The sequence below is a fragment of the Microtus pennsylvanicus genome, chromosome 12, assembly GCF_037038515.1.
Source record: "Microtus pennsylvanicus isolate mMicPen1 chromosome 12, mMicPen1.hap1, whole genome shotgun sequence".
Lineage (NCBI taxonomy): Eukaryota > Metazoa > Chordata > Mammalia > Rodentia > Cricetidae > Microtus > Microtus pennsylvanicus.
In genome coordinates, this window is record NC_134590.1 from 82,441,671 (window position 1) to 82,512,868 (window position 71,198).

At 42.2% G+C, this 71,198-nt stretch overlaps 1 protein-coding gene across 2 annotated transcripts; it reads left to right on the forward strand.

The window, feature by feature from the left end:
• The first annotated feature begins 20,325 nt into the window (after positions 1-20,325).
• On the forward strand, positions 20,326-60,608 carry Xpo1 (exportin 1). Of its 2 annotated transcripts, XM_075944488.1 has the most exons (26): positions 20,326-20,618; positions 21,360-21,465; positions 27,733-27,864; positions 35,060-35,161; positions 38,523-38,595; positions 42,822-42,883; positions 43,284-43,328; positions 44,615-44,796; positions 44,900-44,948; positions 45,024-45,143; positions 47,485-47,613; positions 48,260-48,418; positions 49,637-49,834; positions 50,628-50,766; positions 50,933-51,114; positions 51,223-51,379; positions 51,786-51,949; positions 52,436-52,570; positions 53,476-53,659; positions 53,989-54,095; positions 54,824-55,018; positions 56,065-56,233; positions 57,705-57,839; positions 57,923-58,082; positions 58,501-58,597; positions 59,556-60,608. In XM_075944488.1, exons 3-26 carry the CDS (start codon positions 27,739-27,741, stop codon positions 59,700-59,702), a joined length of 3,216 nt encoding a protein of 1,071 aa, XP_075800603.1. In that variant the 5' UTR covers positions 20,326-20,618; positions 21,360-21,465; positions 27,733-27,738; the 3' UTR covers positions 59,703-60,608. The 2 variants fall into 2 exon arrangements, with proteins under 2 accessions (XP_075800603.1, XP_075800602.1); XM_075944487.1 differs by lacking the exon at positions 20,326-20,618 and having other exon boundaries at positions 20,665-21,465.
• Positions 60,609-71,198: the final 10,590 nt, after the last annotated feature.

Genomic DNA, 71,198 nt, shown 5'->3' on the forward strand with positions numbered 1-71,198 from the left:
CCTGTCCTGGAACTTGCTCTGTAGACCAGGCTGGCCTTGAACCCACAGAGATCCACCCGTCTCTGCCTCCCAAGTGCTAGGATTAAAGGCGCGCACCACCACCACCCGGCATACATACGTACTTATAAAATACATATGAGTCTTGGTCCGTATGCATTTACATTGTACATATACCTTTACATAAAAAAAATCAAGGAAAGCCTGCCTCTGTCTCCCCAGTGCTGGGATTAAAGGCCTACACCACCACCGCTCAGCAACAAAGGTATTTCTTACTGGGTGTGCCTATAATCCCTGCTCTGGGAGTTAGAGGCCGGAGGATCAAGAGTTCAAGGTTACTCTTGGGCAGGCTGACCACAGCTCTAGGAGACCTAGTCTCCATAAACAAAACAATGACAATAACAAAACTCAAGGAACTTCTCAGAAGAGGAATAGAAACGACGCAAACCAGTTGGTATCCCGGGAGGACGGCTATGAATGCTGTCTTCTGGGCAAGACCGCTATCCAGTCAGGAAGACAGAACTAGGTGCCTGCACTAGCGCTGCACGATGGATCAATCAACGGTCAGGCGTGGCTGGAGGAGGGCTCAAGGGTCTACACCTCTGTGCCCAACCACACGGATGCTGGGAAAGACGTCATTCTGCACAGTTGTGCGCCCACTGGTGACCCCATCCGGCTCCAGTGACCAAATACACGGTTCAGGTTAAACTAAATGGGCCACAGCAACAAAACCAAAGTCACGATTCTGGGAAAGGCTGGTGGTGGGGAGGGTGTGACGGGGATGGGGAAGAAAGGAGAGAAGAGAAAGGGGAAGAGAGCAATCATGACGCGCTGCACACATTTATGTAATTGTCAGAGCGGTGTATGTGTGTCTCCAAGTGAGGGCATCTACCTGTAATTCCAGAACACAGATGGTTGAGGGAAGAGGAGTGGAAGTCTGGGCTTCTTGAGATAAGAGGAACTGAGAGAGAGGCTGACTAGAGAGCTCAGGGTTAGGAGCACTTGCTGTTCTCGCCGAGGACCTGTAACACACACACACACACACACACGCGCGCGCGCAAATAACTGTTTTGTTTTAATTTCATTTGAATTGGTGTTTTGCTTGCACATTTGTCTGTATGAGAGTGTCAGATCCCCTGGAACTGGAGTTACAGACAGTCTGAGCTGCCATGTGGGTGCTGGGAATTGAACCTGGGTCCTTTGGAAGAACATGCAGTGCTCTTAACCATTGAGCCATTTCTTCATCCCCCACACAAATAAACGTTTTTTTTTTAAAGTTACAGGAAGCCGGGCGGTGGTGGCGCACGCCTTTAATCCCAGCACTCGGGAGGCAGAGGCAGGCAGATCTCTGTGAGTTTGAGGCCAGCCTGGTCTATAGAGCTAGTTTCAGGACAGGCTCCAAAGCCACAGAGAAACCCTGTCTCGAAAAACCAAAAAAAAAAAAAAAAGTTGACAGGAGGTTGAGATGTAGGCCAGTGGTAGAGCATTTGTCCTGTGAAGCGGCAGCTTTGCGTTAATCCTAGCACTCAGAGACAAAGGGAGGTGGATCTCTGATTAACACCAGCCAGGGGACTAGTGGGACACTGTCTTGGGGGGGAATAAAACAAACAAAGAGAAACTTTAAAGCCCTGAGATCAACCTTAGAAACACACATACAAGACTTTGGGGGTTTTTTTGTTTGTTTGGTTTGGTTTGGTTTTGGTTCTCTGGGTTTTTTGATTGTTTGTTTGTTTGTTTTGTGAGACAAGGTTTCTTTGTGTGTAACAGCTCTGACTCTCCTGGAACTCACCGCGTAGACCAGGCTGGCCTTGAACTCACAGAGACCCACCCGCCTCTAGCTCCCAAGTGTGATATTAAAAGCATGGACCACCACTGCTCAGCTTTGAATCAAGTTTTATACAGTTAACAAATTACTAATCAGATGGCCAATTAAGTGTGATGGTACGCATTTGTAATCCCAGGAGGCAGAGGCAGGCTGATCCTGTGAGTTCAAGGCCAGGCTTGTCTGCAGATAAAGTTCCAGTTCCAAGACAGCCAAGACAACGTAGTAAGACCTGTCTCAAAACAACAACTGCTTGCCAGGCAGTGGTGGCAAACTCCTTTAATCCCAGCACTCGGGAGGCAGAGGCAGGATCTCTGAGTTCCAGGCCAGTCAAGGCAACAATCACCTGCTGGTGGTACAATCTAAAGTAATAGCTACAAAGTCCCACGTGAAATTCTATCTGTTCATTCATTCCTTCCCCAAACACTATTGAGCACAATTTCTTGATCCCAAGAGAAGAACATTGGCTGGGCCTTTAATTAGAACTATAAAAGACACTGTTGTAGAGTGGAAAGAGCAAGAAAGAAAACAAGCAATTAAGACAATCTGGTGAGTCCAGTGTGGTGATGCCCGCCTTTAATCCTAACCCTCGGGAGGCAGAGGCAGAGGCAGGTGGATCTCTGTGAGTTTGAGGTCAACCAGGTCTACAGAGTGAATTCCAGGACAGTTGGGGCTGTCACACAGAGAAACCCTGTCTTGAAAAACCAAAAATAGAAAAAGATAACTCTGGTGGATTTAGCTCAGGTCGGGGGTAGGAGGCAAAGCTAAGCCACCCTGGTGGCCAGGAAAGACTGCCAACAGGCAGTGATGCTTCAGCGGTTCTTTACAGACGAGATGGAACTAGCTAGTACCTCAGTGGCAGAGTGCTTGCCCGCTTGACCCTTGATTCAGTTCTCAGGGGAAAGAAAAAAGATAAGTGGGAATAAGGCTTCTGGAATGACATTCTAATGGGAATAGCCAGAATTCCTCCTTTCTACTCTTAGAATCCCAGTCAGTGTTCTAGGGTCTAGAATTGTAACAGCGAACAAGACGGAAACGTCGAAGCCCTCCTGTGGAGAAGTGTCGCATAAGAAGAGGACATGGGAATGGCCAGAGAGGATCTAGGGCAGTATTGTTCAGGGGAGGGACTCCCTAAGGATGTAGCATTTGAGTGAAGGACAGGAGGAACCTCAGGAGGGACAGAAAGTGCAAAATCCCTGAGGTTGGTTGTGAATCTAGAAACAAGTGGTTAGACAGAGAACAATTCAGTCAGAGATCATATCCGAGAGCGATCTGGGGAGACACCATGGAGAACCTGGCATTTGTCCCAAGGGACTCTGGGGGGTCATCAAGGAAATGACCGTTGAGTTAGAAGAATATTTCAGAACTGGGACTTATCAATAGATACAGGTTTCGTGCATCCTTGGCGCGCACTCTGCCGCTGAGTTTCTTCATTATAGAGAGTAAGCACCATAGGCTCTGCAGTCAGGTTGTCCAGGGTGAAGGTGGTCGCTTCCTAGGTGTCTGTCTAACCTTGAGCAGGTCACTTAATGTCGCCCCTCAGTTTCTTTATCAGCTAAGTTTCACCCGTCTCCTAAAAATGATAAGCTAACTAATTAAACTGAGGGAAACACTGACGTATTTTGGAGTCAAGCACTGTGCCGTGTGCTACAACCCTCAGACCTGGAAAGTAGAGGCCAGAGAAGCAGATCAGTGCTGGGGAGATGACTCCATCAGTAGAGTTTGTCCAGCAACCATGAAGATCTAACATCAGCAGCCACATAAAGATAAAAGCCAGTGCTGGGCATGGTGGTATATGCCTTTAATCTCAGCACTCGGGAGGTCAGCCTGGTCGACAGACCAGGTTCCAAGCCAGCCAGCGCTGTCTCCAAAAGCTGTAAGCATTGGCAAAATGTGTGCATTTATATAATATATAATTTACAAAAATACTATATATCTATATAAATATATAGAAATACATACACACATAACACACATATATGACCAACACTGGGAGAAGAGACAGCCAGCTCCCCAGAGATTGTTAGCCATCAAATTTAGCCAAAACATTGTTTCAGGATCAGTGAAAGACCTTGTCTCAAGGCACTAATTGGAGAACCATACTGACAGACAGACAGACAGACACACACGCACATACACGGTGGAGAGCAATAGAAAAATGTACCTGATGTCAACCTCTGTCCTCCAGGGTTGTCTGCAAACACACACTAAACCAAAAACAAACAGAAGTTCAAGGTCACCTTGGTTACAAGTTCAAGTACAGCAGATCTTGCATCAAACAAACAAAAACAGTCAGGCTTGGCGACTCACGCCTGTAATTCGGGGGCAGAAACAAGAGAGTCACCACAAGTCCAAGGTCATTTGTCTTCCTATCAAGTTCACTTGTAGAGGACAGTTTGGTCCCAAACACCAACCCTGGGAGGCTCACAACTCCATGACTCCAGCTCTATGAACATTTGAAACCTTTGGCCTCTTGGGCACAGAATTCAAGTGTGCATGCCTATGTAAAGACTCACACATATACAGAATTTGCAATAACAAACAAACAACATCAAAAACTAAGACTAATGACACATAGCATTCAGGAGGCATAGTGAGTTCCAGGAAAGCCAGGGCTATGTGGTGAGACCCTGTCTAATAATAATAATAATATAGACTAATGAAAGAAAGCCAGACTAAGATTGTGCATTCAGGAAGAAGGAAATAAAACCTCCTAAACTGAAGGCAAATACTCAACCTCTTTTATAATGAGAAAAATGTGGTGGTGCCATTTTTTTCTCCTTCAGCTTGGCAAGTTACCAGCAGGTTAGTAAAACTGCTGCCAGGCAGTGGTGGCACACACCTTTAATCCCAGCACTCGGGAGGCAGAGGCAGGCGGATCTCTGTGAGTTTGAGGCCAGCCTGGTCTACAGAAATGGTTCCAGGACAGCTAGAGATGTTACTCAGAGAAACCCTGTCTCTTTGGGGGAAAAGGCTGCTGAGAAGTTGTGGGGCAAAGGTGCTCTCACCTAATGCTGATGGGAATGTAAATTGATTTAAACCTTGTAGAGGTCAATTTGGCAATATCAGTCAAAATTACAAATGCATATACCCCTTGACTCCTGGGAGTTTGTTCCAAGTTGTATTTGCGCTCATGCTAACCGATCTATGAACAAGGTTAGTCATCAGAGCAGAGTCTGAAGAAGCAAAAATCTGGAACTAATTTAAAGGCTTCCTAGGAATTGGCTGAACAAATGCTAGTATATCCACTAGATGGAATATTGTAGCACCAAGAAAAAGCAGTACACTAAAAGAGGGGCAAAGGCATATCCAAGAGCCTAGCATGACGCAACTCTCTTGTAATCCTAGCACTTGAAAGCCTGAGGCAAGAAGATGGCATTGCCCACGATAGCGAGGGCAACACAGTTCAAAGTCAGTCTATGAGATAGAGCAAGACCTTCTTTCAAAAAATCAAACAGTGGGATGGTATGATACCTCAGCAGGGAAAGACACCTGCTACCTAAACTAACAACCTGAGTTCAATCCCTAGGACCCACATGGAAGAAGGAGAAAACCAGCTCCCCGAAGCTATTCTCTGACCTTTACAGGAGAACATACACATCACACCACACCACACGGAAATACACATATACACACCTACACACAGACACATACACACAGACACATACACACACATATATACACACACACACACAAATTAAAAATAATAAATGCATATAGTCAGTCTTTCTTTGGATGGTCAGCTCCCAAATAATAGCACAAAGACTTCTTATTAAGCATGAAAGCTTGGCCTTACCTTAGGCTTGTTCCCAGCTGGCTCTTATAACTTAAATTAACCCTTTTATATTAATCTACGCTTTGCCACATGGCTTGTTAACTCTCCTCTGTACAATACATCCTACTTTCTCTGTGTCTTACAGGAAAGTCACCTCCCCTCCCCAGGTCCTTCCCCAGTTCCTCTCTTGCCCAGATATCCCGCCTATCTTCTCCTGCCTAGCTATTGACTAATTAAACCAATCAGAAGGTGTCTTAGGCAAGTGAGATAAAACAGAGACACCTTCAAGTGGTTTGATCAAATATACCATAACAAACAAATAGATAAACTCCTGATCCCCCTGCCTCCACTTCTCAGATAGAGTAGAAAATGTTCTTAAGCACTTGAATCATGAGAACGCAGGGTCTACTCAAAGTAAAATGTAGCAAAAGCATGTTTCAATGGCATGCTGGGAGCCCCTTTGGAAGTAGTTACCAGGCCTAGTGAAGTGACTGCCCACATATCCACAGGGACTTGCGGAGCTGGTGCTGGTGTGTGCACATGTGTTCTGTTCTGTTCTGGACCCAGAGGGCCTAAATACAACTGGATATGAATATGGCTTTTACTGTTTCTAGGATGGATGTGTGTGTGTGTGTGCATGTGTTGCCCGAATGTATGCATTGCATCACGTACATGTCTTGTGCCTGAATAAGTCAAAAGGTATCAGACAGTTGTGAGCCCCCAGAGAGATGGTGGGAACCAACCCCAGGTCCTCTGCAAGAAAAGAAAGTGCTCTTAACCACAGAGTCATCTCCCCAACCCTTTGGGCAGGTATGACGACTATTCTTGGTTGTCAACTTGCCTGAATCTAGAATGAACTACAATTCAGAAATGGAGGGCACACCTGTGATTCGGATCTTGAGGCAGAAAGACAATGTGCCTTAAATCTAGATCCTGAATCAGGAAGGCACACCTTTAATCTGGGCCACACCTGCTGCTGGAAGCCTATATAAGGATAATGGACGAAGGAAGGTCCATTCTCTATCCACCAGCTTGCCCTCGCCTCACCTGCACATCCATTCCCTCCCTGGAGCCTCCTTCTTCAGGACTCCAGCATATACAGAAGACCAGCTGAGACACCAGCCTTGTGGACAACACATTCTGGGACTTTCCATTCACAGGTAGCCACTGTTGGATTAGTTGGACTGCAGCCTGTAAGTCATTCCAATAAATTCCATATAAATAGATAATTTATAATTCCATATAAACTCATTTATATATATGTGTGTGTAGATAGATAGATAGATAGATAGATAGATAGATAGATAGATAGATAGACAGACACAGAGAGACAGAGGAGTTCATCCCATAAATTCTGTGACTCTGGAGAACACTAATATAGCTTATAGATAGGGTGGGGTTTTTTTGTTGTTTTGTTTGTTTTTCAAGAGAGAGTTTCTTTGTATAGCCTTGACTGCCTGAAACTTACTCTGTAGACCAAGCTGAGATCTGTATCTGCCTCCCTAGTGCTGTGAATGAAGCAGTACACCACCACCTAGTTATAATATTTTTAAGTTTTTTGTTTGTTTGTTTGTTTTTCGAGACAGGGTTTCTCTGTGGTTTTTGGAGCCTGTCCTGGAACTAGCTCTGTAGACCAGGCTGGCCTCGAACTCACAGAGATCCGCCTGCCTCTGCCTCCCGAGTGCTGGGATTAAAGGTGTGCGCCACCACCGCCCGGCTAAGTTTTTATTTTATGTATGAGTGCACTGCCACTGCCCGGCCTGTTGTTGTTCTTAGGATTCATCTTGTTTTTATGTTTGTCATGAGACAAACATAGCCAGAACACGCCTGGAACTCCTGTTCCTCCATCCTCTGCCTCCATGCTGGGATGACAGCTGGGTACCGCCACACCTGACCTATGACATTAAGTTTTCTAAGAATGGGGCAGATATGAAGATATTTTTATCTTGGCTCATTCTTGTCACATTGCAGATACATAGCTCCTATAGTAGAAGCAGAATTTGGAATACAGATGTGTATTCATAAAGGTTGTCTTGTCCCCTGAGCAAACCTTGGGATTTTGCTGTAAACCCCATTGTTTCAGCGGTTAGGCAGTCAAGGATGCTATGTCATGTACAGTCAAGGATGTTATATCATGTACAAGGATGCTATGTCATATATGGTCAGGGATGCTATGTCGTACAAGGATGTTATGTCATGTACAGTCAAGGATGTTATATCATGTACAAGGATGCTATGTCATATATGGTCAGGGATGCTATGTCGTACAAGGATGTTATGTCATGTACAGTCAAGGATGTTATATCATGTACAAGGATGCTATGTCATGTACGGTCAGGGATGCTATGTCGTACAAGGATGTTATGTCATGTACAGTCAAGGATGTTATATCATGTACAAGGATGCTATGTCATGTACAGTCAGGGATGCTATGTCGTACAAGGATGTTATGTCATGTACAGTCAAGGATGTTATATCATGTACAAGGATGCTATGTCATGTACGGTCAGGGATGCTATGTCGTACAAGGATGTTATATCATGTACAGTCAAGGATGTTATATCATGTACAAGGATGCTATGTCATGTACAGTCAGGGATGCTATGTCGTACAAGGATGTTATGTCATGTACAGTCAAGGATGTTATATCATGTACAAGGATGCTATGTCATGTACAGTCAGGGATGCTATGTCGTACAAGGATGTTATGTCATGTACAGTCAAGGATGTTATATCATGTACAAGGATGCTATGTCATGTACAGTCAGGGATGCTATGTCGTACAAGGATGCTATGTCATGTACAGTCAAGGATGTTATATCATGTACAAGGATGCTATGTCATGTACAGTCAGGGATGCTATGTCGTACAAGGATGTTATATCATGTACAGTCAAGGATGTTATATCATGTACAAGGATGCTATGTCATGTACAGTCAGGGATGCTATGTCGTACAAGGATGCTATGTCATATACAGTCAAGGATGTTATATCATGTACAAGGATGTTATGTCATGTAGAAGACCTTGGTGGTCTTGTGTCAGTTGTCTTCATAGATGTGTCTATGATTCTATTTCTTTCTCAACATTTTAGTTAGTATAGGCAATTTGAATTTGAAACACCATCACTGTGTCATTCCCCACTGGTTCTTTTTCTGCCCTTTATTTATTTTGTGGTACTGGGGACTCCCAGGACTCCTGCATGCTCTGCCACTGAGTACACTCTCACCTCCTTTAAGGTTGGCCTGAAATTGCTTATGTAGCCCAGGCTATCCTTGATCTCTCCATCTTCCTTCTTCAGCCCCGAGTCCTTGGAGTAACTGTAGCTGTGTCTGGACTCCTTTTGGATCAATTTAATGATTTCCCCCCTATCTTTTCTCCTTCCTTCTCATGCTACTTTTGCTTCAGAAGAAATGTATTTGCTAGCCAGGTAATGGTGATGCACACCTTTAAGCCCGGCAGTCAGGAGGCAGAGACAGGTGGGTCATTGTGAGTTCAAGGCCAGGCTGGTCCTCAGAACGAGTTCCAGGACAGGCTCCAAAGCTACAGAGAAACCCTAACTCAAAATCTTTCTCCCAAATATATATATATATTAATCTTTTGCCCCTAGTGTAGCTTTTTGTTTTGTTTTGTTTTTTGTTTTGTTTTGTTTTTCGAGACAGGGTTTCTCTGTGGTTTTGGAGCCTGTCCTGGAACTAGCTCTTGTAGACCAGGCTGGTCTCGAACTCACAGAGATCCGCCTGCCTCTGCCTCCCGAGTGCTGGGATTAAAGGCGTGCGCCACCACCGCCCGGCTCCCTAGTGTAGCTTTAATGCTTGAAAATATAGAACCAATCCTACTTCATGAGTGAGAAAAATGGGTAGAAGTAACCCTGGTCTCAATATCAGGTTTTATCACTTAAAGGCGGGGATAAACAGATAAGGTGCCTAGGAGCTGCCCTGGTAATTACAGTTCTTTGGCTTCATAGGAAAGAGCTCATTTAAAGTGTGGAAAGGCTGTGGTGGGCTGAGCAGGTCACAGCTTATGCAAAAGCAACTCCCACTCCAGGGATTCAGCCAGAGGATCCAGATGACCCTGGTGAGTTCAACAGAGACAGCAGGAGGCTAGAAGCCCAAAGACTGAGTCTACATTCTCTATCCACAATCAGGAGCAGGCGACCCTTCATGATATATGTGGAGCTGTTTAAATGTTTGATTGTATATTGCTAAGAATTCTGCTGGAGGCTAACTTCCGGTAAGGGTTAGATTTGGTATCCTGTATTTTTCTATAACATTAGAGCCCCTGCTACTATGAAGTAATTCTGACACAGCCGAAGAGATTCCATTGACTTGCTTCTAGGTTTCCTAATAGTGGAAGCAGAAACATGAATTCCTCAGGCAACTCAGGCCATTGGGGACAACTTAGATTCAACAAATGCCGGGATAGACGAGGGGCTGGAAAGATAGCTCATCAGCTACAGCACTTGTTGCTTTTCTAGAAGTCCTGAGTTTGGCTCCTACATCCACATCAGACAGCTCACAATAGCCTGTAACTCCAGTTGCAGAGGGTCTGACCCTCTCTTCTGACCTCTGAGAGCATGTGCATGCACATGTGCATTACACACACACACAGAGAGACACACACACACACACAGACACACACACACAGACACACACACACAGACACACACACACAGACACACACACACACAGAGACACACACACACAGACACACACTTTAAATGAGCCTTTGGAAAATTAGATGTAGGACCTTGAGGCTTTCGGAGCCCTGGACTAATCTGTATACCATGAATTTCTTGGCCTGCAGAATCACTCTTCCCCATCAGAAAAGTGAGGCCTTTGTACATGGTAGGGAACTTTACAGTTTGTATCCTGGTATAATAGGAAAAAGTTTGAACTGTTTACATTGATGATATTGATAAAATGGCATTTTAAAAGTTTCTATTGTTTTTTTATTTAAATATAAGTTTTATTAATTCTTTGAGAATTCCATATGTGCAATGTATCTTGATCCTATTCACACACTCACACTCACTCACACACACACACACACTCTAAGCAGTCATTGTTATTGCTGGACATGCCTGTCTGAGATGCCAGCTCTTATGAGGCTAATGAAAAAGGACCATGAGTTCCCAGCCTGGGCCTCTGCAGGGGACCAACACTGCTTTTTCGTTTTTTCAGTATTGAAAGCTGCAGGCTTGTTTTGTCCCAGCCTCCTGTGCAGCATATGGTTCTTACTCAGCTGTCATGTTATTTTAGTTATTAAGACAAGGTCTCATATATCTCAAGCAGGCCTGGAGCTTTCTATGTTGCTGAGAAAGATCCTGAATTCTTGATCCTCCTGTCTCTATTTCCCAAGGGCTGGGACTACAGGCATATGCCACCCACTATATCTAGTTATATATATCTATATATCTATGTCTATAAATAGTTTATAAAATGGCCTTGAAAAGTATATGTTGTTTTTTATTTAAAAAAATATAAAAATAACCTTTATTTTTACTTTCTATATTTGGGTGCTGTCATTACGCAGATCTTGTTTAGGCAATCGTATTGTTGAGATTCTTCATGGGTGTAGCTTCCATGTCATGTCTAAAAGACACTTTCTAGCAGCAGGTGTCCTTGGCTTCTGGCTTCTACAATCTTTCTGCCCCCTCTTCTGCAATATTCCAAGAGCTTTAAATGCAGGGATTGTGTTGCAGATGTATTAACTGATGCTGTGCCTCTGCACTCTAACCAGCCGTGGGTCTCTGCACTCCGACCAGCTGTGGGCCTCTGCCCTCTGGCCAGCTGTGGGCCTCTGCCCTCTGGCCAGCTGTGGGTCTCTGCCCTCTGGCCAGCTGTGGGTCTCTGCCCTCTGGCCAGCTGTGGGTCTCTGCCCTCTGGCCAGCTGTGGGTCTCTGCCCTCTGGCCAGCTGTGAGCCTCTGCCCTCTGGCCAGCTGTGGGTCTCTGCCCTCTGGCCAGCTCTGGGTCTCTGCCCTCTGACCAGCTGTGGACCTCTGTACTCTGACCGACTGTGGGCCTCTGCAGTAGCCCCCATGTGCTGAGAAAGAAGTTCATCTGAAGAGGGGAAGAGAGCGCACCGACCCGTGGATGTGAGGACAGCTATTGAAAGCACATGTAGGACTACATTTATTTAGGATACTGATAGCAGTGGGCTCTCTACTGAGGCCTTTAGCTTCTCTAGCCAGATTGGCTGTAGCAAGCATGAATTCCCTCCTACTGAGCAGATCCTAAATCCAATTAGACAGCTGTTGGTTAGCCCCAAGGGAAAAGTGCTGCATCACCACTGGGGATGTCTTGCCAGGTTGCTCATTATTGTGGTTCTCAGGCTCAACAACCAGGCAGGACTATTGAGTCCTTGGGCACATCTGCCGATACTATGAGAGCCAGTCCTCAGGGAAGTGGTCAGTTCTAGCTTGATTCCTCCAAGTCCTATGGTGTCTTCAAGAACTTACCTTTAAGCTCTAGGCATAACCAAGGGCCATGACAACAACCTCTACTGTTTTGATAGCTTGGATTTCCCACTCCTACAAGGAATAACCACTATGATGTGACTTCCAGGAAATTATTGTATGAGACAAGATCTCACCTTTTGAACTGGAAATTCTCTTGTGTAGGCAAGGATGACCTTGAATCTCCTCATTCTTCTGCCTCTACTTCCAGGCACTGGGATTTCAGGAGGCCTGCAATACCCAGCTTAGCTAAAATTCTAATTTGTTTTGTTTTGCTCTGGTTTTTTGAGACAGGATCTCACTCTGTAGACCAGGCTGGCCTTGAACTCCCATAAATCCAGCTGCCTTGCCAGAGCTGGGTTTAAAGGTTTGTGCCACCATACCTAGCTCTGTTCAAATTCGCATAGTCTCTGTCTTCATTCTACCCCAGAGGACACTTCATTGGCATAGTCTAGGGGTCTTTAGTGACTAGCATCATCCATGGACTAGCATCAAATTGCCTGAAAGTTTGCTGGAGTGCAATTTCAGGCTTGTGCCAGATCCAGATCAAAATATGCATCCCCACAGGTCTGCAGGGTGGTTCCTGTTTATGGCAAAGTTTGAGTTCCAGTGAGTGGCAGCTTTCTCTTCCCTCCTTCCTTCTCCCAGGGTTAGAATAATTTCAAGCATCCTGTATTTCAATACAGCGCTGCTGGTAATGTTTTGGGTGGAATAACATAGGATTTTGAGTTTTTGAGGGAAGGGTTGACTCGTGTTATTTTACACCATCCCTGGCCTCCATTAGATGCCAGCAGCATCTCCTGGACCAGCTGCAACCCTCTAACGTGTTGCCAAGTTAGTCATTTATTACACCTTTTTTTTCGAGACAGTTGCGCCACCACTGCCCGGCTAAAATTGCTTTTTAAAAAACATTTATTCAGCTGGGTGGTGGTGGCGCACACTTTTAATCCCAGCACTCGGGAGGCAGAGACAGGCAGATCTCTGTTAATTTGAGGTGAGCCTGGTCTACAAGAGCTAGTTCCAGGACAGGAACCAAAAGCTACAGAGAAACCCTGTCTCAAAGAAACCAAAATAAATAAATAAAAATTAAAAAAAAACATTTATTCAATTTATTTTATGTGTGCTTTTGTATGTGTATCTATCTACACACCATACATGTGCTGTGGGGGTTAGAAGAGGGCACTGGATTCCCCTGGATCTGGAGTTATAGAGGATTGTGAAGTACTGTGTGGGTTCTAGGAAATAAACCCAGGTCCTCTGCAAGGGGAACAAGAGCTCTTAACCACTGAGCATCTCTCTAGCCCATTAGTATGCTTATTCTTCCTTTTGGTTTCTTGACACGGGATCTCTCTACATAGCATCAGCTGTCACGGAACTATTATACTTTCTATTGCTTGTCTTCACTTTTGAATAGCTATCATGTGCTCTGACTCGGACACTGCAGACAGCGTTGGGGGCTTGTTTTTATACTAAGGACTGAACCTAGGGCGCCACACAGGCTAAGCAGGTGCACTCCTGCTGAGCATAGCCTCAGCCCTTTTAAAATTAATTAACAATCTGTTTATTTATTTGCATTTTAGAAATCGGGTCTTATGTAACTCAGGCTAGCCTTTCTTTTCTTTTTTCCAGTTCATGGGCAATTTTAATAGAATTTAAAAAGAAAAGCCCCTCGTGCAGGGAAACTGAGGTCTCTGGGGAGAATGGGGAAGGTAGAGCCGTGAACTGACTAAAGGCCCGAGGTGGAGAGGAAGCTTCAGAAGGAACAGAGTACAAGAGCCCAGAACAAGCATCCTTGATTTCCCAAAAATGGCCCAACCCAGGAACCTCATGGTGGCTGGGAGGGACTGGCTTTTTATTCTTTTTCTTTTTTCTTTTTTGAGAAAGGGTCTTACTATTTTGCTGTTCTAAAACCCATTACGTAGATCAGGCTAGCCTTGAACTCATAGAGATTGATCTGCCTCTGCCTCCCTATTAAAGAGTTGCATGACTGGGCCTGACTGCCCTGAACCTTTATACAAAGCTGGTTTTGAACTCCTGATCTTCCTGCCTTGATCTCCTAAGTGCTAGAATTACAATGAGAATGTCATGCTGGCTTTTTTTTTTCACATTAAAAATTCATGTTTTGTATTTATCAACTGGGGGAGGGCATGCCACTTGTGTATGGAGGTTAGAAGACAACCTTTTAGAGTTGGTCCTTTGTTTCCTACGAATCTAACTCAAGTTGTCAAGTTTTGTAACAAGCACCTTTACCCACAGAGCCATCTTTCCAACATAATTCTTGTTTGTTTGGTTTTGGTTTTTCAAGACAGTTTCTCTGTGTAGTCCTGGTTGTCCTGGAATTCACTCTGTAGACCAGGCTGACCTCAAACTCAGAGATTCACCTTCTTCTGCCTCCCAAGTGCTAGGATTAAAGGTGTGTGCCACCACTGCCTGGCTGCCAACATAATTTTTAGATAACATTTTAAATTAACTGTGTATATGTGTATGTCAGAGGAGAACTTGTGTGAGTGGGTTCTTTCTACGATGTGAGTTCAGGATCAAGTTGAGGTCATCCGGCTTGGTGGAAGGTGCTGAGTCACCTTGCCAGTCCTTAATTTTTCATTTTTGAAACATTAAATTTTTTGAAAATTGCCGAGTTAGCCTCAAATCTGTGATAACTTCTGCCTCAGACTCCCATCTACTGAACTGTGTCAACATTAAAAACAACCACTCTCATCTTAAAGGGAATGAGAGATGGTTTATTCTGCAGCCATTTTGAGTGGCCATGGCCTAGTACACAGATTTTGGTTACCCAAATTTCACATTCCAATGTGGAAGCAGTTTCATGAAGTTTTATAGATTTACAGAACAATGACAGTCATAAGTTAAGGCAAGGTACATCAGAGAGACAGGTTCAGAAAGATGGGGGAAGCTTTTCTAAAGGCCCAAGCAGCTGTCTGACAACATTCTCTGCATTTGAGTTGGTCTAGGCCAGTGGTCTGCTATGTTTAATAGATTCCAAACAGCTTTTATCTACTAGTCACAAGATGTTAGTTTCTTTGCAGAGAAAGATAAGGAAGTTTTGGAGGCTAAAGTTAGCCTAACAAAGGTAGTTAATTAACTTGGACCTGTAACACTCCAGGCTCTCCACAGCACTGAAATTGCATGCAGTCAACCAATCTCTGCAGACATGGCTTCTTGTTTTCCTTCACAGCTGAAATCACAGTGTGCATCACCGCTTGCCTGGCTGGAAATGCTTTACTGATTTTGAGACAGAGTCTCACGGTAGTTTATAATACAATGCTCAGGGGCTGTAGATATGGCTCAGCAGCTGTTCTTTCAGAGGACCCGGGTTCAATTCCCAGCACCCACGGAGTGGCTCACAACTGTCTGTAACTCCAGTTCTAGCGATCTGACACCCTAGTACAGACATATACAGGTGAAACACCAGTGTACATTAAATAAAAAAATAAACCTTTAAAAATAATACCATGATCAGCTACTGACTTCTCCTATGGGTGCAATATGATCCTATATCCAGAAATACTGAAGAAATGGTTACTTACACCTATAATCACCTCTTAGGGTGGGTAGTTACTGGACTAGATGGGTCTATGCAATAAGCTCCAGACCAGCAAGGGTTACTGGGTTACTCTCAGCACCCAGGAGGTAGGCACATCTCTGTGAGTACAAGCCCCACCGTCTGCATAGTGAGTTCCAGGACCTCCAGATCTATGTAGAGAGACCTTGTCTCAACAACAAATGGTCAGAGCAAGCTATCATCCCTTTCTCCAAATTCCTAATCTTTTATTCCCTGAGCTAGAAAACTTACTTGCCAGTCACGGAGGCACATACCTGGAAACTCAGAACTGGGGAAGCTGAGGGAGGAAGTTTATTAAGTTTGAGGTCAGTTTGGGACTCAGCTCAGTGTTAGGGCTCTTACCTAGCATATTCAAGATTCTGGTTCAAGACTGAGAGATGGTGCAGTGGTCAAGAGGGTGTGACCGTTGGGGTCACAGTTTGATTCCCAGCACTCAGGCCAGATAGCTCACAATTGCCTTTAATTACAGTTCCAGAGGATCTGAGGGGTGCTTCAGAGGACCCGAGGGACACCGCCATTGTCTTTGAAAGTACCCACATACATGTGGCACACACAGAGACACAGATACATACACAAGATCAAAAAGAAAATAAATATTTTTCAAAATCCTCACCAGGTGTGGTGGCACACACCCACAATTTCCTTCACTGGAAGGCAGAAAGCAGGTGGAGCTCTGTGAGTTTCAGGCCACCCTGGTCTACAGAATGAGTTCCAGTACACCCAGAACTATATAGTGAGATCCTGTCTTGGAAGGTTTTTTTCCCCCTCATTCAATGTCCAGTACTGCAGGTGAAAACAAGACGAAACAAACCGTCAGGGGATCGGAGGTGTATCTTAGCTAACAGTGTGCTTGCCTAGCGTGCAGCAAGTCCTGGGGTCCACCCTCAACAACACATAATCTGGGTGTGATAGAGGACACCTGTAATTCGGAGGCAGAAGAAGGAGGACCAGAAGTCAGGATCATCCTTGGATACAGGCAGAAGTGGAGGTCAGTCAGGGACTGTGAGTGCAGAGGTGGTTCAGCAGCTGTAGCACTCATGACTCTTTACAAGCACCCACAAGGCGGCTCATAACCATCTCAGAAAATCCCAGACCCAGGGATCCAATGCCCTCTTCTGACCTCTGTAGGCACTGGGCATGAACACGGTACATGAAAGATGCAGGTACATCATACACAAGTATACACGTACCCACTCCCGCACACGCAGACATGCACAGGAACATGAGCACAAATGAAATTACCAGAGGCTGCACATCCCTGCGAGCTCAGCCTTTTGGAAGCTGAGATAAAAGGATCAAGGCCATCCTGGCCTACACCGTGAACACAGTCATTTCCAGACCAGCCTGGGCTATGGAGCAATACTCTGTTTTTAAAAGGGGTGTAAGGCCGGGTGGTGGTGGAGCACGCCTTTAATCCCAGCACTCGGGAGGCAGAGGCAGGCGGATCTCTGTGAGTTCGAGACCAGCCTGGCCTACAAGAGCTAGTTCCAGGACAGGCTCCAAACAGAGAAACCCTGTCTCAAAAAAACAAAAAATAAATAAATAGATAGATAAATAGATAAATAAATGAATAAATAAATAAATAAAGGGGTGTAGTAGGGTGGTGGCGGCACACACCTTTAATCCCAGCACCCTGGGAGGCAAAGGCAGGCAGGTAGATCTCTGTGAATTCAAAACAGTCAGAGCTGCAACTGGGGCTACACCAAGTCACTGTCTCAAAACAAAACAAAACAAAAAAACCAACCAAACAAATAAAAAAAAATGCTCATTCTAACCCAGTTTGCTGGCACTTTTAATTCTAGCACTCCAGAGGCAGAGGCAGGTTGATCTCTGTGCGTGTGAGATCCCTGTTTCAAAAACAACCAAAAATATAAGGTCATTTCTAAGCAATGGAAGACCTTATGTCAAAACTGATATAGGCTTTTAGGCAACACTTTGGCAGTATCTATCAAAACAAATATGCAATGGCCTTTGACACTGTAATTCCGAAATATTTAGGACTTTAACCTAGAGATACGTCCATATTTGTGCCAGAAGGTAAATGTATGGGATTACTAACTGCAGCCTTGTTTGTCACAGGGAAAGCAGGAAACACCTGAATTATCCATTGTGAAGAAACTGTTGAATCATTGATGACATTGAAAAGATGGGAGAGCTGGCATACTGGTCCATAGCCATAATCCCTGCACTAGGAGGTGGGGGTAGGAAGATCAACAGTTCCTGGCCAGCCTCAGGGATCAGCATCTAGATTACTCATGAACTCTTCCTTTACAAGCACCGGCTTGCCTGGGCTACAGGAGACCCTCCTTAAGGGTATGTGGGTGCTACAGAGCTCTAGTAATAAGGCTTCAGTGGACTAGACACTGGGTAAAAGGATCAGAGCCAGGCGGTGGAGGTGTATGCACGCCTTTAATCCCAGTACTCAGCAGGCAGATCTCTGTAAGTTTGAGGCCAGCCTGGCCTCCAATTCCAGGACAGGCTCCAAAGCTACACAGAGTAACCCTGTCACAAAAAACTGGAAAGAAAAAAGAAAGGGAAAGAAAAGAAAAAGGATAGGAGAAAGGCAGATGTAGGGGAGTTTTACTTTTAATCTTTTGCCATTGTCACAAATGTTAACCATGATCAAATATAGTTTTATTTAATTTTTTATTTCAGGCTAGTTTCAAAGTTGTGTGGTAATCTTCATGCCTCAGCCTCCTGAGCCTTGGGGTTAAAGGCTTATAGCACCGTACTTGGAAAATACTATTTTTTTTTTTTTTTGGTTTTGTTTCTGAGACAAGGTCTCACTTATGTAGCTCTGGCTGGTCTAGAGCTCTATGTAGATCAAGCTGGCCTTGCTTCCCCAGTGCTGGCATTAAAAGTTTGTGCCACTACAACCAGCCACAAAAAGAAAACTATTTTCCAAAGGGCATATACTTGTAATCCCAGCCAGCACTTAGGACAGGAATATCATGAGTTCAAGGTCAGCCTGTAGAATTTATCCTGACCCTTTGTGTAAAAGACACTCCAACTAGTGTTGGCATATGGTGGCACTAGGGAGTTAGAGGCAGAATGACCACTGCCAGTCCCAGGCCAGCCAGGACTATACATCAATACCCTATCTCGGTGGGGCAGGGGGAGGAAGGAAATGACAAATTAACTCAGCAAAGGCCTCTGATTCCTCACCTGTGCTGTGCTGAGTAGCCCCTAATCCAAACAAACAGGAAATCTGGGGTAGTATAAAATTGGGGTGGGGTTGGGGTAGTTCCTGCAAAAAAATAAATTTATGGGGATATAAAGCACTTAATAGAACATTGCACAAAAGATCTTCCATACCTACTGGATAGCAGGTACTCACTTTTCTTTATTTCCGTATCTGTATTCTTGGGGAAGGATTGATTCTAACTATTGAAGGTAATGAAAACTCAGAGACAGTGTCAGATCTGTGTTCTGAGTATTTGTTTTTGTGTATCGAGATAGGATCTTCTGTTTCCAGCTGACGTAGAATTTACTCTGTAGCCGAGAAGGGCCTTGCATTCCTGCCACCTCCTCCCAAAAGCTGGGATATCAGGCCTGTGCCATCCTGCCAGGACATGTTAGGTTAATCTATATTTATCCTCCTCTGGTGGGCTGCTGGCTGTTTTTTCCTGGAGACAGCTCCTCTATGTAGCCCTGACTGTTCTGGAATTCTCTGTAGACCAGGCTGGTCTCTCTCCATCTCAGAGATCCACCTCCGGAGTGCTGGAATTAAAGGTGTCTACCATCACCACCAGGCAGCTGGCTGTTTTAATTAGGGCTAAGGATGGGCGTCGGAGGTGCACGCCTTTAATCCCAGCACTCAGGAGGCAGAGGCAGGCAGATCTCTGTGAGTTCGAGGCCAGCCTGGTCTACAAGAGCTAGTTCCAGGGCAGGCTCCAAAGCTACAGAGAAACCCCGTCTCGAGGAAAAAAAAGGGGGGGGGCTAATCAGCAAAGCTGACCTGGCACTTGGGAGCCACGTGTTTGACTTTCATTGACTGTACTATGTGAAGAAGTGTACAAAGGGAAACTACCAAAAAGAAAAACTGAGCGTGGCAGATTAAAGGCACTAAATTGAAAGAAACTGGCACGGACTGCAGTCTATACGCGTTGTTGAACCAGTAACAGGAATTTCAGTGTTTTAATTTTTAGGATGGACTCCTTGTTGAAGCAGTCTTGGGAGTTAAAATTTTAAGGTAGCTTACCCAGTAACTAGCCACCGTTTCCAGGGCTCTGAGATCACAAGGCGCCAAACTTGCACGCCCTACAGTTCAAGCCAACCTCTGCCCGGGTTTTCCTCGCCCCCCCAGCTGCAGGGCCCATACCCAGGCCTCTCACAATGGATCCCAGGCCCACGGCCTACGATCCGGCACCTTCGTGCTCCTTTCGATCGGGTCCCTCGCCTCCACCTATCCTGATATAGAAACAACAGGGTGTGCCCTCCGTGTTCAGAGCGCAGACCCAATCCGAGGGGCGGTAGGGCGGTGCTGGGGCCCCACGCCGAGGGCCCTTGAAGTTGGCGGGAGCCCGAGGGGGGCGGGCCACCAGGGAACGCGAGAAGCCGAGCAAAGAGCGGCGCGCGCGGCGCTCAAACTCGCGCCGCCCGTGGCTCACGCACGAGCCCCACCCTCTCCGTCACCAAAGGCGCCCAGCCAATGGGCGAGCCGGAAAGGCCGGGCTCGCAAGCGAGGGACCGGGAGGGGGAGCAGCGCGCGGGGGAAGGGAAGGCGAAGGCGGGCTGCGCTTGACGGACAGCTCCCTCCAGCCAATCCTCCTTGCGGCTTCTCCGCTCTCTTCTGTGCTGGGCTCTGTTCTACGTCCCACCTTCTCTTCCTCCTCCCCCCACCCCTCCGACTCACTCCTCTGCGTCCCGCCCCGCTTCCCCTCCCCCACTCTGCGGGCAAATCACTGCTGGAAAGAGGCGGGGGCCGAAGCGGCAGGCTCGTGTGGAGCCTTGAGGCGGAATTGACGGGCGCTCGGACCAATAGGAGGTAGGCTGGTGGCGCGGCTGTGGCCGGGTCCGACCAATGGGCGCGCGGCCTGGGGGCGGAGGCCCAGGTTCCAAACGCTCCGCGGCGCCATGGGCTGAAAACTCAACCGAGATGGAATCTCCCAGTCTGAACCGGTTTCAACCGGTTCCGAGTTTGAGGCACTAGGAGGAGGGGGAGAAGCGGCTGCAGCGGCCGCGGCAGGAGCAGCGGGAGCTTCAGCATCAGCAAGAGCAACAGTAGCTACAGCCCCGGCGGCCGTGCCTGTTCCAGCCTTTGCTGCAGCAGTCGTGCAACCATCCCGAGGGGGAGGGGGGAGCCACCAGCCGCCGAGGAGCACGCGAAAGGGGGAAAGTTTAGGCGAGCCCGGGTGGGGGGGCCCGGCGCCGGAGCGGCGTGAGCGAGGGAGCCCTGTGTGGTAGGGGGAGCCGGACTGCAACTGGCGGCAGAGCGGCCCCGGCCGTACGGACTCGCGCTGCTGCTCCCGCCGCCGCCTGTGGCTGGAGGGTCCTGGGCTCTGTCTCCCGGACTGGCCCGCTCCCCTCCCCCTTTCTTCCCTCCCCAGCCGGGCGGGAGCATTTATTCCTCGGATTAATTCCCCTTTTTGGTGGGGCGCGTGTGTGTGTGCGTGCGCGCGTGTGTGTGCGTGAGTGTGTGTTGGGTGGAGTTGTCCCTGGAATAGTAAATATTGAGCTTTTTTTTTTTGCCCTTCTCTTCGTTTTTTAATTTCTTATTTTTTTAAAGGTGGGAAAATTGTGAAACCCACCTTGATCTCCCCTCTCCCTCCTCCCCACCTTCCCTCGCCCCAAGCCCGGACAAGGAAGGAAGAAGCAGTTGGCTGAATTTCTGGGTAAGTCGGCCGTGTGCTCGGGGCCGAGGGTCGGGCGGCGGCGCGGCCGGCGTGAGGCGAGGCGGGCGGGCGGGAGGGCGGGCGCGGGGCCCTCGGCGGAGCCTGCGATTGAATGGAAGCGCTTCTGTCGATGGAGGCGGGGAGGCGGCCGCGGGAGGGGAGCGCTTGCTGGGTCATTGGTGTGTGCGGGTGGCGGTGGAGGAAGGCAAAGAGCGTGGTAGTGAGGTAGAGCCCCTGCGTGTGGGTGGAAGGGCTTCCCCAGTCCAAAGGGCTGGCTAGAGTTGGGGTGATTTCAGGAACGTCTCTGTAAATTATTAGGAGTGGAAGTTTCCAGAAATATTTAGTGCAGCAGCATTGAAACGTCCGCCTGCATCACGTGGCCCCTCGGTGGAGAGCTTGGGATGGGGGAGGGAGGGGTTACCGAGTCCCTTCTGGTGGGGAAACTCGAAAGCCTCGTGGGTGGTTTTTTGTTGTTTTGTAGTTGAACAAGAAGTAGGAAAGATGAGTTTAAAAAATTTTCTGGCATCAGTAAGTGGGGTTCCGCGTTGGAGGTTTTTTTCTTTTCCGTCCGGGGCTTGTGTGTCTTGGTAGTGGAATCATTTACAGCATCATCGACGGTGAATGATGCCCTTCCAGATACTCCTTCTAGTCCCTTGAGTTTGGGGTGGAGAAGAGGAAGTGGTGGTAGTAGAGGCTGCACTAAATACTCGCCGAGGCGGGACCTCGGAGCACTCAGGACCTGCAGCATAGAGAATGGGGCGGTGAACTTAAGGCGCCGGGTCTGAATGCCTCCTCCGAGTATGGGCGGGGTGAGTGCGTGCTCCTGTGTGCTATAGTTAGAAGTGCTGAGAGTCGTTCGGGTGGGAAGCCAAGGGAGGGCGGGCCTTCCTAGTGAGGCGTGTTTCTGAATGAAGCAGGCGGTTGCCCACACGCCGAAGTAACAGTCTTTTTTGTAGCGTCTTGTTTTTGACCTAATGTGAAGTTACCTCCAAGCTTTGGTTAGGATTTTCAGATTTTTGGGTGGCAACTGGTAGGTAGTGTGTCGCTGCTTGCTTGAGGTGACATTGAAGGTATATCAGCAATCACTTGTTAGAGTCAAAGCTTTGGTGGATGGTTCCCTATTGTAACAGTGACTGCGAGTGGAATTCAGGATTAGGGAACACCAACAAAAGAGGGTGTTTCTGGTGAACGCTCTCCCTCTAAGGCTGTTTACTTAGTGCATGGTCTTCGCCTGGTAGTGGAAAGAATATTTTGGAAGCTGTTTGATTTGGGCTACTAAATGTACTTGGCATTGACCACAAAGCAGCCATTTCTGGGTTACCTGTAGTTGAAGAGAATAGGTTGGTCATTTGGAAGATGACTGGTAGTTCTGAGGATGGCCAGCATCTGTATTTAAGTATCCTTAGATTGTACCCCTCCCCATACAAGTCTAGTATTGGAACTCTTGCAGATGACCAACTTGAAAATGAAACTTGAGGGGCACTTTGACTAATAATTATTTCATGTAAATTGTGGTAGTGTCGAGAAAAAGTTAATTGCAACTTTTAACCATAAAATTCTGTTTTACTTTGTTATGGCCCTTGAAGGTAGCAGAAGCATACTCTTTGTGTATGGAATTTATTTCTCTTGTATATTAGTATTTAGATCTTATTGAGGTACTGTCTCGCTGTGTACCCCAGTCTGGCCTTGGTGCTTTCACCTCCTCTGAGGTTACAGATGTGTTTGCCCATTCAATTCTCACAGGTTTTTTTTTTTTTTTTTTTTTTTGAGCCTCATGTAGGTGAAGCTGCTGGCCTGCCTTTTTTTTACCTTAGAAGTGCTTGGTTGATGGCATCGTGTTTCTTTAGTTTACATTAATGGTGGGTTTTTTTTCCCTCGAGACAGGGTTTCTCTGTAGGTTTTTTTTTTTTTTTTTGGTTCCTGTCCTGGAACTAGCTCTCGTAGACCAGGCTGGCCTTGAACTCACAGAGATCCGCCTGCCTCTGCCTCCTGAGCGCTGGGATTAAAGGCGTGCGCCACCACCGCCCGGCTCTACCTTAACGTATTTTTAAGTGTGTCTTTATCAATGTGACAGAATGTTTGGACTCTAAAAGAGCAACCAGTGCTCTTAACCACTGAGTCATCTCCAGCCTGAAGGTTTGAATAGGGACATAGGCAGTTCTTGAACCTGTTACCCTCCTCTTGCTTTTATCTGTTGAAGTAGTGTACTGGGTTCATCCTCTGGACTTCTGTTAGTCTCGGCCTGATTATTAATTCCTTGAGACAGGGTTTCATAGTTGAGGCTGGCCTCAAACTCTGCAGGTGAGGATGGGCTGGATCTTCTGATTCTCAAGAATAGTGGGGTGGCAGATACATGTCATAACCACCCCTGGTTCCAAACCCAGAGCTTCATGCATAGTAGAACACTACTAACTGAGCCAAGCCTAATCTTTGCCTTATTGCAACTAATTTATATCTCAATAAACCTTCAGCACAACAGATAAATGTGCAATTAAATAATGCAAAGAAATAAAATGTAGAAACTGCTGATCTTATATGTGTTTTGAGACAGGTCTTACTCTGTAGCCTTGGCTGGGATGAAAGCTGTGGGTGACCACACCTGGCCTTGTCTTCATTCAGGATCTCTGCAGTCCAAGATGTCCTGAATTTACATCTCCACTTTCACTTCCTAGGAACTGGGTATAGGGCTAAACCACCAAGCCCTGCTTGTATAGGTTTCAAACTACTGTTTTCAAAAGGGAGTTGGGGGTTTGGACTGAATGGCCCAGTAGAGGACCCAGCACCCATTCTGGGTGGCCCATAATAACTGTCACTGTAGCTCAGGTGAAATCTGACATCACTCTGGCCTCTGCACACAGCTGCACTCAGGTGCACATGCCCACACAAACACATACAGAACTAAAAAAATAAGATCTTAAAAACATCTTTTCTTACCTCTTTCAAAACCTGTAATTAAATATGCTATTCATTTCCTGGTCCTGGAAGGTTTCCAAACACTGTTAAAAGGTGTCGTGGATACTTATGGTATCCTCTTTAAATGCTATGCAGTTGTTTTGTTTTACTTTTATTTTATGTGCATTGCTGTTTTGCCTGTAGGTAAGTCTGTGGGAATTGTTAGATCTTAGAGCTACCAACAGTTGCTAGCTGCCATATGGGATTGGGATTTGAACCCAGTTCCCTTCAAAAAACAGCAAGTGCTCTTAAACACTGACCCATCTCTTCAGCCCCTGCAGAATTTAACTTTGAGCTAGAAGCTAGGTGTGGTGGCTCAAACCTTTAGTCATGGTGTCTGGAAGTTGAGGCAGGAGAATTGCCTCATAAGTGATGTTCATAGGCAGCTCTCTACTTCTAAGAGGATTCTACTGCTGAGGCACTGATACAAGACAGGCCTGTAATCCCAGGCTGATTTGGGTCTGTGACAGAGGATGGCAAGTTCAGGGTTTCTTGTGAGTGCCAGCTAGCAACTGGGAAAGTCTTTATCTGAAGATAAAACCAAGGGGTGGGGAGAAATAGCTCAGTGTGGTATGCTGGGCCTAACATTTACAAGGTTCAGCCCCTCAGCACCACAGAAACAAGAAGAGTTGGCAGTATATTTTATTTGCTTGTGTGCACTCAAAAGGTCAGTTTGTGGAGGTCAGGTCTTTATTGTGGAAGGGGGATCTCTTGGATTAAACTCTGGTTATTTGGCTCCAAGTACATTAGCCACTGAGCCATCTTGCCAGCCACTGTTATCCAGAATTAGAATACTTTTTCTGTTGCCTTACTTATTTTTGTTTGGGGGCAGTGTTCATTATGTGGTTCTGGTTGTCCTTGAATTGTCTGTGTAGACCAGGCTTCACAGAGCTTCACCTGCCTCTGACCCCCTAGCTTTCATTTCACCAAAGTACAGGCTTAGGTTTTACTTTTTTGTTTATTTTTTTGTTTATTTGTTTTAGACAAGAATTTGTTTTAGACATGGAATTTACTGTGTTGCTCAGGTTGACCTCCCATGTAGGAGGTATGGTTCTCTGACTTAAACCTTCTAATGCTGCGGGATTAGAGGCATGAACCACAATGCTCCTCTCCCCTGGCTAGGTCTGCAAAGCCAGTGCCACTAAGGATTGACTGGTTAAATCAGTAGTGCTATACATTTTGGTGGGATAGTCAGAATTCCTTATAATCAGGGGAGCACCTTAGCTTTACCACCACCAACCCTTTATTTTTTACTTTTTTATTCATTTTTATTATTAATATTTATTGAGTTCTACATTTTTTCTCTGCTCCTCTCCCTGCCTCTCCCCTTCCTCTTTAATCCTCCCCCAAGGTCCCCATGCTCCCAATTTACTCAGGAGATCTTGTCTTTTTCTACTTTCTACTTCCCATGTAGATTAGATCTATGTAAATCTCTCTTAGTGTCCTCATTGTTGTCTAAGTTCTCTGAGATTGTGATTTATAGGCTGGCTTTCTTTGCTTTATGTTTAAAAACCACCTATGAGTTAGTATACGTGATAATTGTCTTTCTGGGTCTGGGTTACCTCGCTCAAAATAATGTTTTCTAGCTCCATCCATTTTCTTGAAAAGTTCAAGCTGTCTTTTTTCTGCTGTGTAGTACTCCATTGTGTAAATGTACCACATTTTCCTTATCCATTCTTCGATCGAGGGGCATTTAGGTTGTTTCCAGGTTCTGGCTATGACAAAGCTGCTATGAACATAGTTAAGCACGTGTCCTTGTGGTACGATTGAGCATCCTTTAGATATATACCCAAAAGTGGTATTACTGGGTCTGAGGAAAGTTGTTTCCTAATTTTCTGAGAAATCGCCACACTGACATCCAAAGGGGTTGTACCAGCTTGCATTCCCACCAGCAATGCAGAAGTGTTCCCGTTTCCCCACAACCAGTCTAATTTTGTATTTTTTGTTTGTTTTTTGAGACAGGGTCTTACTCTAGTCCAGGCTAATTTTGGAGGATTCGTGGTAAAAATTATTCTTGGTTTTCACAGTGTGTTTTTCCTCTTGATACGTATGCTTGAAGATTTTGATTTTTGGTTTTTGAGACAGGATCTCTCTGTAGCTTTGGCACTTACTTTGTAGATCAGGCTGACCTTGAACTCAGAACCTCCTGCCTCTGCCTCCCGCCTGGCACAAAAAGCGTGCACCACCACCGCCTGGCACTTGTCAGTAGATGTAGCCCAGGTTTGTTTCAAATTAGAGACTTTGTCTCAATCTTCTAGTGCTGGGATTATATGCATATGATATATACTATGCTCTTGATGTGGATGGAAAGTAGTAATGTATTTGAGTGGTTTGAATGTAGAAAATAAATTCTGTAGGGGTTAAGGGTATTGGATTCTAATATGTTAGACTGATTCTTAGCACTACTATGTACAATACAAAATAAATATTTTACCACTATGCTGTTTAAGATGCTTATACTAAGTTATTCAAAAGAATCACATAGGATTTTTTTAATCCTTAAAATCATGTTTGGAATTTGAAATAACTTTTAAGAGGGCTGGGCATAAAGGTGGTAGAGTGCTTGCCTAGCATGCCTTCCCTAGCACTCTGTAAAACAAGAACTGGAGAGAGGGGGGTGGTAGTAGAAGTTCAAGGTTGGGAGGTGATGGTGCATACCTTTAGTTCCCAGCACTCTGGGAGACAATGGCAGGCGGACTTCTGTGAGTTCTAGGGCAGTCTCTCTCTCTCTCTCTCTCTCTCTCTCTCTCTCACTCACACACACACACACACAGAGAGAGAGAGAGAGAGAGAGAGAGAGAGAGAGAGAGAGAGAGAGTGAGTTAAGTTCAAGGTCATTGTTGGCCATGTGGAGTTTCAGGTGAGCCAGGCCTAGAGACCACAAAACAAAAACTAGAAAAGTCAGACAAGCAGGAACCCATAGGTAACCTGGTCATGGTCACACACTCCTGTAGTCCCAGCACTTGGGAGACTGGTGTCTTAGATGGTGAATCCCTCTCTGCCCTCCATACTCACACCCTTACCCCCAAAAAGGATTCTGGAATTATGATGGGTTCACCTGAAAATTAGATTGGTATAGATTGGTATAATTTTATAAATGTAAGTGGGAAATGTAACTATGAAAGTTGAATGGGTTTATTAATGCAGTTATAGAATAGCTTGTTAATAATTTTGTTTTACTAATTTCATAATAATTAGGTTAAAATGTCTTTATTCTAAGTGTTTGTGTGAATAGTGCTGAAGTGAAATTACTCGGATAGATCGTGTGTTAGCTGATGTCCAAACTTAAGTAACTTCACTTTTTTTTTCTTCCAGTAATCTATGCCAGCAATTATGACAATGTTAGCAGACCATGCAGCTCGTCAGCTGCTTGATTTCAGCCAAAAACTGGATATCAACCTCTTAGACAATGTGGTGAATTGTTTATACCATGGAGAAGGAGCCCAGGTAATGTAGATGATTAAAACTTTATGAAGTTATTAAAATGTAACAAAGTTGTTGAGTTTTTCTCCTTAATATAAAATGTATTCTATAATTTATAAATTTGGAGTTATTTACTAATGAGAATCAGTCTGGAAAAAGTATTATTAGACTGGTCAAGAAGGAGACTTAGGAATAGACCTGTCTTTTTTTTTTCTATATTTTTTTTCTTTTGGGACAGTCTTAACTGTAGAGCAGGCTGGCCCCAACTCAGCAGCGATCTGCTTATATGTAGGCGTGAGGGCTAAAGGGTTAAAGGTATTTGCCACCTATCCCAGCTTTTGTTGTTTTTTTTCCCTAGGTTTTCTGAGACAGGTCTGGCCTTGAACTTTAAGAGATCTACCTGCCTCTGTCTTCGGAGTGCTGGTATTATTTATTGTGTTTAAGTGGGTGTAGGGGTGCCCTTAAAAACCAGGTATCCTGGAACTGGAGTTAAAGGCAGTTGTGAGCTGCCCGATTATAGATGTGGAAGTCGGGGAACTACTTGGTTCTGTCCTATGGATTCTGGTGGTGAGATTCAGATTGGACAGATTTAGCCACTAGGCCATCTGGCTGTTATCTACTACCAGTTTTTTAAACATTGAAATTGCAGGTGTTTCAGATGCTTATCTGAAATTCGATTAAGAGCCAGATGTGGTGCACTCCTTTAATTCCTGCACTCAGACTGAGGCAGGAAGATCTCTTGAGTTTGAGATGACCTCAGTCTGCATAGTGAGTTCCATGCAATATGAATTTTAGTTCGTTTAATTTGTGTTGTTGTAAAAGAAGTCCTGTTAGTGAAGTTAATTATCTCACAGTAAGCTATATTTTGATAATTTAAGACTTAATATAGGTGTTTGTTCTGTGGTCCTATCACTTGTGAGGCAGAGGCAGGAGGATCTTGGGTTTGAACAGAAGAATTTGGATAAAGTTCTATGCAATTTGCCTGCTGATGTATAAACAACCTGAATTAGTCCCTGGGGCCTGCCTGGTAAAAGGAGAGAACCCACTTTGGAAAGTTAATTGTCTTCTGATTTAAATGTTCTGAAATTAGCAAAAAAAAAATCCTTTTATAATAAAAGTTGGCCATGGTGGAACATGGTTTTTTATTTTTGTTGTTGGGTGGTCTTTTGTTTGTTTTTTGTTTTTGGATGTGTGTGTGTGTGTGTGTTTAAATCTTGGCACTAGGGAGACAGGAGGATTAGAATTAAAGACGGTGTCTTGTGCGTGCCAGGTTCGGAAACTATCTCAAACATGCTTTTGACCCCACAGTCTTGCAACGACCACATCTAACAGAGCAAATATTGTTTCCAAACGTTTGATTTCTTGGACAATTTCTGCTGGAAGTTAATTGTGTTTTGTGTGTTTTTTTTATGAGGGTGGAGAGTTGGGGGGTTGAGACAGGGTCTCACTGTGTAGCCCTAGCTGTCCTGGGACTCACTGTATAGACCAGGCTGTCCTGGAACTCCCAAGGTATTCGGCAAGTCTGGCTTGTTAAGATATTTTTGTCTGACCTTGGGTACTATCATACAGTTTATAAACTTTATATAAAGAGAGCTTAAGGGAGGGCTGGAGAGTTGTCTCAGCAGTTAGGAGAAAGAGCGTGTTGCTCTTGAAGAGGACCTACATGGTAATTCATTAACAACCTTGAACTCTAGCTCTAGGGGATCTGATACCTCCTTCTGACCTCTGAGGGCACAAGGCATGAGAGTGGTGCTTATTTATACATGTAGGCAAAACACTCATACACATAAAATAAAACTTAAAAATCTAAAAAATTTTAGGACTTAAAAACATATGAGCAAAGATTAAAATTTGCCATGGGCTTTTTTAAAAAAGATTTTATTTAGCCTGGTCTACAGAGCTAGTTCCAGGACAGGCTCCAAAGCCACAGAGAAACCCTGTCTTGAAAAACCAAAAAGAAAAAAAAAAAGATTATTTTACATGTATGAATGCTTTTGTACATGCCTATGTACATGTATGAACCATGTTTGTCCCTAAGACAAGTTACAAAGGATTGTTAGCTCCTGTGTTGGTAGATGCTAGTAGTAGCAACAGTGCTTTTAACTGTGAACCATCTCTGCAGTGCTATGCCCCTGCCCCTTATGTTTTGAGACGAAATTTTTGCTGTGGGTGTTTTGCTGGCTTGAACTTCTGTAGCCCAGACTGGCCTAATCCTTCTAAGTACTGAGATTTAAAAGATTCAGAAAAGTAGAAGCAGCTGGACTGTGGTGACACACACCTTTAATCCTGAACTGGAGACAGAGTCGGGCAGATCTCTGAGTTCAAGGCTAACGTGGTCCACAGAGAGAGTGAGTTCCAGGATGGCCGGGGCAACAGAGTGACCCTGTTTTGAAAAAGAAAGAAAAGGTAGAAGCAGGGACATCAGGGTTGAAGGCTAGCCTGAATCACATGATAACTTAACCACAACAGAAATTCTCATCATTTTTTTTTGTTTGTTTGTTTGGTTGGTTGGTTGGTTGGTTTTTTAGACAGGGTTTATCTTTTTTTAACAGCTCTGACTATCCTGAAACTCACTTTGTAGACCAGACTGCCCTTGAGCTCATCCACCTGTTTCTGCCTCTCTGGAATTAAAGGCTTGAATCACCACTAGTCCCAGCATAAGCTTTTTTGTTTATGAGAGCAATAGGCTAGCTTTTCTAAGTAAAGGACTTTATTTCCAGTAATAAGCTGACAAGTCAAGTGTAGAAAATGTAATCTATCACATGACTTAACTGTTTCTTTTTTTTTTTAATAATGGGATCTTATACTATAGGATAATGTGAGAATAGACTACAAATGCAGCTCTGGGTGACCTCGAACTTCTGGTTCTTCTGCTTCCACCTCCAGAATGTTAGGGTTACAGTGATGTGACACCATGCCAGGTTTATGCAGTGCTGGGACTGAACCCAGGGCTTCTGCAATAAGCATTCCACCAACTGAGCATTATCTCCAACGTTTTATTGTTTTTAGGAGGCAAACTTGGAAGATTGCTTTAAGTTGCTCTTGAATTCATGATCTTCTGCCTCCACCTACCGTAGTGAGATTGCACGCAAATGTCGTTTAACATGCTCTGCTTTGTTAATTAATTTCTTCATAGATTCCCTAGTTGTATCCTTAAAACTCCATGTATAAAATGTTGCCTATATTACGAGATTTTGGAAGGTTAGTGATAAAGTCTATAAAGGACCTGTTTCAGACATTCTGGTTAAAAAGCAAGGTATTATTTAAGTCACTTAGTGGTGTATAGACCTCTATAATCTCAGCTCTGAACGCTGAGGATGCCTGTGTAACTTAGTGAGATCTGTCTCATAGTTTAGAAAAATCTGAAAATATTAATTCAGTGACATGAATTTGGTTCAAACCCCAGTTTTGTAGAAATGGAAAAGGAAAGATACATTTTGGCATGTATTCTCAGGGAAAGGATTTAAGCATGGTTTGATTTGATCATTTGCTTTCTTCATTCTTGTAATAGGTGGTTAAGTAATGTAAAATAAAATTAATGCACTTTGGGATATGGATCCTAGCTTATAATAAGCATTGTTTAAATGACTTACCTTTGATAGGCTGCTGGTACTAATGCACCGTTCAGACCCTTGTCAGTGCTGTGCACAATGCAATTAGCTATCCTTGTGAGGTGTCCCATGTAACCATGCCCTTGTCCTCCCTCAGAGGACAGAAGTAGGTCACTAGGGACAGGCCTAGAAAGTTACATGTCTGTTTCTCTTTCTCTCTTTTTTCTGACAGTTTTTGTAGCTCTGGCTGGCCTGCAACTTGCTTTGTAGACCATAAACTCGAATCAATGTACCTCTGCTTGTGCATGCTGGCATTTAAGGTAGATGCCATTGTGCCCAGCAACACAAAATATATTTTTCAAAATAAATGGTCAGAACCTACAATTTTTTTTTGTAGCATGAAATAATTTATAGACAGAACTTTTGCCTGTATGGGGATTTTGGTAAGATTCTTAAACTGTAATGGTTGGAGACTGAAGTGTTGGCCTAGCAGCCAAGAACATGTGCTATTCTCCAGAGACTGAGTGGTTCAGAGCGCCCACTTTCGGCAGATCCCTGAGGGAATCCCGTGCCCCCTTTCTGGTATTCACTGGTTACTGCACTAAATGGAACCCCCCATATACACATAATTTTAAAAGTACTAAAATAGTAGGTATTTTTCTATTTTTAGCCAGTTAGCCCAAAGAAAAAGAGTGAAGAGTGGGTGTGTTTTCCAATGTTGTGTTCTATTGGTTATTTTGAACTCTTCTATTGCTAAGGAGTAGAAATGCTTTTGCTTTTACTAGAAATTTGCTTTTACCTTCCCTCTTTTTGTTACTGTTTTGTTTAAACCCTTTTGAGATTTTAGGGTAATAGAAATCTATTAAAAGAAAAATGGGAAATAGGGTAAAATAAAGAAGATAACTATGGTACAAACAGTGCTGTTAACTTGGAAGTGTGAGGTTATAACCAGTAGCAAAGCACATGTTATCTGTGGGGGCTGGAACCAAAGGTTATAATGTGGAAAGTGCTCTGCACATCAAATGACCTGACTCACCTGAAGCTGGTGTGACTCAGGAAGAAGACTGAGGCAAGTGGACCTTGACTTCAGGCCATCCTAAAGAGCTGGCAGTAGTAGGACCAAGTAAGTTTTACTAGGTAAAGATTCACGATAAGTACTGTTTTGTTACAAGTTCACACTCAGTTATTCTTAGGGAGAACATTAAGATAGATACTACCCAACGCCGGGTGAGGTAAAGGTCATCTATAATCTTAGGCAGAAGCAAGAGGATTGTTGTAGCTTCATTTGTCTTTCATAATTTTTCTTAGGACAGGCAACTGTATACCTTCTTGACAAACTAAATGGGAAATGTACATAAGTGGCTGGGCACCGTGGTATATCTACCTGTAATTCAGTACTCTGGAGAATGAGGAAAGAGGATCCACAGGGACAATGCCAACATAGGCTATGCAGCTAGACCCTGACTTGAAAAACAAAACAAGTGGCGGTGATGGCTAATGCCTTTAATCCCAGCACTCAGGAGGCAGAAGCAGGCGGATCTCTGAGTTTGAGGCCAGCCTGATCTACATAGCAAGTTCCAAGTCAGGCTCCAAAGCTACAGAGAAACCCTGCCTCGAAAGACAAAAAAAAGGGGGTGGAGGTGTTTGTTTTTCTAGACTACCCAGGTTCATTCCCAGCACCCGTTTGAAAGCTCACAGTTGTCTATAGCAGGCAGAGAGGATCTGCTGCTCTCTTCTGCCATCAGGCACACAGTATGCTTGTGGCACACATAGACAAAACACTCAAACAAATACCTTACCAACAAATAAAAAACTTCTTCAATTTTGCCTAACTTCTAACCCAAGATCTTCATGGTAGGATATAGGTAACTCAGTTCTTCCTAATTCCACAGTTGCTTTTGGGTGAGTTTTAGAACCACAATGTCTGAGTATATTTCTAAAGGATGGTGTGTGTGCACATGCCCTCGGGCTAGAAGATGTGCCTAGAGTTAGAGGCAGTTGTGAGCTGCCTAATATGGATGGTGGCAACTGAACCTGTAACCTCTAAGCCATCTCTCCAGATGCTAAAAGGTGGTTTTGGTTGTTTTTGTTTTGTTTTTCAAGACTGAGTTTAACAGCTCTGGCTGTCCTGAAACTCACTCTATGAGGCACTAGTTGTTTTTCCAGAGGACCCAGGTTCAGCTTTCAGCACATACATGGTGGCTCCCAACTAGCCCAGGGATCCAAAGCACTCTTCTGATTACTATGTGTACCCCCCAATTTCTAGGATTACTGCTGTGTGCATTTTGCTTGGTTCCAAAAGTATATATTGATTAGTAAGATCATAATAAATAATGGTTATGTTTGCTTACTTCAAAATAAACCCTCTCCCTTTCTTTTTCCCCTTTCTTGAAGCAAAGTCTGTCCCTATGTGGTGGTCCAGGCTGGCAGTCTTTTTTGTTGTAGATTTATTTTTACTTTATTTGCCTTTTGAATGCTGGAATACAGGTTGATACCACCATGCCTGTCTCATGCATATAGATTTGTAGAAATGAAGGAAGGATCCAGTTTAGCTACAAAATAACAAAGTCAAAAAATGTGAAAAGAAGCTGGGCGATGGTGGCACACGCCTTTAATCCCAGCACTCGGGAGGCAGAGGCAGGCGGATCTCTGTGAGTTCGAGACCAGCCTGGTCTACAGAGCTAGTTCCAGGACAGGCTTCAAAGCCAGAGAAACCCTGTCTCGAAAAACCAAAAAAAAAAAAAGTGAAAAGATTAAGTTGTCAGTAGACTACAAACTTTGGTGAAATGTATTATGAAAAGGGGTTATGGTTAAACCAAAGAAACTAGACATAGTAATGTTTACATGGATAGATCTTTAAAACCACATTAAACGCAAAAGGCAAATTGCAGAAGACATTACATACTCTGTTTATTTGAAACTCTGGTAGCCCGGGATGGACTCAGACCTCACAGATCCCTGTCACTCCTGCTTTCTTTTGTGATATTGGACGGTGAATCTGGGGCCCTGTTTTATTCTCAACTTGTGTTTTGCCACATAGTTTTTACCAAACCCCTCCTTGATTGAATGCAATTTCAGTTTAATAAACCAGATTTGTGAAAAAGGCTGATATATTTCAAATTAAAGCCTTCTCTCTCTCTCCCTCACCTTTCTAAAAATCCCTCCTCTCCCCCTTTCCTTATAAGGTCTCTGTAGCTTTGGCTGTCTGTGAACTCAGAAGCCATGTATCTCAGTGTTCTTAGAGTTAAACTTGGAGACATGCCCTGTGACTTTTTAAAAAAAGAAAAAAGTGTCTATCTTTTGTGTCTATGTGAATTTGAAGGTCAAAAGACAGCCTGCAGGAGCTGATCCTCTGTACCATATGGGTTCTGGGGATGAATATGTGCCATCAGGCTTGGTGGTAATGCCTTCATTTAATGAGTGCTCTCCAGGGCATGAGCTCACTAATGGAGTGGTAATAGAGAACTAGGGAATCTTACCTTATCCTACCCTCTTAAGTACTTGGGATTACACCCTGTACCCCAAAGCCTGATGAGCTTTTACTTCTCAACTGTTTCCAGAAGGTAGAGGTATCACTGTGCTGTTAGGTTTGTGCCTTTCTCTGTACTTTACATTTTAATGAATTCTAAAGAGCACAGTAGCTTAATTCTTTTTGTATAATGTTTTAGCAAAGAATGGCTCAAGAAGTATTGACACATTTAAAGGAACATCCTGATGCTTGGACACGCGTCGACACAATATTGGAGTTTTCGCAGAACATGAACACGAAAGTAAGCAAGTGGTGGTTTTAAAAATCTGTTATTCTTTTCTTCCAGTCGTAAACTTTGAGGAAGGTATCTCATTTTTAGTATTAGCATATGTTACCAAATCATTTTATATTGCTAACTAATTTCAAAATTATTCTAGACCTTAGAATTAATTCTTGCAAATAGTCCTAAGAATTATGGATGAAGTTTTTGTAATTGGGACTAGTATGCAAGGTGTTTTTGTTTTTCCTTTTGTGGGTGGGAGTTTTTTAGAGCATGTATATAGGTCTTAGTAGCATAAGTTTTAAAAGTTATTCAGAGATGAGACTTGACAAATTATTTTGGGCAAGTAATCAATATAATACAGGTTAGGCACCATCAACACCCAGTAAGTGTGGACAGCTTAAAACCCTTAAAACTCCATGGTACCAGTGTTTTCAATGAGACAGCACTCAGTTCTTATTTGCAATTGAAAATGTTATAACTCAGGGCTTTTTTTTCCTTGCTTTTTTTTTTCTTGAGTTTGAACAGAAGGGTTGATCAAAATGTGTTTTGACTGTTTAATGCTTGATGATTCACGCTTCTCTTTAAACGCCTTAAAGTAATAAAATACCATGGCATTCTGTTTAATACACAAAAGGCTTCTACTTGATATACATTGTGTTAAAACAGAAAATAGCCGTGTGCACATCTGTTTATGAAATCAGAATGTGTTAGTTAACAGTTTAAAAATATTAATTAGTTTTGACATCTTGGTAAATTTTAAGGCAAAAATACAGCCCAGAACTTCCTCAAAGTGCTAACCTTAAGTAACATAACAGTGTTTGCCTGTTTGCTTGCCTGGTAAATTTTGCTTTTTATACTGACAGACATTACTAATGTTTAAGTTGATTTATCAACAGTATTTTTAAAAACTCAAATTTGTCTTGTGAAAAATGAGATGATTAGAGGAACAGAAAGAAAGCAACAGGTAAAGAATTCTTCAATTTACATAAATTACAAATGATTTGGTGCTAAATTTATGCACTATGACATTTGGCTTTTATGCAATCATTTTTTTTCTTTAAAGATGTTAACACTACCTGATATTAATCATAATGTTCCATTATGTTGATTGCTTGTAATAGGAAGAAAAGGGGTGTCTTCCTGTGCAACTACACAGCTAGGCTTTGACGGCAGGCCTCCACAAGGTCTACCCTTTTGATTCCCTTTAACTGAATTCTGTTCATCAATTGTTTTTGTTTTATGGGTGGTGGGAGGGGAAGGGGGACTCAATGCATAAAATAAGTATTTCTAAGGGCTCAGAAATTTCTGCCATAGGGATCATTTCATGCGTTTGTTTTTTCATGTAGTCTTTGCTGTTATCTGTCCCTCATCTTCATAGCTCAGCATTGGATAGCTCAAGCTCTGAGGTTTAAAGTAGAAGTAGGTGTTTAATTTTTTATTAGTTTTTTTTTTGTTTTGTTTTTTAAGGACTGGCTGTCACTTCACATTTATGAAGAACATTATTTTCCCAAAGGAACAAGAATTCTCTTTCCAAGTTTCATACACAGAGTTGTTTTTGATGAGGAGAGGTTAGAACTTAGACTGTAGGATGGACACACTATGTGTGTTCCTTTGACCACGTGTGTGGGATGCTTTTATTTCAACCTCTTTGTTAGGGAGTTTTAAAATATGAATTGTGTGTTCAGCAAGCTGATCCTACTTTTGTAATTATAGAAATGACTGGAGCTAGTAAATCAATACAACATAACGAGAATGTTAGTAAAGGGTGAGTAAATTAATAAATATGATAGTAATGGAAGGGGGCTTTTTCAGTTGAGAAATAAAAATTAGGTCAAGTATATCTTAAAATTCTTTTTTTTTTTTAAGTCTGACTATGTTGTTTAGTTCCTTGGTGCTTTGTGAGTCTTTTTAATTGGTTATTAGCAAGAGGACATTTTGTAGCACAATGGTGTTCTGCCTTGATTTTTTTTCTTTTTTTCTTTGGGTCCTTTAGGGAAATAGCTTTTATGCTAACTTAGAGAAACTTTTGTCTTTTGTATGCATATGAGCACCCACTTTCTGCAACTAATGACCAGGATAGTGAGCTTTACTACTGCTGATTGGGAAATACTGTAGTGACATTTAAGTTCTTAACGTCAGAATTTGTTTTGGCCTTGTTCTTATTTTAGAAGACTTTAAGGAATGTTCTGCTAATGTAGAGTTTGGTTAGAGATTACAGAGGAATTATTTTTGTAAGGTATAAAATATTAAAGTGAGAGAAAACAGCAAAAACATTTGAACACAATGTAGTTTGGGACAGTCTATATTGTGCTTTGACTAAAATGAGCATTTATATGATCCCTTTGGTTGAAATACTAATGCTCCTATTATTGTGTAAATGACTAACAATTTTAAAGATGAACTCTTATTCTCAGCCAAAACTTGCAATCTGAGGCTATGTCTGTGTGAATGAGTTTACCTTTCAGGTATTAATAGCCAGTTCTTAGAATCCCTAATTCTTGAGGTGAAATAAAATGCATTTTGGTTCCTTTTCTTCCTCCTGCCTATTTACACTAATTGGTAATAATAATAATGACCAATAGTAATTTAGGTAATAAATCCTAGAGTATTATAAATTCTCAAATGTTGACTATTGTCCATAATCAGCAGAAGGGATAAAATGGATTCAAAGTGGTCTCTGTTATTTAACTTTTTCACATATATAGTTACAGCTTCCATGTTTATAAAGGGATACCTGAAAGGTAGACACAGATTGCAACATGCATTTGTATTTTATTTTGACTGTGCACAAAAGTTTATCTTTAAATTAGTAGAAATAGAAACTGCATAAGGGTGGGGCTAGAATTGAAAATGAACCTGTGGGTTTGTCTTGCTGCTCCTTAAGTAACACACCAGAGACGCTTACACTTGTGTAGAAAGTTATCTGTGGCAACACTTCACGTATGGCTGCAAGCTTGTAGCTCCTAGAGGAGACTAGGGAGCTTGACAGCATTCAAGTTACTAAATTTAGGAGCCTGGTTGTGTTAATAATGTATGCAAGCCTATGAGCAGTCTTATGCTGAGAATTCATATCTGGCTGTTATTTTTCCTTCTACAGATAAGCCCATTTGGCTGCTAAAGGGCTTTTTATTTGGTTCTTCCTGGTGTGAGCATGTATAAACAGCAGGACGTTACATAGAGTAGTAAACAATAAAATGAGGAAAATGCATGAAATTTCAGCTTATGGGTGAATAGATCCTTGTTTAATATGTGTAATTAAACTTGATAGCATAATGTTTTTGAAATATTAGCTATAAATGTGTGTCTGTCCATTTGTGAGCCCTGAAAGGTCCTAGTCCTATGACAAGATACTCACATAATTTTATTCTCCAATTTTCAGTATTATGGACTACAAATTCTGGAAAATGTGATAAAAACAAGGTGGAAGATTCTTCCAAGGAACCAGTGTGAAGGTAGGAAAATAATTCAATTTTGGGTCATGATACTTACTCTTTTACAGTTGAGTTTATTAATGTTGCATGGCAGGGTTTTTGTGTAGGGAAAGAGGAGTCGGCTATTTTAGAGGAAAGAGGCAACCATCACTTTGAGCAAACCTTGATTAGAAAATAAGAGATTATGCACACGGTTGGGCAGGGTGATAAATCCCCTTAGTTCTGGCACTCAGGAGGCAGAGGCAGGTGGAACTTGGTAAATTTGAGGATCAACCTGGTCTACAGAATGAGTTCTAGGACAGCCAGGGCTATGTAGAGAGACCCTGTCAAAACAGAAAGAAGGGAAGGAAAGAATGAATGGACATAAATACCAGGTTGAGATGAAGAACTGGAGTAGAGTGTTTGCCTAGTGTTTGGAAGTGAGAGTCACTGGGCCATCCTCAGTTTCACATGCGCACGAAATTAATACATACCACTTGAGCTATTTTGGGGCATTGCTTGAATTTGAATGTTTTAAGATCATGAGACGAGTAACCAAAAATATTGTTTATGTTTAGCAGCTTGATTGGATTAAGGGTGGAAAGCATCGAATCAGGGCTTTTTACCTTGCTATTTCTGAGGTTGCTTTTTATGTTTTGGTGCTGGAGGTATTAGTGATTCTGAAACTTACTAAGTCAGTGATGGGAACAGAGCACAGGTCCTCTGTAAAAGTAATAGGTGTTCTTAACCCTTGAGTCATCTTTCTAGCCCTGTTCCTTATTATTTAGATGGTGTCCTCTGTAGTTCAGGTTGTTTTGTAGGTAAGGATGGTGTTGAATTTTTGGTTCTCTTGCCTCCATCTGAGGACTGGGAATACTGACCAAATTCAGGACTTTAAACATAGTAGACAAGCACTCTACCAACTGAACTAGTCTTTGCCCTAAAATTGGATTGAAAATGAACAAGAATTCACTGTGTGTAGCCAGGTGTTAGGACTGAATAATCATACTTGGCTGAAGTTTAACTTTTAAAAGAATATTTCTTAGTATTTTAAAATAGTAATTAAGGCCGGGCGATGGTGGCGCATGCCTTTAATCCCAGCATTCGGGAGGCAGAGGCAGGCGGATCTTTGTGAGTTCGAGACCAGCCTGGTCTACAGAGCTAGTTCCAGGACAGGCTCCAAAGCCACAGAGAAACCCTGTCTCGAAAAACCAAAAAAAAATAAAATTAAAAAAAATAAAATAAAATAGTAATTAAGTTTACTGTTTGGCACTTTTTAAAAGTTTATACGCACAAATTTTATTTTCTTTCGGGCAGGGGTATATTTTTAGTATGTAAGGAGCTTATGAAATTAATGGTAAAATTATCATCAGAAACTTACAGAACAGTGAGTATAATGTGAACAAGCCAAATACGGTGGTTCATATCTTTAACCTCAGCAGTGGGGAGGCAGAGCAGGTAGATCTCAACTAGAAGCCAGCCAGGGCTACAAAGTAAGACCTTGTATTGATTTTTGAAGATAATATAGGACTGGAGCACTGGTTCGACAATTTTGAGCATTTGCCAAGGACTTGTTTGGTTTCTTCTAATATGTATAGACAGTGGGTGGGTGACTCCGACTCCAGTTCTAGGGGATCCAGTGCCCTCTTCTGGCCTCTGAAGGTACTTTGGACACATGTATACATTTAGGCAAACACATGCTCTCATAGGGCAGAAAAGAGCTTTGTTGTTTGATGTGCTAAGAGCCAAACTTAGGTCCACTTCTAACTGCAACTCCATCTCTCCACCCTCTAAAAAGCCATCTTAATAATGAGAAAGGCATTACAAAATATGGGACAAAAATGTAAAATGTGTTATGAATTTTCTGCATTGCTATGATCATTTAGCCTGGGGCCAAAAAAATAACAGCTGTATGTTTATGGGCTTATGTATTAATGATTATTAAGTTAGTGATTTGCTAGTAATGACTGAATTATTTTTCGGGTTAATAGATTTCTCTCAATTCATTTCTTTATATTAAGTGCTGTTTTGAGAAACGAGACCAAGAAGTTCTTATGCTCTCTCCCCCCTCTGCCCTCAGCAACCATCTCCTTCCTTAAAAGTCCCTTTTCCACATTCACACCATTGTTTGTGACTCACTGAGTTAATCTTGAGCTAGCCAATGAATGTGGGTGGAGCTGTCATTGGAGCCTCAAGGGCTCAACCCATGAAGTTCCCCCAGCGACAATCAATGGCCAATACCTTTTTGTTTAGTTGGTTTTGTATGCCTGAAAGTGAAGGTTAAGACAAAAACAGAAGACCCAATAAAAGTAGATCTATTTGTGTTGAGTGTTTTTTTATTATTAAATTATAGTTTTAACTGGGTTTCTAGCACACCTTATTCCAGCTGCTTCAGTACAGCCAGGACTGCACACCTGAGACCCTGTCTCAGGACAAAAAGGAAAAAACATAAACATCTTATTTTTAAATTAAAAGTTTAGTTTTTGATTCACCAATCCCACCACCATTATCTCCCCCTTCCTAAGGTAGACAGGGCTAAATTTAGGGGGTTTTACCATGCCCAGCTTCAATCCAGTCAATCCCTTAGCACAAGGTCATTCTTTTTCTCCCTTTCCATTCCATTTTTCCTTTTCCTTTCCTTTCTTTTTTTGGAGACAGGATTTGTCAGTAGCTTTGGAGCCTGTTTTGGAACTTGTTCTGTAGACCAGGCTGGCCTCAGACTCACAGAGATCCTCTTGCCTCTGCATGAGTGGCACCACCACTTAGAAATAGTGGAGACTAGCCTGAACTTAAAACCCTGTCTCTCAGAGACTAGAGGCAGAGAGTGAAAGGAAACAAGAGTGACTTATCCCAGAACTTGGGAAACTGGTGTGGAAAGATCATCAAATTCAAAACCAGCTCAGTGTACAGTGTTTATAAGACTAGTTAGAGACCCTCAAAGATAACTTTGGAGGTAGAAGCAGAAGGGTGAGTTTTAGGCCAGTCTAGACTGCAAGAAACACTGTCATTCACTTACTAGGCAGAAGTCAAAGTGATTATTTTAAGACCCTCCCCCGTAAAAAAAAGAATAAGTGCTAAAAACAGTAAGTAATCCTCTGGAGAAAATGTACCTACAGTTTTAAATGATATGTATTTTATTCACAAGATATATATCAGTTGCAAAGGAAAAAATCCTGGATTGGAGATGACCTAGCAATTGCAAAACTCGCTGTACTTAGAGAGGTTCTAAGTTCAGTTCCCATCATCCATATTACCTTGCGACTCTGGTCCTCTGATCTCACTGGGCATTTGCACACAGGAGATAGACAATCACGAACACACATGAATAACAATGTAAAGACCAAAAATGTAATTTAGTCATGCTTTTACTCCTCTATACTCCCAGGACTTTGGGGGCAGGATCAAAAGTTCAAGTATGTATAGTTCAGTGTTTATATAAGATTGATATGGTGTTAGATGGGCATAGTAGTGCATGCGTATAATCTTACAACAAAAGAATAAACGGGATTTAGGGGGATGATAGCTTATTGTTAGCACGGGACTACTGGTTTCTGAATTTTCCCTTTTGGTTTTGATTCCTCCCCCCCGCCCTCCCTTCAAGACAGGGTTTTCCTGTGTGTCTTTGGGTGTTTGGGAACTTGCTTTGTAGGCAAGGTTGGCCTCAAACTCAGATTCGCGTGCCTCTGGCACTGAATGCTGCTGGGATTAAAGGTGTATACCACCACCATTTTGCTTGATTCTGATTTTTCAAAGCTTAAAAAGTTCAAAAGTATAGAAAGCATGGTATGTTAGGCAAGAATGCTACAACTGAACTACATCCAGAGTCCTATTTGACACTCTTTGAAATTGCCAGCACCTGTGAAGGATTTGGAGCCTAAAACTGACTGATTACTCTGCCCTCTCCTGGGTCCTGAATGTTTGTTAGCCTGGTGTAAAAATATGGCTTTCTTTTCTTAAATTGAGTCACATTCTGGCCAGGTGGTGGAGGCTAACTAACACCTTTAATTCTAGCAATCAGGAGGCAGAGTCAGGCAAATCTGTGTTCCAGGACAGCCAGATCTCCACAAGGATACCTCGTCTTTAAAAACAACAACAACGAAAAACCAAAACAAAACAGGAATGATAATGTCTCCTTCTAGTTTGGGATGTTGTGACAGTTCCTTTGCCTCAGGCTCTGAAGTGATGGGATTATTTATAGGCATAAATCACCATGCCTATTTTTTTTAAATTTAATTTTTTATGCATTTTATATGTGTATTTTTTAATAGGAATAAAAAAATATGTTGTTGGCCTCATTATCAAGACGTCTTCTGACCCAGCTTGTGTAGAGGTAAGAAAATTCTTAATTTCTAAACTTTATTTTCTTTGTGTGCACATTTTTTTTGACACACATGAGAGTGCCCGGGTAGCACAACATGAGTGTGGTGATCAGAGAATACTAGGGAGGGAGTCAATGCTCCTCTTCTTCCACCCTGTGGTCTGGAGTCCATATAGGCCCAGAGAATTGGAACTTGGATTGTCAGGCTTGGTGTAGCAGTTGGCTTTTCATGCTGAGCCACCTCCATGGTCCCCAAAGAATGTGTTCAAGAAAGAAACACTTAAATTTAGTCTACTCTTAATAGTCATAAAAACATATTTATTTATACTAGACCTATCATTATCTTTTTTGTTATGTTTGTGCTGTATGTTTTAGGTACTTGTTTAACCTGACCCCTTTTCTCCTTTCCTAGAAAGAAAAGGTGTATATTGGGAAGTTAAATATGATTCTTGTTCAGGTAAGCTTTCTAATATCTTCCTAGGAAAAATTAAATGATTGTTAACACTTAACATTTCAAACTTCCTTTATCCCTAGATAAAAATATTTGTATTTTTAACTATGGGTAGGATTGGGGTGTGTGTGTGTGTGTGTAGGTGTGTGTGTCTGTGTCTTCCAGTGGGTATGTGCATGTGAGTGAAGGTGCCCACAATGGCCAGTGGTATTTGAAATGCCTGGACCTGGAATTACAGGTGGTTGTGATTGACATGGGCAATGGGAACTGAGCCTCCCCCGAGACAAGGTTTCCTTGTAACAGTTCTGGCTGTCCTGGAACTTGACTTCTAGACTAGGCTGACCTCAAACTCAGAGATCTGCCTGCCTCTGCTTTCCAAGTACTGGGATTAAAGGCGTGTGTCACCACACCCAACCTGAGCTCAGCTCTTTAGTTAACATCTGATATGAACCTGTGGTGGTAAGAGTCAACAGTTATCTTAAGACTTGAGTTTATATGGCTTTAGTGTAAATTGGACTGCATACTGGAGTTGGATTCTTAGACTCTTATTTGCTGATGCTGTGCTTTTCCCTTCCATGTGGCTGGTCCAGTTCCAGTTTATATATCCTTACCTGGAATTAGGCCTCCTAGATAGATACAGTACCGACCTGTTTTCTTTACTGACCTCCAACAGGTCATTCATTTGTAGAATGTTTGGAATATTCTTGGCTATGACAGTATTTGAATTTCAGAATTTTAATGTATTTCATTAGGAATTTAGTAAAAGATTCATTCCCTGCTTGTGCTGTCTACTTCAAGCTTGTAAAATATCCACACCCTACTGTAATTCAAGAACAAGGGCTCAGTGGCATCAATTTAATTTGGAGGCCCAATTCAACTTCACTGCGTTAGCAAATTTGAGATAATATAAGGACTGGATTATATCCAACAGAAAATGTCTTTTGTTAGCTTTGGAGTAGCAGGGATTGATTCCAGGGGTCCATATACTAGATGAGCATTCTTGTTAGCCCCTAAATCTGTCTACTTAATCTCACCCTTTATCATTTGATTAGATTTCAGATGTTCTGCCAGGGAAATATTAATATTCATACATTCTAGAGCCATATTTAGCCATCAGGGTGACTGAGTGGGTCTGTGAGTATTGAAGCACCATTTTTTGTGTTTGTGTGGTATTGAGAATGACATATTTCTGCCTTAATAAAAAGGGTAAAGTAAGTAATATTTACTCTGGTTTTGAAATTGTTTTGTCTTTGTCAAATGAAGTGAAATGGACATATCATCTTTAATTTTAGATACTTAAGCAAGAGTGGCCTAAGCACTGGCCAACATTTATCAGTGACATTGTTGGAGCAAGTAGGACCAGTGAAAGTCTATGTCAGAATAACATGGTGATTCTTAAACTCTTGAGTGAAGAAGTGTTTGATTTCTCTAGTGGACAGATAACCCAAGTTAAAGCAAAGCATTTAAAAGACAGGCAAGTAATTGTGTTTTAAATTATCTTGTGCTATATGGAGCTCTATGTGTAAAAGTGTTTGTGGTCAGCAAGTTTTCCTAAATCTTTTTTTTTTTCTCCTTAGCATGTGCAATGAGTTCTCACAAATATTTCAACTCTGTCAGTTTGTGATGGTAAGTGGTTTCAATTTTCTTCTTTCTGAAATAGAGTGAGAGTAAAGTATATTCACGATATGCTTGCCTTTGCAGGAAAATTCCCAAAATGCTCCCCTTGTACATGCAACCTTAGAAACACTGCTAAGATTTCTGAACTGGATTCCACTGGGATACATCTTTGAGACCAAGTTAATCAGCACATTAATTTACAAGGTAAAGCCAGTACGCTTCAATTTTGTCTCTGGATAGGCACAAAGAGTTTTTCTTCGCTGACACTGCTGTCAAGATTTTTATATGAATAGTAATTGTTTGGAATGATTCTTTAAATCCTGGTTTTTTGTTTTGTTTTAAACTTAGAGATAGTGGTATATGTGTATGTAATTCCAGTACTGCAGGGTTAGAAGTAGGAAGTTTTTTATTTTTTATTATATCTCTTTGTTTTGTGTGAATGTGGAGGGGAGGGTCAAAGGACAATTTGTTTGAGAGTTGATGCCCTCTGCCATACAGGTTTAGGAGATTGAACATCAGGTGCTTCTTTACTTGCTGAACCATTTAAGCAGCACCAAGTACAATGATTTCAAGGTTGAGGGGTGTTCTAAATTACTTACCTAGTAGGGTTTGTCTAAGAAACCGACAACTAGCTAGGTCAGTTTGATTCAAGAATCAGGTATGAATGCAATTTAAGATCTGTGTGAAAGCTTTTTTCGGTGTAACAGCTGGAACTTACTTTGTAGAAGGTTGGCCTTGAATTCATATAGGTCCTCCTGTCTCTGGAGTGCTGAGATTAAAGGTATTACTACATTGAACTGCAATTTGAAAGCTTTAATACCAACACATCAACACATTTGGAACCTCTTAACCCACACTGCAGGACTGGGGTGGGGGGAGAGTAAAGTGAAGGCTGGAGATTATAGCTCATTGGGGAAGAGCTTGGCTCCTTGGTGTTGTCAAAAACAAACAATAATGCTATGTTGGGTATATCTCTAGTGGTATATTGCTTTCACTTGAGTTACAGTGAAGAGATCAAATGATCCCATTTTGTATGCAATTGGCTGCCCCCCCCCCCCCGGATCAGATGTAATGGTGTAATGGCAAGTGCTTCAATACTGAGACCATGAAAATCTATTTTGCCCAAAAAATTAGAATGCTATGCACTTCCTATTGTTACTCAGTCATAGATAATTGCTGTTATGTGTAGGTGGCATATTTCTGTCCCAACTCCCTGCTCCCAAATAACTGATTCAGAGACTTAATAGATATTATAAATGATCTGCCGATAGATAGCTCAGGTTTGTACTAATTAACTTATTAAAATTAACTTATATTTCTCATCTATGCTTTGCCATGTGGCTCATGACTTGTTACCTCATTTTCTACATGGTTCTGCTTACTTGGTGGCTGCCTGGGGTCTCTTGATTTTGCCATTCTCCTGTTCAACTATTGGCTTGTCAGCTTTTCTATTAAACCCATCATGGTGACATATTCTCGTAGTGTACAGAAGGATTATTCCACCGTAGTTGCCAGTGCATTGTGTGTTGTATTATCTTGATGAATGTTACAGAGGTGTTTATTGAACCTTAGTAAAGATAAATTGCTAACACATGAACATTGTAGATCAGTTATTAATATTTCCCAAATTTACCGCCAAGGGTATACAGAATTTATAACTAAATTTCTACATAATATATTAATCTCAGTTTTGTTAATTATCTCCTAAAGACCTTATTTCGGGGTTGCGAAGAGTGGTAAAACTATCTTGGTTTAAGTTCGCCTTAAATTCAATGTAGCTGATGTGTGAAGTGGCATTGACTATTTTTCAGCCATTGTTTATTCTCGTCAGAGTAGGTTTTGTTTTGATGTTATTGGTTTATTATTATTATTAAGACAGGGTCTCAAGCCAATCAAACACATTGTAATGATTTCAAGAAAGCTACCAAACAAGTTTTATTATTACTATTATTTCAGATGTCATGGGAATGTAGCTCACTGTTTGCTTAGCATGTGCAAACCTTAGGTTTAACCCCAGCGTCCCTTATTACATACCTGTGATGCAAGCAGAGGGGTCAGAAGTTTGAGGTTATTCTCAGCTTTATAGCGGCTTTTGTCTCCTAAGATCCCATCTCAAAAAGCACAAGCATATGTGCTTTGAGTATATGGTGTTTCTTCAAAATGTATATACAAAAATAAAAATCTGTTATTCACTGTTTTTAGACTGTATCCTTGTTTATGATTGTAAGTCTCCTTTATTTGTAAATTTTTTTGTTTTTGTGTATGGGGGGTGAGTTTACTGTGTGCGTACCACGTGTGTTTATCACATGAGTGTCTGTGAGCTCTTGGATGTCAGAAGGCATAGACTTCAGAGGGTTTGAATCCCCTTGGAGTAGCTACTTGTGAGCTGCCATTGGGTGTTGTTGGGAGTAGAAAGAACCTGGGTCTTCTACAAGAACACCAAAAGCTTTTAACCACAACCAACTCTCTAGCCCCCATACATACTCCTTTGTCATTTTTAAAACAAAATGTTTCTTGAGATTAATTTTGTTTTCTCTTTTAATAGTTCCTGAATGTCCCAATGTTTCGAAATGTGTCGCTGAAGTGCCTCACAGAGATTGCTGGTGTGAGTGTAAGCCAATATGAGGAACAGTTTGAAACTCTGTTTACACTTACAATGATGCAGCTAAAGCAGGTAATTGATAGACCACTGCCTTGAAAATGAATGATTTTAATGCACTAGAAATGGTTACATTCATGATCAGTAACATTGCCAAATAAAAATGGTTGAATTAAGTTAAACTATAGATCAGTTAATGCACATTATAGTGTGCTTATGTATATTATATACAATCTTAGGTAGAAGTGGTTTTTTAACTTTCTTCCTTGTAATATTAAGGTTTTATGGGTTCCATGATAATATAGTTATAGAAATTTGAAGGTTGGATGATGTGGAGACTTGGTCACACAATGGGGTAATTGAGAACCTTCTAGGACCAACCTCTCCTTCCTCCGTCTAATTTAACATTGCTTGTCCAAACTGGCCAACCTCTTTTCTAGACTAAGGTCTGTTGGTACAGGTGTGAAAGAATTGTTTGAAGACAAAATTTGATCATCTGGGCATTTAAACATGATGCTATATTACTGTTTGCCATTTGAGTGCACCTTTGTATTTTTCCGTGTCTTGGGAAAAATCTGATAGCAAAATTCAAAGAATATATATGAGGCAGTTAACAGCTGTTCTTTGTATGTTGGTGTTAGCAACTGTGTGTCATTTTAGAGTTCAGAGTGTTTTGTTGTTGGTTTCGTAACGTTGATTGATAATGGTTTTCAACTTCCAGATGCTTCCTTTAAATACTAATATTCGACTTGCATATTCAAATGGAAAAGATGATGAACAGAACTTTATTCAGAATCTCAGTTTATTTCTCTGCACCTTTCTAAAGGAACATGGTCAACTTTTAGAGAAAAGACTGAATCTCAGGGAAGCACTGATGGAGGTAGGTTTGGTTCCTGACATTTTTCTCTGAAAAGGGGAAAAAAGGGTTCTTAAATATGTTCTGTATGTGGATATTGAGACATCTTGTTTGCTCTCTACCTGTGGCTTTTGTTTTGTTTTGAGGAAAAGTGCCTTTATTTTGCCCTGACTGTCCTTGAAGTCATACTAGAGAGATCCCTCTGCATCCCTGATTAAAGGCGTGCCCATCCGCTATTTTGTGTTTTGGAGAGAGTGTCTCCTACCATTTCCTAGGTTGGTGTGAAACTCTGTAGGGGCATTCTGGTGTTGAACTTGTGGCCAATCTGCATTCTTCAACTTTCCGGTTCTGAGATTATACGCATGAGCATACTTTGTTTCCAAACCAGATTTCATTTTTGGTTTTTGGGTCTCACTCTGTCAATGTGTTTGACCAGGCTGGTCTTGAACACACCGTGATCAACCTGCCTCTGCCTCACAAATCCTTGGACTATGCCTGACAAATTCTTTTACTTTTAAATTGGAAAACTGTTAAGATCCCATAACAGATAGAAAAGTCATACAGTATAGTGTTGTACATTTGAACCCACACAGGACCACATGATATAAATATATTGGGACAGCCTGAAGAAACCTAATTTTGAAACGTGCTTGTGCTATAATCTCAGCACCTGGGAAGCTGAGGAAAGAGGATTCCCAGAAGTTCAACATCAGAGTTCCACACCAGCCCCGGAAATAGTTTTATTGTTTGGATATGTGTCTGAATGGTATAACCAACACCAATTTGGTTTCTGAACATTTTGTCCCACATCAAATTCTGTACCAGTGTTTTAAGATCATGTTCTCTAGTCCTGCTTTGCACTAAACTTGTTTATACCAGGCCATCCTCAAACTTGTGAAGATCTTGTATCTGCCACCAAAGGGCCCATTTATGTTGTGGGGGTTTCTGACTCACCTCAAAGTGATTACTTGAGGATGACATGTAATTCCTGGTCCTCTCGCCTTCCTAAATGCTGGGACTAGAGCTGTAGGCCATGCTTTCCAGTTTTAAAGGTCTGTTCAAACAGACTTGATTATAACTCAGTTATGTATACTGGAAACATTCGTTTGCAGAGCACTCTGTTCAAGGCATGAGGATCCTGATGTATTTCAAACTAAAAATTTTTAGTACTGATTTAAGTGCTGGGAGCCTAACTTGGAGATTGGGTGGTAACATTTTAATTTTGCTGGTTTTAATGTGTAGGCCCTTCATTACATGTTGTTGGTATCTGAAGTGGAAGAAACTGAAATTTTTAAAATCTGTCTTGAGTACTGGAATCATTTGGCAGCTGAGCTCTACAGAGAGAGTCCATTTTCTACGTCTGCTTCTCCATTGTTATCTGGAAGTCAACATTTTGATATTCCTCCTAGGAGACAACTGTACTTGACTGTGTTATCGAAGGTAATGATCAAGGGGTTGGTGAGTGCTGTTTCTTACTGTAATGTTGATGGTTAGTAGGTGTTTTATTAGAGTGGACTCCCCTATCTAGTCAGTCAGTGAGGTACATGAAATCTGTAGGCCAGAGGTTGATTATTTATTGATAGTGTTAACAAACAAAAACCCAGATCTGGTAGGGCTCTGAAATGCAGGGTTGCAAAGTTAACATTCAAGTTAACGTTTTCCTTTTTAGAATTTTTCATTGTTTTGGAGACAAGATCTTGAATCTAGATCTTTCTGCTTTTCCAGTGCTAAAATTAAAGGTGTGTGTCATCGTTAGACCTAGCTTTTTAAAGTTGAAACATTTGATAGGTCTGACCTTGACTTCTTGATCCTCATAAATCAGCCACCCAAGTGTTGGGATTATAAGCATGTATGACAATGCCTTATTTGAAAGTTTGTTTTGGGGTTGGTAGCCAATCCTAGCATCTGACTAGAAATCACCCAGTATTCTGAGTCCTGAAACTACAGGAGTGTGCCACCATCCATGACTAGCATCTTAATTGAGTATATGCTTTTAGCTGGGTGGTGGTAACACGCTTTTAATCCTAGCACTGGGGAACCAGAGGCAGGTGTCTTGAGTTTAAGGCCAGCCTGGTCTACAGAGCAAGTTCTAGGACAGCCAGGGCTACAGAGAGACTCTGCCTCAAAACCGAAACAAAAAAAGTATGTGCTTTTAAATGTCTTCTACTGATTCTATATTTGGCATGGGTGTCAAATGTCTTAACAGTTTCTTTATTGGTTCATTGATATGTAGGTCCGTTTATTGATGGTTAGTCGCATGGCTAAACCAGAGGAAGTACTGGTTGTAGAAAATGATCAGGGAGAAGTTGTAAGAGAGTTCATGAAGGATACCGATTCCATAAATTTGTATAAGAATATGAGAGAAACATTAGGTGAGTTAATAAATAACAATGATTCTGTAATTTTTATGTCTTGTGAAAATACTGTTTTATCAAAGTTCCACAGTTAACTGAATCTTTAAGTAACTATACTTAATAGTATAAATCGTTCAAGTTTTGGATGTCAAACATCTGTTTGTTTGGTTTTTTTTTTTTGTAGTTTATCTTACTCATCTGGATTATGTAGATACGGAAATAATAATGACTAAAAAACTTCAAAATCAAGTGAATGGTACAGAATGGTCATGGAAAAATTTGAATACGTTGTGTTGGGCAATAGGCTCCATTAGTGGTGCAATGCATGAAGAAGATGAGAAGCGGTTTCTTGTTACTGTTATTAAGGTATGCAGCTAATAGGATGAAATAGAACCATAAATAAGTATGTCTTATTTAACAGTATTTAACCTTAAAAGCATCTTTAACAATAAATACATTTGTCGTATTTTACAGGACCTTTTAGGATTATGTGAGCAGAAAAGAGGCAAAGATAATAAAGCTATTATTGCATCGAATATCATGTACATAGTAGGTCAATACCCAAGGTTTTTGAGAGCACATTGGAAATTTTTGAAGACAGTAGTAAACAAGCTGTTTGAATTCATGCATGGTAAATCACATTTACTCGTATTTGTTGAAGGAGGCCTGCTTGTTTATTCCTGGCTGCTCAGTCCCGAAATAATCACACCATATTATTTAGATCACTGCTTGGCCCATTAGTTTCTTATTTGCTAACTCTTACATCTTAATTTAACCCATCTGTATTTATCTGTATATCACCACGTGGCTGTGCTTACCAGCAAAGTTTCAGCATCTTTGTCTCTGGTGGCGGCTCCCTGGCTTCTCCCTGACTCCACTCTTCTTTCTCCTAGCATTCAGTTTAGTTTCCCCCACCTAGCTCTACTCTGTCCTATCAGACCAATGGTATTCACAGCATACAGAAGGGAATCCCATATCACGTATTTAATTTGTGTTGTTTTGTTGAACAAAAAATAAATAAGTATTTATCTTGATAGAGACCCATGATGGAGTCCAGGACATGGCTTGTGACACATTCATTAAAATAGCTCAAAAATGTCGCAGACATTTTGTTCAAGTTCAAGTTGGGGAAGTAATGCCATTTATTGATGAGATTTTAAACAACATAAATACTATAATTTGTGATCTTCAGCCTCAGCAGGTATGTAAGCCACTGTGCTGATTATTTGCTGTGTGTCGGGTTTTTACTTACATGTATGTGTGTCTTGTGAACCTCCTCTTTTCTGGTTTCTGCAGAGGCCAGAAAGTGGGTACTTGTGCTAAAACCTGAGTCTCTGGGAGGATAGCCGGTCCTCTTACCACTTGAGTCACCTCACCAGGCCTTAAAAGTGTATAAAACTAGTATGTACATGAGATGGAAAAGTGGGTCTGATTTTTCTGAGGATTGTAACTGGGATCCCAGCACCCACACTGAATGCTACTGTATCCATCCTCATGATATCCTTAGGCTCCTACACTTGAATTCATGTGCCCCCGTCTCATTCTCACACACAGAATCAAAAATACAGGAACAATTTTAAAATGGGGGCATTAATCAATGCTATATTAATATATTATCTGCTTACATGTGTTTTCCATTATGGATGTGTGAAACCATGAAAATAAAAATGCTTGCATTTTAAAACAGGTTCATACATTTTACGAAGCTGTGGGATATATGATTGGTGCACAGACAGACCAGACAGTTCAAGAGCATTTGATAGAAAAATACATGCTGCTTCCTAATCAAGTATGGGACAGTATAATTCAACAGGCAACCAAAGTAAGTTTTGAGTGTTTTGTGGGGTTTTTGTTTGTTTTGAGTTTTAATGGGGTTTAAAGTATAAAATCAGTCTTGGTGCTTTTGAAAAATGTATGTTCATATATTTTGTGTACCTATTGCACACATATAAGATAGATAGCCTCTGCTGTTGGTCCTTCCCTGCAATATTGTTTGAGACAAGGTCTCATCACTACTACTTATCTTGGAGTGTTTATCCTGTGACTTTAATGATACTATTGTCTCCCTATGGAATCCCTGGGAGAACGCATTTTTGCTAAGCCCAGCTTTACTCCTAGGGATCTGAGCTTAGGCCTTCAAGTATTGTGTGACAAAGCCCTTGGCCAACACAGCCATTTTCCTTACTCCGTGAATGCTTAAATGTGAGTTTGGACAATTGAAACATTACAGAAGACAGGCATGGAATTATATGTAATTCTAGCAGTTAGAGGCAGGACTAGAAGTTCAAGATCACCTTTGGCAACACAAGTAGTTTGAGGTCAGCTGAGACCCAGAAGCCCCTGTCACAGAACAAAAAAAAAAATAAGAGTCATTATAAGATCTTTTCTTTGTGGAGGCATTTGCCTGTTTGAGACAGTTTACGTGTGGAGCCCTAGCTGTCCTGGAACTTAAAGATATACCTCTCAAGTGCTGGAATTAAAACCTGTGCCACCGTGGCTGGCTTTAGGATATCTTGGTTCTGTTTCGATCTTTTGGTGTGACTATTAGATACTTTTTTTAATGTGGGTTTTAAGTAATTTAGTTTTAGATCTCATTGGGTTCTAAGAACTAAACTTGGAACTTCATGTATGCAGCACATACTCTGCTACTTAGCTGAGGCCAAGTTCCAGTATTTGTCTTGAGATGTTTTGAATAAGCAAGATTGTATTTTGTTGTTATAATTGCAGAATGTGGATATCCTGAAAGACCCTGAAACAGTCAAGCAACTGGGTAGCATATTAAAAACAAACGTGAGAGCCTGCAAAGCTGTTGGACATCCATTTGTAATTCAGCTTGGGAGAATTTATTTAGACATGCTCAATGTATATAAGTGCCTCAGTGAAAATATTTCTGCAGCTATTCAAGCTAATGGTAAGTGATTCTGGCTTCTGGGGAAGTGATAGAATTTAAGTCCACCTGAGTATCTGGGGCATCAAAGTCCATGACCATTTCTCAACAACTCTTTGCCCTTTGCCCTATTAGTATTATTCTTGCCTACAAGTATAGTTTATTGACAGTGGCTGCTTTGAAAATACGCAAAGCCATGTTGTTTAGTCTTGCATATTTTGCTGTTCCCATTTTATAACTTTGTCCTGCGTTAGTGTTAGACTCTTCATAAATGGTAGTGGTAACATCTGAGGTAGACCTATCACTGATGTAGTCTGTCAAGGTAGTTTATATTTGATTTTTTTTTTTTTAAGGTGAAATGGTTACAAAGCAACCACTGATTAGAAGTATGCGGACAGTAAAAAGGGAAACTTTGAAGTTAATATCTGGTTGGGTGAGCCGTTCCAACGATCCTCAGATGGTAAGTTTTTCTCCTTTTAGTCACATTAGCCAGGTGGTGGTTGCTCACGCCTTTAATTCCAACACTCGTGATGCAGAGGTAGCCCTGGTATACAGAGAGTTCTTGAACAGCTGGGCTTCACAGAGAAGCCCTGCCTCAAAACCAAACAAACAACTTGGTCACAAAAGGTCAATGGAATTTATGTGATATGGGTCACATTGAAATCCAGGCATATGGTTCCTAAGTGACTTTGACCTTGTAAGTTAAAGTTTTGAGCCATCTCAACAACCCCCATCTTTGATCTTGAGATTTGATGGTTAAAGTAAGAAAATGCCCTTACTTCCAACATAAAATTACATGAATAACACATATTCAGTAAGTCAGAGTCCTAAATTGGCTAAAACCAAAATACTACAAGACCAAATTTCTTGATGTGTACTGTAGAGTGGACTTTAAGATTCTGACTCACTGAATATGTATGAAGCTGGTGTGTTGGCATACACCTGTTTGTTTTTACAGCTCTGGTAACCTGTGGCAGGATGAGTGCCAACCTGGCTATATGACAAGATTCAAGAATATATTCAAATTATTTCATGTCTGAACTGTTTGTGTATGTTCAGTTATATTACTATTTATTTTAACTTTACTGGTTGCTAAAATTTTCAGCACGGTATCTCAGCAGATAATCTGAATTTAGATGGGAGTGACCCATAGCTTAAAAGTAAGGACTTTTTTTTCCCTCCCAACAGGTAGCTGAGAACTTTGTTCCTCCTTTGTTGGATGCAGTTCTCATTGATTACCAGAGAAATGTCCCAGCTGCTAGAGAACCAGAAGTGCTTAGTACTATGGCCATTATTGTCAACAAATTAGGCGGACATATAACAGCTGAAATACCTCAAATATTCGATGCAGTTTTTGAGTGCACATTGAATATGATAAATAAGGTAAGTGGTTTGTGTTTTATTACATAATGAAAAAAATTTTAAGGCCCTAGAATTAAGTTGTATTATATAGACATCAAGCAATAAATTAAGACTGGTCATGGAAAAACACGAGGCAGAGATGGGTGGATTTGGATCTTTGTAAATTCAAGGCCAGCTTGGTCTACATAGCTGGAGCTACACAGTGAGACCTTGACTTTAAAAAGTGGATGGGGTGGGCATTAATGCTGGGCTGAGGCTCAATATGGTGTAGAATTTAAAAGTTAGGTGCTATCAGATATTCTGTTAGGTTATTTCATTGGTCTCAAGGTGTAGCAGGATGTAATTTAGTGATGAAGTTTTAAAAAACTTTTTCTTCATGGATTATAACACACAGACCAGGGTCTTTAGGGGTGGCCTATTGGTAGGAAAACAGCATTTTGTTGAAAAGTACACTCTGGCCTCGGAATTGAAGCCATACACCTTCCCCAGGCTTCTGAGTCCTGAGATGATAGGCATTCACCACCCAACCTGGTTATGTTTCCTAGTTTAGTTATTTGCAGTGCATGATATTTTATTTGCAGAGCATGATGTTTAAACCTTTAAAATAGGAACCCTAAAATGTGGGGCTGCCAGCCTACAGATAAATTACGTTGGAGACTTAATATTATTTGGGAAGCCTGGCCTTAGCCTAGGCCTTTTCCCAACTAGCTCTTATAAGTTAACCTGTCTTTATTAATCTATATTAATCCATGTCATTCAGTTAACCTTTCCTGTATGGTATGTTCAGCTTTTTCTGTGTCTTTTCTTCGCAGAGAGCTCTCTCTCCCTGGAAGTTCCACCAGTTCTCTCCTGCCTAGCTAGCTATTGGCCATTCACCTCTTTATTAAGCCAATCAGAAGGCACCTTTGGCAGAGATACAGTTTTCAAAATGATTATCCCACAACATGGGGGTTTCCCTTTGGGGGCAATATATCTTACAGGACCTATGGGTAACTCTGAATGTGTGTGCAAATACAGGCTTGCTATTTCCTTCCCTGATTATGTAATTTTGTTCTCATTTCTTTTAGGATTTTGAAGAATATCCAGAACACAGAACAAACTTTTTCTTATTACTTCAGGCTGTAAATTCACATTGCTTCCCAGCATTCCTAGCTATCCCACCCGCACAGTTTAAGCTTGTTTTGGATTCTATTATTTGGGCCTTTAAACATACCATGAGGAATGTTGCAGATACAGGTAAATACATAGAAGAAAGTAGTTTAACTCATTTGCCTCATGAACCAGAAATATATACAAAGTTCCACTCAATACCTCTTTAATTTCTGATGGTTCACTTACCAGAGGTTAATGAGGTTTCTAAAATACTGAATAAATTTAAGGAATGAAAGTTTATTACTTTTAAATCTAGCCATTCTAGCATCATTACGAAAATCTGGGCCATGTTTCTTCACCCTTTATAGAGCTCATGCATTTTGTGTATGCTCTGTGTCCATTAATTAGATTTTAGTGGCTATTTCATAAAAACTAGCTTACAATTATGATTGTTGGTTTTTCTTGCTCTTTTTTGTTTTTTTCTAGCAGAGTTTCTCTGTGTAACAGGCGTGGCTGTCCTGAGTGTCAGGATTAAAGGCATGTGCCACTATTTCCTGCATTAACTTTTCTTACGTGCCTTTTTATGATGGTTTTGTTTTGTTTTTGCTTAATCTCCACCCTCCCTCATTTCTGTGCCTGTGAATGCAGGTGTGTGTGTGTCATGGCTTGCATGTGCAAGTCCTCACCGTCCACCTTGAGTAAGACAGAATCTGAAGCCTGGAGAATGGCCCAGAGGTTAAGTGTCCTTTATTGCTTACCAGTGTACTCTCCCAAGCTAGAGGACCAGCTGGTTTCTTGGCATTTTCCTGTCGCAACTGTGGCAAGCCTCCTGTCCTACAGTCTGGATACTTATGAGTAGTTACATAGGTGCAAGAATTTATTTTTTTTTTTAAGGCTCTTTGCGCGTCTTAGAGTAAGTTGTGTTTGTAAAGCTAAAGTGGCCTAAAATGGCGGTTCCATAGCTGTTTTGTCTTATTTAGTTTAATTATTGAGGAAGAGACCTGGTGAGTCATCTTAGACTCAGACCATGAAACCCAACAGAGAAACCCTGTCTCGAAAAACCAAAAAAAAAAAAAATTAATTATTTTGTTTGTTTTTTGCTTATGCATATTTTGGAGTTTGTAAGCTCTATTACTAATCCAAGGTTAATACACAAAATAAAAGTAGATGTTAAAATATTTGCAGGGGGATGTGGGAAACTCAGCTGTGCATGATTGTGCACACCTTTAATATCCGCACTGGGGCGATAGAGGCAGGAGGCTCTCTGAGTTTTAGGCCAGCCTTGTCTACAAAGAGAAGCCCTGTTGGGAGGCTGGGGTGAAATTAAGAAGTACTTAGGAAGGGACATTAATTTGTAACCTGTGGTGGTAGCCAAACCATCAGTCAAGAAAGGAATTGCCATGAGTCAACATTAGCCATTAGCTATTTTGGGAGGGACCACATATTTAGAACATATGTCAATATACATCTGTTATCCATAATAAAGGAGATTAATTAGATCTTATCACCAAGACCCCTCACATAAGTCAGTCTGTCTTTTCTATTTGTTTTAAAGAATAGCTGTAGTCATTTTAAAGCAATCTATCAGTCTGTAACGCTGTTCTATTAACTTTAGGCCTACAGATACTTTTTACACTTTTACAAAATGTTGCACAAGAAGAAGCTGCAGCGCAGAGTTTTTATCAAACTTACTTTTGTGATATTCTTCAGCATATCTTTTCTGTTGTGACCGACACCTCACATACTGCAGGTAAGAATGAGACCCACGAAGCTACAAAGTGTCCTGGTGTTTAAGCTTCATCTTCGAATTAATAAATTTCTTTTATTCAACAGGCTTAACAATGCATGCGTCAATTCTTGCATATATGTTTAATTTGGTTGAAGAAGGAAAAATAAGTACACCACTAAATCCTGGAAATCCAGTTAACAACCAAGTGTTTATTCAGGAATATGTGGCTAATCTCCTTAAGTCTGCATTCCCTCATCTACAAGAGTAAATACTTTTATTACTATATGGGGGAGGAGTTTGTGCATGTGAGCAGGTTTGTGTTAAGACCAGAGAAATCCATCTTCCTGGAGCTGGAGTTATAGACAGTTGGGGGAAGGGTGCTTCGGTTTGTTTTTAATCTTAAGTTTTGTGTGTGCATGCATATGGGTGTGTGCACTTTGTACATGTATAGGATCAGAAGAATACACGGGAGTTAGTTCTTATCCTCTACTATATGGTTTCCAGTAATGGGTCCTAGACTGCCAGGTGCTGCAAGCACTTAAACCTCTAACCTCAAGTTCTGTATTATTAAATCTTCCCAAGTTTTGAATTTGGCAGATGTGCTGGTGATAAACAAATAGTCTTAAAAACTTTGCTTTAAGTGTTCAGTTTTTAAAAATGGTTATTTTGTTTTGATTTGTAGTGCTCAAGTGAAGCTCTTTGTAACAGGACTTTTCAGCTTAAATCAGGATATCCCTGCATTCAAGGAACATCTAAGGGATTTCTTAGTCCAGATAAAGGTATGTTTTTGTTTTTATTTATTTATTTATTTATTTTTGGTTTTTCGAGACAGGGTTTTTCTGTGGCTTTGGTGCCTGTCCCGGAACTAGCTCTGTAGACCAGGCTGGCCTCGAACTCCCAGAGATCCGCCTGCCTCTGCCTCCCGAGTGCTGGGATTAAAGGTGTGCGCCATCACCAACCCGGCTAAGTTAAGGTTTTTATTTTGGCCTTTTGTGACAGGGTTCCTATGTAGGTGAACATCCACTTGTTCATGCATCTGGACTTGATTTTAATTGGTATACATTGATGTTTAGCCTGCATGTCTGTTTGTAAGGGTGTCAGATCCCTGGAACTTGTTAAAGACAGTTGTGAGCTACCATGTGGGTGCTAGGTATTGAACCTGGGTGCTCTAGAAGAGCAGCTAGTGCTCTTAATGCTGAACCATCTCTTCTGATTAAATATTTAGATTATTTTTTATTATTTATTTATTATGTATACAATATTCTGTCTGTGTGTATGCCTGTAGGCCAGAAGAGGGCACCAGACCTCATTACAGATGGTTGAGAGCCACCATGTGGTTGCTGGGAATTGAACTCAGGACCTTTGGAAGAGCAGGCAATGCTCTTAACCTGAGCCATCTCTCCAGCCCCTAGATTATATTTTGTGTACATCCAGGAAAGCTACATTCCACCACTACCTCCATCACCACCCACGCCTGGAACCGAAACAGTTCCTCGCTGTTTTGGAACTCAGTGTATAGACCAGGCTGGTCTCTAACTCACAGGATTCATAATCCTCTGCCTCTTCAGTGCTGGGAATAAAGGTGTGCAGCACCACTACTTGGCAATAATTTATATTTCTATTGCAAATGGCAAAATGGTTACATAACATGTCTGCACATGGCTCCTCCCCACTCCAACCCCCACCCCCAGTCTGGCAGCAACTTGAAGTTTCATTATGTTTGACCTGTGTTCACAGGAGTTTGCAGGTGAAGATACCTCTGATCTATTTTTGGAAGAAAGAGAAACAGCACTTCGACAGGCTCAAGAGGAGAAGCATAAACTTCAAATGTCCGTACCTGGGATTCTTAATCCACATGAGATTCCAGAAGAAATGTGTGATTAAAATCTGAAGTCATGCTCGGGCTTTTTTCTCTCTGCAAGATATGTACACAGAAGAAAACAGCATATGGATTATTTGTCGACCAAAATGATGCCAATTTGTAAATTAAAATGTCACCTAGTGGCCCTTTTTCTTATGTGTTTTTTGTATAAGAAATTTTCTGTGAAATACCCTTACATTGTTTAAGCTTCTGTTCGGTCATCTTTAGTTTGCATGAAGTTTGAAAATTAAGGCATTTTTTAAGAACTTTTACTTCATGCCTATTTTGTGGCAAGGCTGGGGGGAGGAAGTAAATTAGATTTGAACATATACTTGTAAATTCTAATGCAAAATTAATTATAAAATTCTTTTCTTGTAAACAATACCAATTTTAATTAGGGAGCATTTTCTTTCTAGCCTGTATTTCGGTCTAGAAGAAAAGTACTGAGTAAAACCAATTGCGTTAAGAGGGTTGTAGAGCTGCGTTGTCTGGAGTTGGCACCTCGAGCTGAATTGTCTGTCTCTAGACTTACATGTATTAGAGTCTGTGTGTCGAGTTTGCAGCAAGATCATGTGCATATCATCCCATTGTAAAGCAACTTAAAAATATGGGAACAGTTAGTTATTTTTACACAGTTCTTTTTGTTTTTGTGTGTGTGTGCTGTCGCTTGTCGACAACAGCTTTTTGTTTTCCTCAATGAGGAGTGTTGCTCATTTGTGAGCCTTCATTAACTCAAAGTGAAATGGTTAAAAATATTTATCCTGTTAGAATAGGCTGCATCTTTTTAACAGCTCATTAAAAAAAAACAAAACAAGAAAGAAAACAAACCTCTGGCTTTTGAGATGACTTATACTAATTTACATTGTTTACCAAGCTGTAGTGCTTTAAGAACACTACTTAAAATGCAAAATAAACTTGGTTTACATTTATTTTCCCCTTCACTGGCTTAAAATTATTCCTACATTACTGAAGGTAATTTAATTTAAAAACTGTAATATTATCTGAAATTTTGTTCTTGTCTTACAAATAAGATTGGTATCTTTGTGTGGTGGTGGTGCGTGTCTTTAATCCCAGCACTCAGGCAGAGAGGCAGGTGGATTTCTGAGCTGGAGGATAGCCTGGTATACAAAGCAACATCCAGGGCAAGCGGGGCTACATAATAGACTCTGTCACAAAAACAAAGCAACAACAAGCAAGAAGCCCAAAACTACTGGTACCAACCCACAAGTGTGTCACTTGATTTCTGAGGTGTGCCTCAGGTTGCCCACATGCATGCACAGTACTGAAGGTGAACTACTGGTGCTGTAGCCTGATCTTGTACTCACCACAATAGCATTGAGGGAAAGAAGCTGGTGGTAAGCATTACTAAATTCAGCGCTTAGGATTTAGCAGTTAAGACGTTATTCTAGTTCTAGCCAAATACCTTAAGTACCAAATCATATGCTAGTATACACCATGTGTGAGGCGTGAAGGAGGGGCATTTAATTCATAAGGCAGGTAGCAGGACTTTGGAAATCAAAGGCATAATGTCACACACCTGTCATGCCAGCACTAGGCTCCTTAAACTGAGGTACTTTGCCAGACCAATTCTAATCTCCTCAGATCCCTGAATTTCCAACTTGTCCATACAAATAAAGGTTCTAGGAATGCAGTTTTAGCTTAAATTAGTAGAAAACCACGGTAAAAGCTCTCTATAGACCCAGCTGACCCAGAATTGTACATCAGTCTGACCTTCAACTCCTAGAACTCTGCCTCTTGAGCAGTACCACCGTTTCTGCAGTGGGTTGTACAGATAGGTATTGGGGAGCTATATTGCTGCTGGGAACTGAACCGGGGTCCCCTGCAAGAGTGGCCCTCCAGTCCAGTGAGTCATGTTTTTACAGGAGCATGTGATGGTATTTCAATATTAATCCAATCACAAGATTATACTTTGAAAAGTGGGCTACATGTCAAGTTAATGGTTTTTAATACTGCCCTCTGAAATAAGCTCATATTCCTAAAATGGTTTATTTTTCAGTAGTGCTGGGGTTCAAACCCAGGACTTCTCAAATAAGAGGCAAGTGTTCTCTATCCTTAACACCCTTGTCCAAGTTTTCTTGTTCGAGACAGTATCTCTTTAGCTCCATCTGTCCTCAGTGCCTTATAGAGTGGAGAGAGAGGGTGGTCTTGCACTCCTAGGCAGTTGTGAAATTTTGGCTTTATTTGGTGCTCAACAGTGGTGCAGGCACTCTAAATGAAGCCAAACCCTCAGGTCAAAATAATCTGTACAACCTAGTAGGAAGCTGGGAGAAGGTTGCTCAGGGGAAAAGAACAATTGCTTGCTCTTCAGGGGATGTAAGTTCAGTTCCCAGTACCAACTTGTGTATGGTGGCTCACAAACATGACTCCAGTTCTAGGAAATCTAGTGCTCTCGCTCCCTAACCTTGGGCACCAGGCACATATGTGGCACATAAACATGGGGATGCTGGTACATATAGAGAACGTCATTGTTTTTTGTCTAGATTGATTTATGTATACAGTATTCTGCCTGCATGTCCGAAGAGGGCACGAGATCTCATTAGAGATGGTTGTGAGCCACCATGTGATAGCTGGGAATTGAATTCAGGACCTTTGGAAAAGCAGCCAGTGCTCCCAACCTCTAAGCCATCTCTCCAGCCCGTATTGGTTTTTTGAGACGGTATTTCTGTGTAGCCCTGGCTGTCCTGGAACTTGTTCTGTTTAACAATCTGACCCCGAACTCAGCGATCCTGGGAGACCTGAGATTAAAAGTATGCATCACCACTGTTTGACCCTTTTTTTTTTGTTTGTTTGTTTGTTAGGCTAAAATTTTGATACCAAGTGTGGCTAGGGTGGGCATAGTAAGCTGAAGTCATAAGATTTCTCAATGGATAATGGTGTTTGCTACCAAGACTCAAATTGAACTTAATCCTTGATATACACATGGTGCAAGTTGAGAAGCATCTCCTGAATAAGCTCTTGGGTGAGGGGCAAGTATATACCCACATACAGGTGAATAAATAGATGTAGAATTATATTCTAAAAAGAGGCTGGAAAGATGGTTCATCGGTTAAGATCACTGGCTACTTACTCTTCCAGGACTCAGGTAGGTTTAACTCCAGTTCCAGAAGATCTGATACACAGACATAAATGCAGGCAAAACACCAATGAACATAAAAGCTGTTTAAGGGGGAGGGGGCAGAGGAAATGGCAGTACTCTAGTTAGGTCTTGGGGGCACTGATCCCTGGAACTTAGTGACCAGTCAATTTAGCCAATTTGTCAGTGCCAGGCTTAGCGAGACATTGCCTGAAAGTGGAGCGTGGTCAGGAGAAACACCTGGTGTTGACCTCTGACCTCTACATCTATAGCCACATAACTACCTGCATGTACATGTGCATGTTCCCATAGGAACGTGTCACATACATAGTACCTGGGGTTTTAGTTCAGAACATGCCTGTGTACTGTTTGAGGTCCTAAGCTAGATCTTCAGGACAGAAGAATCTCAATCATTAGGGAAGTGTTTTTATTCTTGTATGACACACCTGTGATTACCTATCTTGGCAGATCCCATAGGAATTCAGTGCACACCACTTTCATTTCACCGTCTTCAGCTGGAAGGGGAAGTACTATCCTGAATAATAAAATGGAACTATTTCCATTTGGTTCCTGCTTTAAGGGAGTCCAAACCATATGCTTCTCCCTCACTTTGAAACATAATCTTGCTCTTCCTCCTGGCAGCTCTGGCCCCCCCCCCCCCCAACGTGAATGACACAGTGATAATCTAGACCAGGAAGTTTATGACTCACCATATATTTGAGAGGAAGCAAATACCGATGTCCTTCACCCTGGGAAGGCAACAGTAGCAAAGGTAGAATTGGGGAAAGCTAGCTGCCATGTACAAGATCACACCAGAACACCTTTCAGAGGCTACAAGAATGAGCCTAACTAAAGACTTGTAAGACATGGTCCTTAGGAGAAGAAAAAGACCTCCAGAAATCAGGGAGAGCAACAGCAGGGTCAGTGGACAGCAAAAGCTGGGGCTGGTGACGGCGATGACTCCTGCTGTGATGTTCCTAACTGAAAAGAAACATGACCTCAGCGGAATGGTGGCTTACACAAACCTTTAATTCCAGCATTGGGGAAGCAGAGGCAGGCAGTCTGAGTTTAAGGTAAGCCTGGTCTACAAAGTGAGTTCCAGGACTGTTACACAGAGAAACCCTAACTCACAAAACCAATATAAATAAATAAAAAGAAGCATAACCTTTGTTAGTGTTACAGTGGCTGTCCTGAAAATAGGAGGTGGGAACCACTGTGTTAAATAGGATAAAGGTGAAGGACCTGTGACCATTGCAAAGGTCAGTCTTTTGGAGTCTATTGCTTTAGCTTAAAAATAATAATAGTAAACTCCATTTGTTTGAGCCCCTCCCCCTTTGTGGTGTTACAGAGGGACCCAGAGTCTTAATAATTATACCAATGGACTATAGTCTCAGTCTACTGATTTGGACATCAAACCCTGGGCCTTAGAAGTACTAAACAAGGTGGCTGGAGAGACGGCTCGGAAGTTAAGAGCACTGACCGCTCTTCAGAGTCCTGCATTCAATCCTCAGCAACCATATAGTGGCTCACAACCAATCTATAACGAGATCTGGTTCTGTCTTCTGGCCTGCAGGCAGAACAGTGTATACATAATAAAATTTAAAAAAAAATGTTTTTTGGTTTTTTTTGAGACAGGGTTTCTCTGTGGTTTTGGAGCCTGTCCTGGAACTAGCTCTTGTAGACCAGGCTGGTCTCGAACTCACAAAGATCCGCCTGCCTCTGCCTCCCGACTGCTGGGATTAAAGGCGTGTGCCACCACCACCTGGCTAAAAATGTTTTTAAAAAACAGTGCTAACCAAATTTCATGAGCTTCAGGCTGGAGAGATGGCCTGCAGGTAGGCATACAGGCAGAATACTGTATACATAATAAATAAGTAACATCTTTAATAAAAATTTTGTGAGCTTCATACTGGCCTCTTTTTCTAATATTTATTTATTTATTTATTTATTTATTTATTTATTTATTTATTTATTTATTATGTGTACAATATTCTTTCTGTGTGTATGTCTGCAGGCCAGAAGAGGGCACCAGACCCCATTACAGATGGTTGTGAGCCACCATGTGGTTGCTGGGAATTGAACTCAGGACCTTTGGAAGAGCAGGCAATGCTCTTAACCTCTGAGCCATCTCTCCAGCCCCATACTGGCCTCTTAAGACATTCTTTAGTGAGTTCTGGGATAGGTCTTGCTATGTAGCACAATCTGGCTTCTTGCTCGTCTCCTGTGCACTGGGGTTATTTTACAATGCAATCAACTGTTCATTTTAGGAAGGCTCTACAGCTGTGGGAAATGTTCTTGTACACTGTAAAGATTTGTCACTCATACTGGTTTCATAAAATGCTGATTGGCCAGTTGCTAGTGGTAGGGCAACCATGCTAAGATAACTCTGGGAAGAGTAAAGGCAGAGTCAGAGTCAGTCTTCAGCCAGATGCAGAGGAAGCAAGATGAGAATGCCTCCCTGATAAAAGGTACCAAATCACATGTCTGAACATAGACAAGAATTATGGGTTAATTTAAGTTGTAATAGCTGGTTAGAAATAAGCCTAAGCTACTAGGCTAAACACTTTATAATTGTTATAAGCCTCTATGTGTTTCTTTGGGACTGAATGGCTGTGGGACCAGGTGGAACAGAAACTTCTGTCTACACTCTAACTACCATACAAACCTTGAATTCTCCAAATTTCCTTGCCGCACTCTCCTGAGTCCTGGAATTATAGGTATGCATAATGACATTTGGCATAAAGTGGATCTCTCTCTCTCTCTCTTTCTCTCTCTCTCTCTACAGGATTTCTCTGTTTAACAGTCCTGGCTGTCTTGCAACTCACTGTGTTGACCAGGCTGGCCTCGAACTCAGAGATCTGTCTACCCAAGTGCTGGGATTTAAGGCAAGTGCCAGGAGCGTAAAGGAGGAATGGGGTGGAGAAGGGAGAGTGGGAGGGGAGTTGGAGGGAAGGGAGGAAAACTTGAGGGAATGGGATAATCCGAGATGGAGGAAGGATAGAGAGGAAGAACGTTTTTTGTTTTTTGTTTTTGGAGACAGGGTTTCTCTGTGGTTTTGGAGCCTGTCCTGGAACTAGTTCCTTGTAGACCAGGCTGGTCTCGAACTCCCAGAGATCCACCTGCCTCTGCCTCCCAAGTGCTGGGATTAAAGGCCTGCGCCACCACTGCCCAGCAGGAAAGAGATTATTGATTGAGGGAGCCGTTATGGGGCAGCATCAAGGAAATTCCCAGGAATCCACAAGGATGACCTCAACTAAGACCCTAAGCTATAGTGGAGAAGGTGCCTAGCTGTGGATCTCTGCATCTGCTTCCATCAATTGATGGATAAAGTTTCTATGATGACAATTAGGGTTAGTCATCAGTCCAAGAGCAGGTGGAGCGATGAGTAAAGGGGTCAAGACCATGATGGGGGATCACAGAGACAGCTGTCCTAAACTGGTGGGAGCCCACTGACTCTGGACTGACAATGAGGGAACCGGCATAGGACTAAACTAGGCACTTTGAATGTGGGTGACAGTTGAAAGCCTGGGGCGGTCTGTGGGGCTATTGGCAATAGGACAAGGATTTATCCTTACTATTTTTTTCCAGTCCATTCTCTTGGGAGGGATACCTTGTTCATTCAGAGGAGAGGATCTTGGTCCCACCTCAAAGTGATGTGTAAGACTTTGTTGACTGCCGGGCAGTGGTGGCGCACGCCTTTAATCCCAGCACTCGGGAGGCAGAGGCAGGCGGATCTCTGTGAGTTCGAGGCCAGCCTGGTCTCTATAGAGCTAGTTTCAGGACAGGAACCAAAAAGCTACGGAGAAACCCTGTCTCGAGAAACCAAAAAAAAAAAAAAAAAAAAAAAGACTTTGTTGATTCCCCATGGGAAGCCTTACCCTCTCTGAGGAATGGATGGGGGAGTGAGGTCAGGGGAAGGTAGGGGGAGCAGTAGGATAGGTATGTAAAATGAGAAAAAATTTCAAAAAATAAATTTTTAAAAAATTCAGCCTAAAAAAGGCATGTTCTCCCCACTGCCTAGTTTCCCTCTTTTTAAAGAAAAAAAAAAATTATGTGTATTGGTGTTTTCACTGCATGTATGTCTGTTCTGCCCTCTTTTTTTGTTTGTTTTGCTTTTTTGAGACAGGATTTCTCTGTTGTTTTGTCCAGGATACTGTCCTGGAACTCACTTAGTAGACTAGGCTGGCCTTGAACTCATGGATATCCATTTGCCTCTGCTTCATGAGTGCTGGGATTAAAAGCATGGGTTCCCAACATCTGGCATGGCATGTTGTGCACTTCTTGTGTGCATCCTGCCTGCAGAAGCCAAAAGAGGGCATTGGGTCTTTGTGAGCTGCTGTGTTAATCTGTATGTGTGCATGTGTGTGCTCTGAATTAAACTTAGGTCCTCTACAAGAGTGGCAAATCCCCTTAATCTCCGTGTGTCATCTCTCCAGCACCTCACCTCCTTTAAGATTAATGCTGAGGGCGGAACCAAAGAGGTGCCCCCTTTTAAATTTATATGTATAAATATTTTCCTGCGTGTATTCACACCACATGCATGCCTGGTGCCTAATAGGTCAGAAGAGAGCATCAGATCTGAACTGGAATTACAGGTACTTATTAACCACCATTTAGGTGCTGGGAAACAAACCTGGAACCTCTGTAAGAACATGCCTGTTGGACATGGTGTCACATGCAGCAGAGGCAGGTGGATCTCTGTGATTTTTGAGGCCAACCTGGTCTACACAGACAATTGCAGAGAGCCAAACAAAACAAATAAATAAATGAAAAACAGGGTCTTATTAAATGTTTAAGTCCTATTTCTGCCTTCCAAGTGATGGGATTACAGGCCTGAGTCACTTTGCCTAGCAGGAAGCCTTTTCTTTTACAACAGTCTATCAGGTATTCCAGGCCTGGCTGGCCTTGAACTAGATACTAAGGATGCCAACACAAGGTACTTGGGATTGAACCTAGGACTTCATCCAGCATTCTATCCATCAAGCTATATTCTTTTTTTTTTCCCCGAGACACGGTTTCTCTGTGGTTTGGAGCCTGTCCTGGAACTAGCTCTTGTAGACCAGGCTGGTCTCGAAATCATCAAGCTATATTCTTTATGGGTGAAAATGATTTCTTTTTCCCTACACATTTCTATTAAGTGTATACTGACCTGGGTGGGCACATGTGCCATAAGTCTTGTGTAAAAGTCCAAAGACAGGGGGCTGGAGAGATGGCTCAGTGGTTAAGAGCATTGCCTGCTCTTCTAAAGATCCTGAGTTCAATTCCCGGCAACCACATGGTGGCTCACAACCATCTGGAATGAGGTCTGGTGCCCTCTTCTGGCCTGCAGACATACATACAGACAGAATATTGTATACATAATAAATAAATTAAAAAAAAGTCCAAAGACAATTCCTGTCAAGTTGGTTCTTTTCTTCAACATTTATGTTGGTTCACTGTCTCAAATGTTGGTGTTCAGGATGGTGTGGTAAGTGCCTGAGTCACACACTGAGTCATCTCAGAAACCATTCTTTGTGTTGCTTGTTTTTCAAGACAGGGTTTCTTTGTGTAACAGTCCTTGCTGTCCTGGAACTTGCTTTGTAGACCAGGCTGGTCTACAGAGATGTGCCTGCCTCTGCCTCCTGGGTGCTGGGATTAAAGGTGTGTGCCATCACCGCCCAGCTATAGTTACTTTTATATTGTGTTGAGGCCCAAATTGTCTTGTGTCTGTACAGTTTATACATGTGTGCTAGATTTTATTTTTAAATATTTATTTATTTTACTATGTATGCAATATTCTGTGTCTATGCCTGCAGGCCAGAAGAGAGCACCAGACCCCATTACAGATGGTTGTGAGCCACCATGTGGTTGCTGGGAATTGAACTCAGGACCTTTGGAAGAGCAGGCAATGCTCTTAACCTCTGAGCCATCTCTCCAGCCCCGTGTGCTAGATTTTTTTATGTGTGGAGGCCGGCCAGAGGTTGATGTCAGGGTGTCATCTTCACTCAATTCATCAATTGTAGGGCCCATGGGTCTACCCTGGCTCCTGGGGTTCATGTTGAAGACAGTTTCTGGTCAGCCGTGCTTGCTCTGCCCCACCTGGTGATTAGCTGTAGGGCATTGTTTACTTCATCTTGGGTGTGGCAATTTCCCACCTGACTGGGGGGAATTCCTTGTGCAGCAGCTAGGTATTTAAGGATTTCCCCAAAGTTGAATAGATGGCATTCCGCTGGTCTCCTTTAGACTGACCTGGGTCGCTTGTGTGTTCTTTCAATCTCCAGGTACAGTGGCAGGCGAACACCTGTAATGCAGGTGTTACAATCACTATTTTTTCCCTAAAATTTATTTATTTATTTTTTTGAGATACGATTTCTCTACGTAACAGACCCAGATGTTCTGGAACTCGATCTGTAGACCATCTTGGCCTGAAACTCAAGAGATTCACCTGTTTCTGCCTCCCGAGTGTTGGAATTAAAGTGTGCACCACCACACCTGGCCTAAAATTTATTATGTGTTCTGGATGTTTGCCTGCAAGGCTCTAAGTACAGATCAGGAGGTAGCATAAGACCCCATGGAGCTGGAGTTACAGGGGTTGTATCTGCCCTGTCAGCTCATGTCCTCCAGCTCATCAGACAGAGTTTCTGTGTAACTTTGGAGCCTAGTCTAGAACTCGCTCTGTAACCAGGCTGGCCTCGAACTCAGAAGCCTGCTTGCCTCTGCCTCCGGCGTGCTGAGATTAAAGGTCTGAGCCACCACCACCTAGCCAGCCCATCTGCTTTACAGTTGTCTGGCTAAGCAATGAATTTGAGGAATTTTCCTGTTTGGTGCCCTGTGCATTTATATGGGTGCTGGGGTTCCACATAAAGGTCATCACGCTTGAGCAGCGAGCACCTTAAAGAGCCACCTCCCCAGTCCTTGTGCGCGTTTTGAGATAGTGTCCTTTATACTCAGTCTCCATACTCCTTAATTGGCAGGTTTGTAATCACTAGGGCCCCTATTTTCTACAAAGTCTAAAATACCTTTACTATTTGTACCTGCTACAGCGTCTGCTGAGCCCTGATGTAGATAATGGAAGAATGATCACTTCTGTGACTGCCCAGATTCTCAGACCGTTTCGGTCTGTATGTGTATTTGCAGGATCCGAATCGGGATGTGCGCGTGCTGATCAAGCTGAACACTAAACTACACCCTCAGCTCAGGTTGTTTTTTGTTGTTGTTTGGAAACAGGGTTTTGTTTGAAGCCTTGAATGTCCTTGAACTCAGTACGTAAGCCAGGCTGACCTTAAAGGTGTGACAATCCTGCTTGCCTCTGTTTCCCAAGTGCTGGAATTATAGTTGGGATCCTAGGCTTTGTTTTCCCCACATAAGCATGTGCTACCAGACTTGTCGGAAATTTCTATTTTTTTTCCTCACATAAGCAGTCTAAGAATAGACCCTTGGTCAAGGAAAGCATCAGGGACCCAGATTTTTTTTTTTTTTTTTTTGTATTTTTGAGACAGAGTTTCTTTGCATAGCTCTGGCTGTCCTGGAACTTGCTCTATATTCTGGGCTGGCCTCGAACTCAAGTGCTGGGATTGAAAGGGTGTGCCATCCCTGTCTGGCAGGGTCCTAGTTTTTATTAACTTGTATATCAATTTCAAGGTTAGCTCTTATCCTATTTGTAATTTTAAATGTTAGGGGTGGGGATGAAGTATAACTACAAAGTGATACACAGCTGTAATCCCAGTTCCCAGAAGGCAGGAGCAAGTGGAATTCTATCCCAGTCTGGGCTAACACAGCAAGAACCCCATCTAGTTGCGTACTACATGAATCCTACAAAATGTTTTTTTTTTTAATTATCTTCTATATCTAGATCATGTTTCAGGCAAAGAGAAAGGTTAAAATACACGTTGGTTGAATTAATTCATTTATTCGAGAAGGGTAATTCTTCCCCCAAAGACTCAATACTGCAGACTTGTCAATATCATAGGTAATAACTTAAAAGTCGTTCGGACTGCCCTCGAAGTCCAAGCCATCCTCCTGCCTGCGTTTAGGGATTACTGTCATAAACTATCACGGCAGGTTTCGTTCCTCACGCTAATAGCTTTGAGGTCTGGCGCTGCTGAAAATGCCGAAGCCACCATTTCCGATGAAGAATGGGAAGGCATATTGTGAGGAGACCTCGAGGGTAAAAACGAGATGTCATGGGGGCATTCTGGCGCGCCATTTCTAGCCCTGTCAAGGTGTCTCCCTGCTGGAGGGCAGGCGTGCCTCCCGGAACGGCACGAGAGCGCTCGACAGAGACTCAGGTGAGGACGCGCCCTGGGCTGTTCCATTCTCACGGAGCCAGGTGGGGAGAGAGGCGCGCGCCGGAACCCGCTGACCCTCCGCCGTCCGCACGCCCCAGGGCCCGAGTGGCCGCCACACTCGGACCTCGTCCCCTCGAGGGGCCGCGGGGCGAGAGTCT

Coding starts and splice junctions, on each gene's coding strand:
- Xpo1 (XM_075944488.1), top strand. CDS start 27,739: ATGCCAGCAATTATGACAATGTTAGCAGACCATGCAGCTCGTCAGCTG. Junction 35,162..38,522: donor CGCAGAACATGAACACGAAA/GTAAGCAAGTGG, acceptor TCCAATTTTCAG/TATTATGGACTACAAATTCT. Junction 58,083..58,500: donor GCATTCCCTCATCTACAAGA/GTAAATACTTTT, acceptor TTTGATTTGTAG/TGCTCAAGTGAAGCTCTTTG.